At 53.2% G+C, this 70,080-nt stretch overlaps 3 protein-coding genes across 3 annotated transcripts in view; all 3 read right to left on the bottom strand.

The window, feature by feature from the left end:
- Positions 1-23,284: 23,284 nt before the first annotated feature.
- LOC308606710 (forkhead box protein J1-like) lies at positions 23,285-26,237 on the bottom strand (the record flags this gene model as incomplete). The annotated part of the gene is made up of 2 exons (XM_081217950.1): positions 23,285-24,052; positions 25,740-26,237. 2 exons carry the CDS (start codon positions 26,235-26,237, stop codon positions 23,285-23,287), a joined length of 1,266 nt encoding a protein of 421 aa, XP_081074076.1.
- An 18,125-nt stretch (positions 26,238-44,362) lies between these two features.
- On the bottom strand, positions 44,363-47,315 carry LOC308607323 (forkhead box protein J1-like; the record flags this gene model as incomplete). The annotated part of the gene is made up of 2 exons (XM_081219164.1): positions 44,363-45,130; positions 46,818-47,315. The coding sequence occupies 2 exons, from the start codon at positions 47,313-47,315 to the stop codon at positions 44,363-44,365; spliced, it is 1,266 nt and encodes a 421-aa protein (XP_081075290.1).
- Positions 47,316-67,747: 20,432 nt separating this feature from the next.
- The window catches only part of LOC308607363 (forkhead box protein J1-like), a gene marked incomplete at both ends in the record, with an annotated part of 2,953 nt that continues 620 nt past the window's right edge, over positions 67,748-70,080 (bottom strand). The window contains one exon of the mRNA XM_081219208.1: positions 67,748-68,515. Within this exon, the coding sequence (XP_081075334.1) occupies positions 67,748-68,515 (768 nt within the window). The remainder of the gene's footprint in view (positions 68,516-70,080) is intronic.

Consider the following 70,080-nt stretch of genomic DNA (forward strand, 5'->3'; position numbering starts at 1 on the left):
GGGTCGGTGTCCCCTGAAGGCAGGGCGGGGACCTTGGCGTTGAGAATGGAGAATTCCTGCAGCCACTGCAGGCTGGTCAGGCTGTCATTCAGGGCGTTGGACTCCTCCAGGCCGCCTTCCGGTCCGGCCTCCTCCGCTGCCCCTGCTCCCGAGACGCGTAGCCAGCTCTCCCCCATATCTGCGGGGTCTCTCCGAGGGGGCTGTCAACATCCACGAGCCGAGCCGAGGGTGGCCGCCGAGCTCTCCGGCCCGCTGACTCCCGCGGCCTCAGTTACGCAGCCTCCCGGAAGCGGGCTTCCATCCCGCGATCCGGGAGTAGCCTCCTCCAAAGGGAATGTGGTGCCTGCGGGAACCAGAGCGGGAACTGAGCCCTCTTTCCCCACCCCCGAGGGGAGAGTGTGGGCGAGGGGGGAGGCTCTTACTAAAATCCTTCCTGCAGCTGGGGAGGATCTTTTACTGCCGAGGTCTGGGAAACAGAAGGTGTGCCCGGGGGTCCGACCCACAGGGGGTTCGCCTCGCTCTTTTCCTCTTGGATCTCTTAGAGGAGACTTAATTAGCCAAACGAGGGAATAGTGTAGGGGCATGCGAGGCCACCCCTTTCTCCCTCAAAGCGGGGAATTAACCCCCCTCTCTCCGTCCACAACCAATGGAAATGGGGCGAGAGAGTCCAGGAGGGCAGTACGAGGGGTCGGGGGGCGGGGGAGGTCGTCTGATCTTTGAAAAGGGATATTAGGATGGGGATCAAGGGGAAGGAAGGAAAGAATACAGAGAGTTATAAGGGGGCGGGAAGTGAGTGTCCCCCAAACGCCTCTGATGTCAGTCCCCGGGCCCACCACTTCCGTCGGGGACGGATGGGAGAGCGGGCTGGTACTGACGCCCTCCCTTCCCACGGCCTGCAGCCCTCTCCTTCCCTTACCTGGCTCAGAGCGCAGCCCGGGCCAAAGGAAGGTTCTCAAAGAAATTCCTCCCACCGCCCACCCTCACCGCGGCTCTCTGCTCCCAGCTCGAGGGCCCAGCCAGCAATCCTCGTCGCCACTCACGCCCGCCGGCGCCTCTCTGAAAGCCAGCGGCCAGGGACCGGCACTCAGTAGCCGCTCACAAGGCGTCTCCTGCTGCCGTGGCGACGCCCCGCCCATATAAACAGCTTCCGCTTCTGCCATTGGCCAGGGCATCTCCAAAGAGACCGCGGGCTCTTAACCGCTCTCTCACGCGGTAACTCTCTTCCAGCTCCCTCCTGCCGCCCTCTCCCGCGCGCGACCCAGTCCCCTACCCGCCATCGCGTCCCGGCTCCGCGCATTCCCGCCCGAGGGCCCCGCGCCGGGCTCGGAGAGGCGCGCGGCTCGGCGCTCCCGCAGAGGCCCCGGGGCCCTCGGCGAGCAGTTCGCCGCGGGAACCGTACTCCGCCCCACCCCCTTCCCATCTGGGCTGCTCAGAGGTGGCGACGGCTCCTGGGACGCAGCCCGTGGCGCGGGGGCCAGGGCTGGGTGCATGCTTGGGGCTTTCCTTTCCTCTCCTCTGGGCTGCGAGTGGCACTTCCTCACGTTTCTGCGGCCTGTCCCTGTCTCCCGACCGAGTGTTGTCTTGGTGCCCGCAAGCAGGTCTGACTCTCCGATGCCACCTGCCGCTCAGGTCCGCAGAAACCGCAGCCCCGGTCGCAGACACCCCAAGGCGGCTAGGGTAATCCAATGTTGCCCGGTAAGCGCTCCCTCCCCGCCCCGTCCTCAGCAAGATTCCCAGAAGCTGACATTCCAGAGGCTTCTTCGCAAGTGCTCTCCCTCCTTTCCAGATAGCCAAGGAAACAGAGCCGGTGGGTGAAACCCAGGAAAGCCGTGGACTTGCCAAATTCTGTGACTGGGGTCATTTGCCCCATTAATTTCACCAGCCTTTAAGTGACGCACTAACGGTGGACTGTGGTCCTTCCTCCTCCCCTCCCCCAGCCTACCTCTAGTCACCAGCTTTTCTGCTCTTCAATTATTGAGGAGCAGCAGTTGGAAGTTCTCTGGTTGAAGGGGGTGGGTGGAGGTGAGGGCTCCTTATCAGGCCTCTGCGCAGGAGCTGTGCCCAGGGGATGGTACACCAGCTCCCACCCAGAAACATGTCTTTCCCTCTACCCCTTGCCCTCTCTCACTCCTCCATGTCCAGCTTGTCTGGAGTCAAAGTTTTTTTTTTTTTCTTCCCAAGTATTTATTGTTTTAATTTTTATTTTATTTTTATTTTTTTATTAGTTTCTGCTTTATAACAAAGTGAATCAGTCATACATATACATCTGTTCCCACATCCCTTCCCTCATGCATCTCCCTCCCTCCCACCCTCCCCATCCCACCCCTCCAGGCGGTCACAAAGCACCGAGCTGATCTCCCTGTGCTCTGCGGCTGCTTCCCACTATCTGTCTACCTTACGTTTGGTAGTGTATATATGTCCATGCCTCTCTTTCGCTTTGTCACAGCTTACCCTTCCCCCTCCCCATATCCTCAAGTCCATTCTCAAGTAGGTCTGTGACTTTATTCCTGTTTTACCCCTAGGTTCTTCATGACATTTTTTTTAAAATTCCATATATATGTGTTAGCATACGGTATTTGTCGTTCTCTTTCTGACTTACTTCACTCTGTATGACAGACTCTAGGTCTATCCACCTCATTACAAATAGCTCAGTTTCGTTTCTTTTTATGGCTGAGTAATATTCCATTGTATATATGTGCCACATCTTCTTTATCCATTCATCCGATGATGGACACTTAGGTTGTTTCCATCTCCGGGCTATTGTGAATAGAGCTGCAATGAACATTTTGGTACATGCCTCTTTTTGAAGTATGGTTTTCTCAGGGTATATGCCTAGTAGTGGGATTGCTGGGTCATATGGTAGTTCTATGTTTAGTCTTTTAAGGAACCTCCATACTGTTCTCCATAGTGGCTGTACCAATTCACATTCCCACCAGCAGTGCAAGAGTGTTCCCTTTTCTCCACACCCTCTCCAGCATTTATTGTTTCTAGATTTCTTGATGATGGCCATTCTGACTGGTGTGAGATGATATCTCATTGTAGTTTTGATTTGCATTTCTCTAATGATTAATGATGTTGAGCATTCTTTCATGTGTTTGTTGGCAGTCTGTATATCTTCTTTGGAGAAATGCCTATTTAAGTCTTCTGCCCATTTTTGGATTGGGTTGTTTGTTTTTTTGGCTATTGAGCTGCATGAGCTGTTTTTAAATTTTGGAGATTAATCCTTTGTCAGTTGCTTCATTTGCAAATATTTTCTCCCATTCTGAGGGTTGTCTTTTGGTCTTGTTTATGGTGTCCTTTGCTGTGCAACAGCTTTGAAGTTTCATTAGGTCCCATTTGTTTATCTTTGTTTTGATTTCCATTTCTCAGGAGGTGGGTCCAAAAGGATCTTGCTGGGATTTATGTCCTAGAGTGTTCTGCCTATGTTTTCCTCTAAAACTTTGATAGTTTCTGGCCTTACATTTAGGTCTTTAATCCATTTTGAGCTTATTTTTGTGTATGGTGTTAGGGAATGATCTAATCTCATACTTTTACATGTCCCTGTCCAGTTTTCCCAGCACCACTTATTGAAGAGGCTGTCCTTTCTCCACTGTACATTCCTGCCTCCTTGATCAAAGATAAGTTGACCATATGTGCATGGGTTTATCTCTGGGCTTTCTATCCTGTTCCATTGATCTATCTTTCTGTTTTTGTGCCCGTAAAACACTGTGTTGATTACTGTAGCTTTGTAGTGTAGTCTGAAGTCAGGGAGCCTGATTCCTCCAGCTCCGTTTTTCATTCTCAAGATTGCTTTGGCTATTCGGAGTCTTTTGTTTTTCCAAACAAAGTTTGAAATGTTTTGTTCCAGTTCTGTGAAAAATGCCAGTGGTAGTTTGATAGGGATTGCATTGAACCTGTAGATTGCTTTGGGTAGTAGAGTCATTTTCACAATATCGATTCTTCCAATCCAGGAGCATGGTATATCTCTCCATCTATTTGTATCATCTTTCATTTCTTTCATCAGTGTCTTATAATTTTCTGCATACAGGTCTTTTGTCTCCTTAGGTAGGTTTATTCCTAGGTATTTTATTCTTTTTGTTGCAATGGTAAATGGGAGTGTTTTCTTGATTTCACTTTCAGATTCTTCATCATTAGTGTACAGGAATGCCAGAGATTTCTGTGCATTAATTTTGTATCCTGCTACTTTACCAAATTCATTGATTAGCTCTAGTAGTTTTCTGGTAGCATCTTTAGGATTCTCTATGTATAGTATCATGTCATCTGCAAACAGTGACAGCTTTGCTTCTTCTTTTCCAATTTGGATTGCTTTTATTTCCTTTTCTTCTCTAATTGCTGTGGGTGGGTGGAGGTGAGGGCTCCATATCAAACCTCTGCGCAGGAGCTGTGCCCGGGGGATGGTACACCAGCTCCCACCCAGAAACATGTCTTTCCCTCTACCCATTGCCCTCCCTCACTCCTCCATGTCCCGCTTGTCTTGAGTCAAAGTTTTTTTTTCTTCCCAAGTATTTATTGTTTTTATTTTTATTTTTATTTTATTTTTATTTTTTTATTAGTTTCTGCTTTATAACCAAGTGCATCAGTCATACATATACATCTGTTCCCACATCCCTTCCCTCATGCATCTCCCTCCCTCCCACCCTCCCTATCTCACCCCTCCAGGCGGTCACAATGCACCGAGCTGATCTCCCTGTGCTCTGCGGCTGTTTCCCACTATCTATCTACCTTACGTTTGGTAGTGTATATATGTCCATGCCTCTCTTTCGCTTTGTCACAGCTTACCATTCCCCCTCCCCATATCCTCAAGTCCTTTCTCAAGTAGGTCTGTGACTTTATTCCTGTTTTACCCCTAGGTTCTTCATGGCATTTTTTTTAAATTCCATATATATATGTTAGCATACGGTATTTGTCGTTCTCTTTCTGACTTACTTCACTCTGTATGACAGACTCTATGTCTATCCACCTCATTACAAATAGCTCAGTTTCATTTCTTTTTATGGCTGAGTAATATTCCATTGTATATATGTGCCACATCTTCTTTATCCATTCATCCGATGATGGACACTTAGGTTGTTTCCATCTCCCGGCTATTGTGAATAGAGCTGCAATGAACATTTTGGTACATGCCTTTTTTGAAGTATGGTTTTCTCAGGGTATATGCCTAGTAGTGGGATTGCTGGGTCATATGGTAGTTCTATTTTTAGTCTTTTAAGGAACCTCCATACTGTACTCCATAGTGGCTGTACCAATTCACATTCCCACCAGCAGTGCAAGAGTGTTCCCTTTTCTCCACACCCTCTCCAGCATTTATTGTTTCTAGATTTCTTGATGATGGCCATTCTGACTGGTGTGAGATGATATCTCATTGTAGTTTTGATTTGCATTTCTCTAATGATTAATGATGTTGAGCATTCTTTCATGTGTTTGTTGGCAGTCTGTATATCTTCCTTGGAGAAATGCCTATTTAAGTCTTCTGCCCATTTTTGGATTGGGTTGTTTGTTTTTTTGGCTATTGAGCTGCAGGAGCTGTTTTTAAATTTTGGAGATTAATCCTTTGTCAGTTGCTTCATTTGCAAATATTTTCTCCCATTCTGAGGGTTGTCTTTTGGTCTTGTTTATGGTGTCCTTTGCTGTGCAACAGCTTTGAAGTTTCATTAGGTCCCATTTGTTTATCTTTGTTTTGATTTCCATTTCTCTAGGAGGTGGGTCCAAAAGGATCTTGCTGGGATTTATGTCCTAGAGTGTTCTGCCTATGTTTTCCTCTAAAACTTTGATAGTTTCTGGCCTTACATTTAGGTCTTTAATCCATTTTGAGCTTATTTTTGTGTATGGTGTTAGGGAATGATCTAATCTCATACTTTTACATGTCCCTGTCCAGTTTTCCCAGCACCACTTATTGAAGAGGCTGTCCTTTCTCCACTGTACATTCCTGCCTCCTTGATCAAAGATAAGTTGACCATATGTGCATGGGTTTATCTCTGGGCTTTCTATCCTGTTCCATTGATCTATCTTTCTGTTTTTGTGCCCGTAAAACACTGTGTTGATTACTGTAGCTTTGTAGTGTAGTCTGAAGTCAGGGAGCCTGATTCCTCCAGCTCCGTTTTTCATTCTCAAGATTGCTTTGGCTATTCGGAGTCTTTTGTTTTTCCAAACAAAGTTTGAAATGTTTTGTTCCAGTTCTGTGAAAAATGCCAGTGGTAGTTTGATAGGGATTGTATTGAACCTGTAGATTGTTTTGGGTAGTAGAGTCATTTTCACAATATCGATTCTTCCAATCCAGGAGCATGCTATATCTCTCCATCTATTTGTATCATCTTTCATTTCTTTCATCAGTGTCTTATAATTTTCTGCATACAGGTCTTTTGTCTCCTTAGGTAGGTTTATTCCTAGGTATTTTATTCTTTTTGTTGCAATGGTAAATGGGAGTGTTTTCTTGATTTCACTTTCAGATTCTTCATCATTAGTGTACAGGAATGCCAGAGATTTCTGTGCATTAATTTTGTATCCTGCTACTTTACCAAATTCATTGATTAGCTCTAGTAGTTTTCTGGTAGCATCTTTAGGATTCTCTATGTATAGTATCATGTCATCTGCAAACAGTGACAGCTTTATATCTTCTTTCCCAATTTGGATTCCTTTTATTTCCTTTTCTTCTCTGATTGCTGTTGGTAAAACTTCCAAAACTAAGTTGAATAAGTGTGGTGAGAGTGGGCCACCTTGTCTTGTGCCTGACCTTAGTGGAAATGGTCTCAGGTTTTCACCATTGAGGACAATGTTGCCTGTGGGTTTGTCATATATGGCCTTTATTATCTTGTGGAATGTTCCCTGTATGCCTACTTTCTGCAGGGTTTTTATCATAAATGGCTGTTGAATTTTGTTGGAAGCTTTCTCTGCATCTATTGAGATGATCATATGGTTTTTCTCCTTCAATTTGTTAATATGGTGTATCACATTGATTGATTTACGTATATTGAAGAATCCTTGCATTCCTGGAATAAACTCCACTTGATCATGGTGTTTGATCCTTTTAATGTGCTGTTGGATTCTGTTTGCTAGTATTTTGTTGAGGATTTTTGCATCTATGTTCATCAGTGACATTGGCCTGTAGTTTTCTTTCTTTGTGACATCCTTGCCTGGTTTTGGTATCAAGGTGATGGTGGCCTCGTAGAATGAGTTTGGGAGTGCTCCTCCCTCTGCTATATTTTGGAAGAGTTTGAGAAGGATAGGTGTTAGCTCTTCCCTAAATGTCTGATAGAATTCGCCTGTGAAGCCATCTGCTCCTGGGCTTCTGTTTGTTGGAAGATTTTTAATCACAGTTTGCATTTCAGTGCTTGTGATTGGTCTATTCATATTTTCTATTCCTTCCTGATTCAGTCTTGGCAGGTTGTGCATTTCTAAGAATTTGTCCATTTCTTCCAGGTTGTCCATTTTATTGGCATAGAGTTTCTTGTAGTAATCTCTCATGATCTTCTATATTTCTGTAGTGTGTGTTGGTATTGGGTCAAAGAATTAAAAGCGTGCTGGAGAATGTCGGACAGAAACTTTCACAAATAAGCCAACTGCGCAATTAATAGCTCTCCTTCCTTTTTGAACAGTTTTATTCAATTTAAGAATCATGCAGCAGTCCATAAATATTGCATCCTTGACGTCCCCACTGTCGTGTGCCCATGAGTGTACTCCAGGGAGTGAAGGGTACACAGCTGGCACAACAGTACACACATACTTACACACAGTACGTGTGCAGATCCTAAAGCAAAGTGAGCAAGCAGCATGCCAAGGTCAGGTGAACAGGACACAAACTCTCCCCAGGTGAGATGGCTTAACGTGTGTGGATCCGTGCCCAGGAGATGCCCCAGCGTGGGCATGACCTCTGGTGGGATGGGACTGGGGAGGAGAAGGAAAAAGGGCTCTGTGAGAAGGCTGGGATCACCACACCACCCGGAAGTGAGCTCATAGGTGAGGTCCGACATGAGTGTGGCAGGAAGGAGCCCCAGGCCTCTGGTTAGTCTGTGTCCTTGTGTGAGAAACCAGCCCCCGTCATATTCTCTGTGGGTCAACTGCTAACAACATGACCATCTCCAGATGATGACTGGGGCGGCTGTCCTGTTCCCCGACCAGGCTCTGTGCCCTGTTCCCTGATCCCAGCCCTTTTGGATGGGATATTTCTGCTCGCCAAAGAGCTAAATGAGGGCAAAGAGGTGAGGGGATGGGGGAGAGAGCAGGAACTGTCTGAGAAACAGGAGCGAAGGGCCACTTCTCACCCGGGTATGTCTTGGTTATGGAACCAAGGCCTTGAGGAATCTCTCTGAGCCTCTTCCTGGGAGAAGACAGACCCTCCAGAAAGGGTGAAGACAATGGCTTCCTCTTAGGGTTCCTGGCCACTGTGGCAACTGTTTACCTGCATCTCCTTCATCTCAGGTAACACCACACTCTGAATACTACCTGCCGGGAGAGGAGGTGGATCTGTATACCACCACCCCAGGCTAAGGGAGCGCCCCCTTCCCTAGTGCTTCTGGGACTCAGACTTCAAGGAGATCAGGAAGTGTGGTTATTGCTGGAATCATCAATATGAAAGGGGCTGTAAGAATGTTTCGGGGAAAGGAAGGACATTAAATGGGGCCTGAAACAGCAGAGCCCACTGCAGGATTTCAGAGCGGGTGGACACGGGAACTCAAGGCAGAAGCTGAGATTCAGGCTTGGCTCATGTAGTGTCTGTCAGGACCACAGGCCTCCCCCTGCCCACCCCCAGGGCAGGATGTGAACCACAACCACCAGGCAGTGAGGGTCACCACGCACCTGGTGGCGCAAAGCAGCCACACAGGAGGTGCAAAACATGCCCCGGCACTGGGCTCTCTTTGAGGCCTTGGGAAGGACCCTGAAAAGCTCTTCTAGGGCAACAATTCCAACTACTAATTCAGGCCATCATGGTGGGCATAGCCTAGGGCTCTGTCATATATCAGCCTCACAAAATGTTGGATCCCACTTTGCTTCTCAATCTCATGCTCCACTAAATAACCACCTCTTCCAAAAGCCAGCAGACAATGCATCTATCAGAGAGCTATGAGGAATCCATTGATAACACTAGTGTTGAGGGACGAAGAGCCAACAGCTTACGGTCTTGCTGTTTCAGGCTGTTATTTCTATGCCCTACACCAGAGTGAGGTGGGGTGCACATGTGATTTGAACAATATCTCTAAATCTCTGATGAGCCTATGGAAGGCAGTACCTCCGGCTCCCCCCATCAGGCTCAGCTGATCTGGAGGACAGGGGAGGAAAACCGGTGGGGTGGGGAGCCTCCCAGACCACCACTGACCCCAGCTCAGCCCTTCCCCCAACCTCCTTTGGGGTTCCTGGGCACCAAATGTGAACCACCGGTCCACCCCTCTCTCAGCTTCTTTCTTCAACTCTTTCAGAAAAGCAGGGTGGAGACGGGGGCAGCAGGGATAAGAATGCCACCTGACAGGGCGGTAGTGATGAAACGTGATAATATACGACAGTCCCTAACAAGTGCCTGGTACATAGAGGGGGTCAAAAATGCCTTTGCAGTGTCACCTTAGGATGGAGCCCCAGGCCTTCCTGAGTGCACCTGATCATAAAGAAGTCCCCGGTAGGTCATCATTTAACTGAGGGGTTCTCAGATTCAAGGCCTCCTTCCTAAGCAGACACACGAGGCATAGCCTCTGCTACCAGAAGCAAGAACTGTTTTCCCAACCAACCTTCTGGTGGTTGCCACTGCTTCTTGTCCTTGAGAGAGGAGCTCCTAATGCATTTTGAGGGAAACCCCACTTACAGTGCAATATGGCTTTCCCTTCTCACAGGAGTCATCCCCCAACGCCACCCCAAACTGCAGGTCTCAGATTGCTTATGATGTCCCAGAGACTAGAAAATGCCAGATGGGTGTTTGTAATGAAGTCACCCAAACTCTTGAGTCTTCTTGGTCTACCTCCCAAGGAGAAAAAAAAGAAAAGACGCACAAGCAATAACCAGTCTGTAGGCCACAGCTCCACCTGAAGATCAAGATACAGTGGAAACATTCCAGAGACTCTCTGCAAAGGGTCTCATGAGCTGCAGTTCGAGTGGCTTTAGCCCACAAGGAGAAAAGAGGTTTCCAGTCCCTTCTGAGAGGGGAAGGATCACGGTTGCGGAAGAAGATGAGTCTGGGAGAAGGGTCAGGTGCCCTCAGCATCCAGCTTTCACGTGGGTCTAAAAAGTCTCCGTGTGTCTTGCTGAGGATGCCCAGGAGGTCAGTGGTGCCATGAGGCCAGGATGGGATGTGAGAACGGGAGGAGAGCCCTGGTACAGGGGCTAAGGCTCTCAGATGGCCAAAGGATCCCACATGCAGAGCCTGTTCTCGGGGTCCTCCAGGCTGCCAGAAGATGAGCGTCTGCACTGCGTGTTCCGACGACTGGCCACGTTGTCGTCAGCCTGCCAGGCACCTGAGAAGAGGAAAGGAAGGTTACCCGACCTTTGGTTTGGTGTAGATGGTGTCTCTGGCAGGACAGTCCGGAGTTTGGCACAAAAACTGGCAAGATGCACATTACCTGGAACTCCCACAGGGTGCAAACAACGGCACGTGAAACTTGGGAGCAGTGGCGTCCACTGGGCTAGGGACAGTCATGGCCACTGTGGCCCTCTGATGGAGGGACATGCAGGATGGTCCTTGTTTTGTGAGCTTGCCGTAAGCTCCACCTTTGTATCTTTATTTGGTCTTGAAGTTTGCCTAAGTGTTACAGCGGACCAGGAAAGGAAACTGAGTCTGGCTGAGACTTTCACGAGAGCAGGAGGAGGTGAAAGGGAGGGAGAAGAGTGTGTTAATTTGGGCTCAGAGTTAGTGTTTGCTGTGGGGGCCAGGGTGGGGCGGGAAGGGACTGGCTGCCCAGCAGGGTGGCAGGGACCAAATGGCATGGCAGAGAACAGAGTGACAGCTGTTCCTCTCCTTCTGCACCTGAACAGCCCACCGAGAGTTGCTATCAGCTGGTGCCACCAACCCCAGGAGACATTAGCTCCAGAGCTTTGGGGTCCCCCGGGTACCATCCACGAAACTCATCATCTTTCCCCCTTGTACTGCAGTTCCTGCACGAGAAGCACCCGCTGCCCATGCTGGAAACCCACTCTTGGTGCTTCTCTCTCCTTCATGCTCTGTATCCAATCCACCATGACCTCCTGCTTGTTCAAGCTCTAGTAAGGTCTAAATCTGTAGTCAGAAAACCGGGATACAGCCCCAGCTTGTAACGTACTGACTGTGTGACCTTGGGCAGGTCACTGTACTTGGAGCCCAGGTTTTCCCATCCATCAGATGGGAGACAAGTACTTAATCCCCAGGGATGCTGTGAGACTAAGCGAGGTGACATGGAAGAGTGGTGAGCAGGGCGCCTGACTCACAGAATGTGCGCGAAAACCATCCGCCCCCCAGGCCTTGTTCAGGCTACACTCATCTCCCCCAAGTCGTCCTCCCATCCCACAGACTGACTCCATCTGTTTCAGTCCCCCCAGTGCAGCGAGATGCCCCTTCTGAAGGGAGAGGATGAAGCCCTAACCCCCTGAGTTTGGGGAAAGCCTTCCATTCTCTGGCCGAGGACTGCTGAGCTGCCTCTTCCAGCACCTGCCCCCAGAAGGCCCCCCCCTGAAGCCAGATGGGGTCCAGCGTGCTCCGAAGTGTTCCCCCACTGGCCCGTACGACCACCCAATTTCTCATGCTGTGTGGAAATTGCTGGATCCTCCAGCACACGGTGATCTCTTCCAGGGCAGAGCCGAGGGCCATGCCCTTCAGGGGCTCAGTTCGTCGACGGAGCCAGCTGACCCTGGAAGGTGGGCGTGAGGCTCACTGTGTCACATTTGAGGGAGGCCACTCACAAATGTCTGGGGTCAGCTTCAGGTTAGGCCTCCCAAGACACGAAACCCTTTAATGGCAGAAGCACTGGGATTCAGCGGGTATAAATTGTGTATACCCATAAAAGTCCTGGTGTGCTAATCCGCCCTAAGGCTCTAATAATAGTCTTGTGGAGGTGGACCCCAGGGGAAGGGGAGTGAGTGGGACAGGAAATGTTTAGGTATCTCTCACAGCCAGACGGAATGCGGGGATCTGTACATCCTGGGGGTACCGGAGTCCGGCACATGGGTCCACAGTGCTTTACCGCTCTAAGGGTGACAGGATGAAGAGCAGGCAAGATTGCCCTTTTAAGTTAGGAACCCCCAGATGAAATAAGTTGTTCCTTCATTTTATATAATTTGGTAGATCTCATACTTATTCCTCTGTGTTTAATGGGCAGGACTCCGGAACTGCGGCTGTTTGGTATGAAAGACCAAAAGCAAATGGTAAAAAGGAGAGAAGACACACACACACACACACACACACACACACACACACACCCATGCACACACACGCACAAAAAGTCAAATCAAAACACTGCCGCAGCCTCACCGCCAACACCACTGGCTGCCAGGCTGCCTGACTCAGAATTCTTGAGTCCTTACTATAAACACCACCGGTCCAGATTCTGAGCCAGGGCTGAAAACTGGCTCCTTCTGAAACAGCCTCAAGACTAGACCTGAAGTCTCTGATCTCCCCAGCTTCTTAGTACAGTTGGCAGTGCTCTTTCCTCTAAAAAGCCTTCTGCCAGACCCTCGGCGAAACCCTGCTGCTCCGTGCATCCTGGATGCAGAAGGTAAGCCTGGAAGGCGCAGGAGGACTTCCTGAGCGAGTGCTACCATTCTGTCCAGCCCTCAGCCAGAAAAGGGAGCCTGGAGATTGAAAATCCTTCATGGGAGGTAGAGAAAGGTGGTTCCCACTTAATTCCATCCTCAGGCTCAGAAACGGGGGAGTGAGGAGACCTCTAGAGACAGATTTGGGGAGCACATCTAGGGGGATTCCACACACCTGTTTCCTGCCTCTACCCAGCCACTAATTAAATTTAAGGTCTGTAACAGTTCCACCATCTTGTAGAGTTTCTCTCCAAGAAAAGAGAAAGTTAATTCCGATTTTTCCTTAGTATCTGCGAAGCTTAACACTTCCTAGTGGCGTCTTAGTCTTGGGTTATTTCAGGTCTCCATAAGTACTTTTCTTTGTTTTGTTTTTGGCTGTGCAGTGGCTTGGAGGATCTTAGTTCTCCGACCAGGGATTGAACCAGGCCACTGAAGTAAAAGTGCTGAGTCCTAAACTCTGGACGGCCAGGGAATTCCCTCCATAAGTACTTTTAGATTTCATCGGTATGCCCACTCCTGTCCAATGCCATCATTTAAAAACATCTGTATCGGGCTTCCCTGGTGGCGCAGTGGTTGAGAGTCTGACTGCCGATGCAGAGGACACGGGTTCATGCCCCGGTCCGGGAAAATCCCAGATGCCATGGAGCGTCTGGGCCCGTGAGCCATGGCCGCTGAGCCTGCGCGTCCGGAGCCTGTGCTCCGCAATGGGAGAGGCCACAACAGTGAGAGGCACGCGTACCACACAAAACAAAACAAAACAAAACAAAAACATTTGTATTTCCACTAATAAACTCAAATTATCTTTGCTTTTTCCCAGCACACTCCCCAGAGCCTTTTCACAGAATTGTCACTGGTCCCCTGGCCACTATCCTGACGCCTGTGTGATACTCCATCAGGTTCCTTGGGGCCCCGTCTACCTAGCATGGCCTCACGCTTCTAATCGGCTCACCACCTACAATGGTCAACTCAGATTTCCTCCCTTTGAGAACCTTGCAGAACAATCTCAGAACATACCATCGCCCCCCACCCACCTTGGTCTCAGGGCCAAAGAAGACCCAGAGGCTTCTTAGCGGAAGAGGTGCTGGAATGACACAGGTGCTTTCTCAACATCACTCCCACAAGGCTGATGAGAGCAGCGAGGATGGGGACCTGAACCATCCTTGCCGCGAGCTGGGGCTCCTGGCAGAGCACCTGTGTGCCTGGGGAGGGTGGACCATGGGATGCTCCCCGGGCTCCCTCCTTGTGGGCGCTCCGTGAGGGGAGTGGCATCCATGAGGGGAGGGAAACAGCGTGGAGAGGGAGACCAAGTGCCTGAGAAGCTGTCCTGACGGCCAAGCAAGCCTGAGGCACCTCAGTCATAGGATGGAACTTTGAACTTACAGCTGAGCGTGGTGAGGTCTGATGATTCCACGGGACCTACCACAGTGGATGCTCCTGTCATTAACCTGACATTAACCCGACAGATGCTTCCAGAGAGTCCCCCAGCTCTTTACTACCAGTGTGACGCTAACAGCAGAACCCGAGAAACATTTTACCAAGAGAGCAGATGCACTTTCCTTCTCCTGTAAGAGCCCTTGAGACCTCGGGGTGAGACTACGATGCGACCCTCAACTCCCTCTCCCGGCAGCCGCCACTGTCATTCGGTTTCATGTCTGGCCTGAACGGTGAAGCCAGTTTAATCTGAGAATGGCTGGCTCTCGAGATAAACATAAAGAAGCCCAGCATTGTTTTCCTTCCAGGTCTCGCTCCCCTGCCGCAATCCCAGAGTGGAATAAACATCCACCAGCAGGTTGGCCCGAAGGAGTTAGGGAGAGGAGGAAGCAAAAGGCCTGGGGTCAGTTTCCACCAGCTTGGGTGGCTGAAACAATTCCCAGGAGCTCTCTCTGCCAAACACGGGGGTTGGTGGGGAGCCACTGCGGGGAGGCAGGAGCCTAGATTCCTCTCTTGAAACCCAGTGAGCGGCTGGCCGGCACAGCTGCCACAGACTCAGGGCGGAGTGAGGGCAGAGATGGCATCTTCCCCAACTAGTGACCAAAACAAATCCTGCCTGTAACCTTTGCCACAGAAGCATCCCCGCTTTTGTGGAACAGGGATTAATCTAGTGTCACAAATATGTTTTTTCCTGGAAAATTTCAGCATATTAAATACAGGCTCTTGCCAGTTAGGAACGGAAGCCTCAGCGAGGGCCCCTCGGATGTGCGTGCGCCCAGCAAGCTTGGGGTTGGGTGTGGGTGAACATGAACTTTCACACGAAGTCTGGATAACCTAAATGAGTTTCAAAATAAACAAACTGGACAGACAGACGTACATTTGGCAAAAAGACATGAGAAACAAATGGACAGGCAGAAGCCAGGTAAAGAGTAGGAAGGCAGGAAGTGAAGTGTACCCTGGACCTCAGCCACTCTGGCCCAGGCCTGGCTGGGTCAACGCTAAGTGGGAAGGGACCGGAGAGCCCCTGGGAAGGCCGTGGGAGGTGTCTCTGGGGATTATGGCTTCCTCCACCACAAGCCTTCATGGGGCCAGAGGGGTGAGGACCTGGGTCTTTTGCAATCTGATGGAGAGTGGCAACCACAGGAGTTTGTGTCCCTCCAGCACCTGTAACCACGTCGCCAAGAGAGTAAAGCACTGGACCCATGACGGGACATGGCTGTCCTGAAGCTTAACTATGTCCAGGGCATGTTTAAGAGATTACAAACCACGCAACATGAAGGCAGTCTCTGCTGTGAACCCAGGAGGGGCAATTTCGACCTAGTCCACCGGGCAAGATGTGGCTTTAGAGCCATGGTTGGTGAAGCCCTTGGTGAGCACGGAGCAGAGAGACATCAGTGTGCAGAGTGTGACTGACAGGTGGGCTCCTCCTGAGAACTCATCCCGGATTCAGTTTAGTGTCATGAGAAGGAATAAGGGGCACGTTGATGGCCCTGATTGAATTTATAGAGTTAGGGCTCCAGGGAGAAGAGTCACCCTCGACCCCTGATCGTTCCTTTGGGATCCAAATCTAGGGAGCACAAGGCAACTGGTGGTCGCCCAGGGCTCACTGGGTCACAGAGCTAGTCTATAAAATGCAGGCTTTGAAATTCCTCTCTGATCCTAACTAACCACTCTCCTCTGAGGGGCTACAGGTTCCCTTTTCAAGGGCTCAGGCTCTCTTTCCAAGACCTTATCACAGAGGCCGTGTCTGCCTTAAACTGCCTGTTGATGGAAACAAGACCAGGCCCCCTGCCATGGGATCTGCAAGATCATGATGGAGGGGGCATGGTCAGGCCAAATCGGAAGGCTTTTAGGGTATTTTTGCGCCTTTCTCCATGCCCAAATAGATTCGATTAGAGCAGAGTCGCTCTTTGCCCAAGGACTCTCCTGAGGCCGCCTCACTTCCTTTCAGAAACTGGCTCCCAGCACCTTAGCAAAGCCCATGCCTTCTTGCAGGAACTGCAGGGCAGGAGATGGGTGTCCTAGGGTGAGAGCAGGGGTGCGAACAGGGGAGCATCTCCCACCAAGTTCATGTTCAGCAGACTGCCACTCACCGGGTAAGCAGACCGCAGAGCACAGCTTATTGTCCAGTGCTTTCATGCTGGCGATGTCAAAGTCATTGTTATTGTCACACACCATACCTAGAAATGCGAATGTCCTCTGGCCTGTAAAGGAGTTAAGGCAGTTAGAGAGGACCTGGCTGTGTTTTTCTTTGCTTTGCTGTCCTTAAAATAAAAATCTTAAGGATGGAGACAAAAAACATCAAATCATATGTTAAAAAAAAGACAATAATTAAGTGGGGAGAGTGGACAATAAAGGAAACTGTGTGGGTACGTTTGTGTTCTCACTCTGTTCTGCTCTGTTTCCTTAACTGGCCCCTTTCCAGCCTTTGTTCCTGGGAAATCAGGCGCTGGGGAGGTCTGTGGGATTCGGACACACAGACCAGGGACCACAGCAGAGCTAAGCCAGGCTGGAAGAGCTAGGAGAGCCACGGGGGAAGTGACCCCAGGCTCCGGCCTGTGTCTGTTGGTGCACGTGGGGTGTGTTTATGACCACAAGGCTCTGCGAAATGACTAATACATAAAATGGCAATTAAAGCTCTTTGGTCCCGTAATTTTGCACCTCAAATCAAAGAATCGCATCACTTGCAAAATTATGATTTATTTTCTTTGAGACTTAATTTGCTATTCTGAGGATGTTTTAAGGGGCTGACCAGAAACCTACAGTCGTGTAAGATGGGAAGGGGACAGTTTTAGGTGTTATTTTTTCAAGCCCCCAACCCGTTTTTTTTTTTTTTCCTTGATGAAAGGCAGAGGAAGAAACATACATCTTCTGTGTACAGCATGTCAGGTGGAAACCATATATGGAATGTCAGGCGGAAAGCACGTACTGCCCTGTGCATTTTAGAAGCAAATATTCTACTGGGGACGACAATCACAATGGAGAACTCGGAGCCTTGCGCCCTGAAGACATCAACCGAGGGGAGGTAGCGCCCAACGCCGGCTTGGTTGGCGTGCGCGGGCGACAGAGGCACAGCCTGGGCGACCAACCCTCCTCCAGCACTACTTGGCCAGGAGAGAGTGGTCATGTGCACATGTGCACCCCCTGCAAACCACACCAACCACCAAGCAACCGCCATGGCCAAAGCAGAAGCGACTAGCATGACATCTGCATCCAGGCTGGGATTCAGGTTTGCTCTAGAGGTTGCCCTTCTGTGGAGGCACCTCAGAGGAGCAGACGGAAGAGACACCGGTTCCTGGGACGCCTGGTCCTACAATCCCAGGTGGGATTCCCAGCTCCTCTACCCACCCCCCCCGCCACTTCCTTGCTCTATATGTAGGTGCTTCCTTCGCTTCTCGGCTTACTAGAAACAAACTTCTTCCGACTGAAGATATGATTGACCTTATTTACAGAACAGAAATAGAGTCACAGGTGTAGAAATCAAACTTATGGTTATGGCGTGGGGCAAGGGAGGGGAGGGATAAATTGGGAGATTGGGATTGACATATACACACTACTATATATAAAATAGATAACTAATAAGGACCTGCTGTAGAGCACAGGGGACACTACTCAGTACCCTGTAATGGCCTATATGGGAAAAGAATCTAAAAAAAAAGTGGACATATGTATATGTATAATTGATTCACGTTGCTGTACAGCAGAAACTAACACAACATTGTAAACCAACTCTGGCAATTAAAACAAATATCTACTTGAGACCTGAACGATGGTAAAGAGACTCGTTCCAATAGCCTACAAACACCAGTGCACGCTGAGCTGCTAACGTCTCTTCACCTCACCTTTGCTGTGCCGCCAGGGCTGTGATCCTTCTGCTACTGTAACACCAGCCGTTTTCTTCACTAAAGCAGGAAAACCTACTGCCTAACAGTCGGTTCCCCCAAGGGGAGGAAGCTGTTCTCCTGCTGCAGATGAACTTTGGGGCTGCTAGAGCAGTTCTGTGAGACTCAGCTGAGAAGCTGAAGCAGGAAGGAAGGTGATGGCAGTTGCCCAAGAAGCTTCAGGATCTACTCAACGTAGGTGGAGAACTCCATGTATCTACTGCAGCCTTGGCTCAGAGGCCCAGAAAGAGCCAGGAAGGCTGCTGAGGTCTTCAGATACCCTGCTTGCTTCGATATTCCATCAAGGAGACAACCTTTCCCCAAAGCCACACCCTTGAGCAGTGCCACCAAGTCACACCAGTGCCCCTTTCTCTACCCTTCAGAGAATACCCGGCAAAGAAATATAATAAAAGGGAGCAAAAGACCAGGTCTTTTACCATCTTCTTGTGTGGGTGATCCGTCCTCTTCTTCTAGAACATCATTTCCCTAGGACAGAAGGAAGGCACTGTGAGTCCATAAAGCAGTGAAATGAGTCTACTGATTGTCAGAAGACAGAACTAATCACCCTCATGGTATCCAGACATTTCTTGTCCGTGTGAGATGGCTGGGAGGCCCAGCAGAGTCAGATTTTGCTTGGCGAGGCAGGATCGGCCCGTAGGGACCAGGTCTGAGGCACGTTAGAGGGACCAGGTCTGAGGCACCTTACAGAGGGACCCTGGGACTGTCAGGAATAGCCTTGGTAATAGTTCAGCTCACACTGTTTCTCTCAGGTGGAAATAAAAGTTGTCAAATGAAAAAGCAAACCGTGAGATCATAAAACTTTCAGGAACCCTTTAGGATCCCCAGTCCCATCCAGATACTCCTTTGAGAACATCTGGCTCAAGAGAAAGTTGTAGAGTCCCCACTGGGAGCTGGGCATTCCATATACTTCAGGCACACCTCCGTCAGAGCACTTCTCACGCTGAGTTATAACTCTGATTCCTCCATCAGATGGAGCTGCGGAATGGGTGGGATGGGTGGATTGGGGGTGTGGGCAGGCAAAAGCCATGTCACTCGGTCTTTGTGTCCCCCAGTGCCAGGAAGATGTGAGATGCCTGTGCCAGGTAAATACTAAGTGAATTGGAGGACAAACACCTCTCAAGGGTCTCGCCTGGAAGACTTCCATCTGGAACTCACCCCACGCCTATTACGCTGAGACCAGCACCCTCTGCTAACCGGACAGTCCCTCTGCTCTGCACCCTGCCTCTAACAGATCCAAGAGCACCACCTTGGAAGGCTTCTTCCAGAACAGCCCCCATCCTATTTGCATCCTGTGCCAGCGCCGGCAGTCCCTCTGACTGTGGAGGGGCACCAGCGTCCACCTTGCTCTTACCTCTGCATCCTGCTCTTCAGCGGTGGCGACGAGGCCCGCAAAGTTGCAGTCTGGAGACGCCGCTGGCGTCACCTGCAAAGGAGCAACAAAAGTCAAGGTGCAGATGCCACCGGTTCTCCTACCCAGCTCGCCTGGCAGCAAACCCAAACCAAGTCCTCAGGACAGAAGTGGTGCCACATGGAAGATCACATCTGAGGGAGTCTTTGATTCAACAACCCGGTACCGTGTTTTCCAGGGCTCCCATCCCGAGCACTGGGGGGCTTTGCCGCTCTCCCTGGCAGGCCCTGGACTGAGCTCCTTGGGACTCGAGTACACAGCAGAGCAGAGCGGCGAGGGCGATCCCATGCTCCTCTCTTACGTCTCCTTCTTCAGAGTGGGTCCTGCTGGCGGCCCGGGGGCAGGGGACAGCCTCCCCGTCCTCTTCCATGCCAGGGGCGATGTAAGAGCCGGACATGGAGGAGACGGTGTCGGTGCTGATCTGGGAGGACACCATGGACATGACCTTCCTTCTTCAAGTCTGGGTCCCCAGTATGTTGAGGGGGGCAGAGGCGGGGAGAAGACTGTTTCCTGGCCTCAGCTCAGCTCTTCAGGAGGCCTGGCGCATTTGCTTCAGGCCAGCATGGAATCCCATCCCGGGGGCCTTCCCGTCACTGGAGCTGGGGGGTGGCCTGTCCCGTGGGCAGACGGCGAGGGTCCCCAAAGACTGAGTTCCTGAACATTGCCCCTCATCCCTTTCCTGGCTGGCGATACATGGGGGAGGGAGGATAGGGAAGAGGTGGAAAGGGAGGAGACAGAAAGCTGGCTTCTTGCTTTGGGAAGGGACTGTACCACACCTGAGGGTGAAGTGGCTGAAGGGCTTCTCACCTCAAAAGTGGAGATCAAAGGAAATGCGAAACCTGCCCAGAGAGCTTGAGTCATGGGCTCAAAGCCACACAGGGCAAAAGAGAAAGGACAGCTCAGTGCAACATGGGGTCCTGGATTGGGAGGCTGGAATGGAGAGGAGCATTACTGGGGTGATCTGCAAGACGTGAAGGGGGTCTGCGGTTACATGGGATTACCAGGTCAGTGTTCATTTCCTGATTGTGATGGTGGTACTGGGATTATGGAGGCGTGTCCTTGTTCTAAGGAAACACACACTAAAGTATCTAGTGCTAATGGGCAGCCTGTCTGCAACTTACTGTTAAGGGCGCAAACTATATATTGACTGGGATTACATTGAATCTCTAAATAAATACGGAGTCACTGAACGTTTTTTGAAAAAGCCACCCAGCCAAGGTCCAGCGCAGGGATGAATAGGAGGGACAGGATCCACTCACGCTTCCCGCCCCCTCCACCGCCAACCCCCAAACGCTGCCTGCTGAAAGGTGTGTGAAGCCCTGTGTTCTGGCTGCTTCAGAGCCCCCTATTAGCTTTGGCTGCTCGTTGGCAGCATCCATGGACCCTTAAAAGTGCCAGTGTTTGGGTCCCAGCCCCAGAGACGCTAGTCCCAAGCATAGGGATTTTCAGGAGCTCCTGGGGATTCTTCCTGGCAGCCAGAAGCTTCTTCAGCCTCTCCTTACCTGGCAGGCAGTTCTGCCAGCCCCTAACCTTGCCCCTCTTCCCCCAGCATGGGCCCAGGCAACAGGTGAGGAGGGGGGACAGTGACCGGCCCCACCTGTCAATCCAGGGTGTACCCCTTTTGGCGGGGGCTGGAGGCTGAGCCTGGGGACCAGTGGAGAGGCTGGAGCCCCCATGTTCCCCCAGTGCTGGGGACCGTGGGCAGGAAGGCCGGAGGGTGGTGGGGAGAGGGAGGGAGTCGTTGCTTAGGGGGTGAAGGGAGTCTCAGAGGGAGGCTGGGGCAGCCTCCTCAGCAAGCGGTGGGAAGGGGATGGGCTGCCTCCTGAGCTCTGTAAGGCCCCAACCCGGCTGGCCCTGCAGTGTGTGCACCCTTCTGAAATAGTTGGAATAATTAGCAAGGGAAAGCAGCAAGTTGGCGGGGGAATGCCAGGTTGTCCTGGAGCCAGCCTCGTATGCAAGGAAAGAAAGGGGCTTCAGGAGAAAGGGGCCCGTGGAGGCTGGGCAGGATTGTGTAGGACAGTGCCCATTTGTGTGTGTGTGTGTGTGTGTGTGTGTGTGTGTGTCTGTGCGCACGTGCACGTGAGTGCTGGGGGAAGGGGCTGTGCACCACAAGGGTGTGCTGGCGGGGCCAGGTGCGGGCTCGGGGGAGAGATGGGTTCCAGGCAAACCTGGGGTGAGGGGGTTGAAAGGTGCCTGCTGAGTGTCACATATTTGCTGTGCCTCAGTTTCCCCATCAGAACTCTAGTACGTTGATTTCTCCAGGCTGGAGCTGTAGGGCCTAGGCACTCCGTCTTCCGTCTGCCCTGATGGCCTCCCTCAGCCCCAACCTGCATTGGAGGGAAGGCCCTTGGTGGGGTGAATGAACCCCAGGGTGGCAAGTGGGGCCCCAGGGGCTGGGGCCCTCTGACGTCACACCCTGTCCCTTCAGGAAGGGACCAAGGGAGGGAGGAGCTGGAGACAGGCCCAGGCGAGGACCACAGGTGAGTCTGGGCAGGCCCTCAACTTGGGCGAGGTGGGGAACGTGAGCCGAGCCCTGGGCAAGAACGGCCTTTGTGAGTGAGTCCCCAGGGCCAGGGAGGGGGCTGTGCCTCCTTTGCCGCCTGCTCCTCGGGGCTGTGGGTACAGTCTGCCCATTGCACATATAGAGGTGCCGAGGCCCTGGCTGCAGGGGACCCCCGAGGGCCGCCTCTCAGCCCCTTTCTCTCTGGGCACCCAGAGATCATGAGGAGTGCATCAGGGGACACTCTGCAGGCCTTTGGTGCCCGCCATCTTGCTCCCAGCCATTCCCCCTTGGGCCGTGGCCTCCCCAAAACTGGCCCATGCTTTTCCCCAGAGAAAGTTGCAAGCAGGTCCATTTTGAGACTTTTTAAAACTTTATCTTTAAAAATGTTTTTATTGTAAATAACTTTCTATGAAAAAGGTTAAAATGCCCGATGGGTTAGGAGAGTGGATGTGGGATGCAGCCCAGGGCGTTTATGGTGGAGCAAGACACTCCCCTGCAGGAGTGCAAGCAAGGGCACGGGGCCATCCCCCCATTCCTGATCCCAGTAGTTCTAGCAAGCACTGCGTCCCTCCCAGTTAAGCCTCAGCTATAGCTACACTCACTACATTAGTCTGTCTGTCCCCTTTCCCTCTGCAGCTTGGCTGCCCCAGCCCCTAACACCCAGATCCCCATCTCCCCGCTGCTCTCAGCCTCAATTTGGGCTCAAAGATTAGGGACACATGCCCTCTGCCCCACCTCTAGGGATGAAGCCAGAAGATCCCAGAGGCCTTAGAAAATCTCCTGGCTCCACCCAGCACCCCGGCCTCCTTTCTGTCTCCTCTCTCTTCCCCCCTCCGCCTTGCTCCTCCTCACAGACTGCCGGGAGAGGCCTCTTGGGTGTTAATTTGCAGTCACCTAATCAGCATTTGTTGTACCTGGGAACTTGCTCTGGATAGAGACCTGGGGAGGAGAGCAGGAGAGAGAGAAGCTTTGAAGCTAAGGTGTTCTGGGGCGGGCCCTGTACTGATGTTTCCAGCTTGGCCAGGGCCCCTCCAAGCCGCAGCTCTCATAGTGCAGGGCCCTTAGCGTGTCTCTGGGGCAGGGAAGAAGTGGATCAATGAAACACTGTGTGTATGGGGGGCTGGGGAGCGGAGGCAGCAATTTTGGTCCTGGGCCCCAATTCTCAGCCTGCTGGACTAGAATCTGAGGATGGCCTGGGCTGGGGGCCGTGTGGCCTGGTGGGTTGACCGGGCCCAGCCCCTGCCTGGGTGGTAGGGTGTCCATGGGCCTGCACTGGCGGGGAGGGGGGCAGTCTGGGCCCAGACTTCGGTGCTGTCTGGAGGTGGGGCAGGGCCTGGCTTCTTACAAGAAGGCGGCCAGGCTGGCCCAGTCATGCAGGTCAGAGGCCAGTGTGGCATACCCGGCCTCAAAGAGGGGCTCGGGGGGCAGGGAGCTACGGGTGCTCTCGTCCCAGGGGTGCTCCAGGAAGGATGGGGCCAGGAAGGTCTCATCAAAGTCCAGGCTTTCGGTAGCCTGCTCCACTGGAGGCCCCAAGGTAACAGGGCAGTCGATGTGGTGGCCATGGATGGTGAGGTCCACGTCCCCGTGTGAGGCAGGGCTCAGCGGCAGGATCAGCTCCGAGGTCTCCAGCGTGCCCAGCTCCCCGTCCAGCGTGCCAGCGTCCAAGATGGCCTCCCAGTCAAAGTTGCCCTTGAGGGGTTCCAGCTCAGCCTGCTCCTCCTGGGTCAGCAGCAGGGGGCTGGAGGGCCGCGGGACCTTGGCCTCCTGCTTGGGCAGCGGCTGTTGACGCTTACGCCCCAGCCTGCCCTCGCCTGCACCCCAGCCCGCCTCCCCAGTGGCCTCCTCGAACTCCCGCAGCAGCTGCTGGGCCTCGGCGCTCACGGTCAGTGGCCCGGCCCATGGGGCGGCGCTGGGCTCTGGCGCAGCCTGGCGGGCAAAGGCCGGGTGGATGTGGACTGGGGGCAGCCGCCGCTTCTTCAAGGCCCCACTCAGCAGCCGCTCGGCGTACTGGGGGTCGATGCGCCAGAAGCCCCCCTTGCCTGGCTCGTCCTTCTCCCGAGGCACCTTGATGAAGCCCTTCTTCAGGGACAGGTTGTGGCGGATGGAGTTCTGGACACAGGGAGATAGGAGAGAAGGAAGACAGCTGGGAGAGTGGGTGGGGTCAGTGATGGGGGGCTCCTAGCGCCACTGCCAGTCCCACCACCACCTTCTCTCCGATGGGGGCAGGGGAGACAGAAGCGCTGCTCCGAGCGGGAGGCTCTGGGACACCCGCCACGGGGCACCAGGAGCTGGGAGTGCTGTCGGGGGCTTTTGTTCCCATTTGCCAGGACATCTGCCTGCTCAGTCATCCGAGCCCTGAGCCGCAGGGTGGTTCTCAGTGCCGGCCTGTCCTGCCCTCCCTCCCTTACCCCGCTGCTTGCGGCCTCTGGTCAAAGGCCTTGGCTCCCCCAGGTCCTGGACGGCCATCTCCCTCTGCCTGGGCCTGGCTGGCCTTCTCTGTTTGTGAAATGAGTGAGTGGCTGTGAGGGTGTGTGTGTGTGGTGGGGGATGAAGTGTGGGAGGATCTGATGACTTTCCTTGTTTGTAGAGCCGGCTGCTGGCCTGGGCCCTCACCCACCTTGTCCCCCTCCTCCCACCCCAGGCTCTGAGGCCTCAGTTGATTATTACCCAGCCAAGAGCATAGCGCTCATTCCTGGGGGCTCTCAGGCTTGGGGTAGGGTGGGGGGTGGTGGAGGGTCTCTGCTTTCTCACCAAGGTTACAAATGGTACCTGCCCCAGGGTCAGGGCCCACGCAAACGTGGAATAGCTGTGATCACAGGAACTCTGATCCTGTGACCTGTGCCACAGGGAAGGATCTGTGCATCCTCAGGGTCTCTGTCCCCAAGGAGCCCCTGATCCTGATGGTCGAAGAGGCTGAGGGCAGTGTGTGCCCAGCCTGAATCACCATCCTGCCTTGTTCACGCCTGGGTGCACAGTCCAAACCACGCTGGGGCACAGGGGTCTGGGGCCTGGTGGGTGGGGCCGGCATGTGAGTAGTGCGCCCTGGCAAGACTGGGAGGTTTACATGGTGGTCTGGGCCCCTTGGCTGCTCTGTGCCAGGTTCCGGAGACTTGGAACATGAAGCCAGTGTGGGAGGAAAGAGCCCCTGTGGAAAGCACGTGGCTGAGATAATTGTCCCCGCAGGGAGGTTGATGAGAAGAGGGGGAGGAGTGTAGGCAGGAAACTAGGGAGGGCTTGGGGTGGGGGCTGGCACAGCAGCTTTCGGAAGGCCCCGTAGCCCTTCCACTGGGACACAGATGGCCACCACACCCTGCAGCACACCCCTCTCCCCTCCCAGAGCCCCTCCAGCCAACTGAAAGCAGGCGGGATGCAGAGCCGGGCAGCAACCATGCTCTGCCTCCAGTCAGGCCCTGACAAACTGACCTTGAGGAGGGTAGTGTGTAGGAATTCCAGGACTTGGGACACAAATGTGTCCCTCAGTCCATCAACCTACCCTGGGGGGCTGTGTCCACGCATAGTTCAGCCCTGGTCTTTGGGCTGAGCCTGCCGGATGAGGGACAAGTTCTTTCCACTTGAACCTCTATGTCGGCACCCCTGCAGCCCTCTGAACATCCTCCCTCCTCCGTCTCTGAAGTCAAAGGGGCAGCAGTCCAAGCACTGGGCTCCCTTGAGGTCCTTCCTGGACGGCCTTCCTCTCTCGGGGCCCTGGCCGTACCGCGCCTACTTGGCCTGCGGATCTGGGATGTGAGTCCAGTCTGCGCGGGCATGGGCAGGGAGGGAGGGAGTGCCTCCCTACCTGCCAGGTGGGATCAGCGTGGCGGAAGTAACAGAAGTTGTCCGTGATCCACTTGTAGATGGCCGACAGGGTGATCTTGGTGGCCTTGCTGGCCTGCATGGCCATGCAGATGAGCGTGGCATATGAGTAGGGCGGCTTCACGTGCGGGTTGGTGGCGTAGTCCACGTCGTCGGGAGGCGAGGCCTGCAGCCCCGAGGGGGCTCTCCGCGGCGTGCACAAGGACGTGGGCTTGCCGGGTGTGTGCGGCTGCCCCAGGCAGGCGGGGTCCGCCGCCAGGGGAGACCCCGGCTCGGCCGAGCCTGACAGCTCGTGGTAGCCGTGAGGGTCGGTGTCCCCTGAAGGCAGGGCGGGGACCTTGGCTTTGAGAATGGAGAATTCCTGCAGCCACTGCAGGCTGGTCAGGCTGTCATTCAGGGCGTTGGACTCCTCCAGGCCGCCTTCCGGTCCGGCCTCCTCCGCTGCCCCTTCTCCCGAGACGCGTAGCCAGCTCTCCGCCATATCTGCGGGCACTCTCCGAGGGGGCTGTCAACATCCACGAGCCGAGCCGAGGGTGGCCGCCGAGCTCTCCGGCCCGCTGACTCCCGCGGCTTCAGTTACGCAGCCTCCCGGAAGCGGGCTTCCATCCCGCGATCCGGGGGTAGCCTCCTCCAAAGAGAATGTGGTGCCTGCGGGGACCAGAGCGGGAACTGAGCCCTCTTTCCCCACCCCCGAGGGGAGAGTGTGGGCGAGGGGGGAGGCTCTTACTAAAATCCTTCCTGCAGCTGGGGAGGATCTTTTACTGCCGAGGTCTGGGAAACAGAAGGTGTGCCCGGGGGTCCGACCCACAGGGAGTTCGCCTCGCTCTTTTCCTCTTGGATCTTTTAGAGGAGACTTAATTAGCCAAACGAGGGAATAGTGTAGGGGCATGCGAGGCCACCCCTTTCTCCCTCAAAGCGGGGAATTAACCCCCCTCTCTCCGTCCACAACCAATGGAAATGGGGCGAGAGAGTCCAGGAGGGCAGTACGACGGGTCGGGGGGAGGGGGAGGTCGTCTGATCTTTGAAAAGGGATATTAGGATGGGGATCAAGGGGAAGGAAGGAAACAATACAGAGAGTTATAAGGGGGCGGGAAGTGAGTGTCCCCCAGACGCCTCTGATGTCAGTCCCCGGGCCCACCACTTCCGTCGGGGACGGATGGGAGAGCGGGCTGGTACTAACGCCCTCCCTTCCCACGGCCTGCAGCCCTCCCCGTCCCTTTCCTGGCTCAGAGCGCAGCCCGGGCCAAAGGAAGGTTCTCAAAGAAATTCCTCCCACCGCCCACCCTCACCGCGGCTCTCTGCTCCCAGCTCGAGGGCCCAGCCAGCAATCCTCGTCACCACTCACGCCCGCCGGCGCCTCTCTGAAAGCCAGCGGCCAGGGACCGGCACTCAGTAGCCGCTCACAAGGCGTCTCCTGCTGCCGTGGCGACGCCCCGCCCATATAAACAGCTTCCGCTTCTGCCATTGGCCAGGGCATCTCCAAAGAGACCGCGGGCTCTTAACCGCTCTCTCACGCGGTAACTCTCTTCCAGCTCCCTCCTGCCGCCCTCTCCCGCGCGCGACCCAGTCCCCTACCCGCCATCGCGTCCCGGCTCCGCGCATTCCCGCCCGAGGGCCCCGCGCCGGGCTCGGAGAGGCGCGCGGCTCGGCGCTCCCGCAGAGGCCCCGGGGCCCTCGGCGAGCAGTTCGCCGCGGGAACCGTACTCCGCCCCACCCCCTTCCCATCTGGGCTGCTCAGAGGTGGCGACGGCTCCTGGGACGCAGCCCGTGGCGGGGGGGCCAGGGCTGGGTGCATGCTTGGGGCTTTCCTTTCCTCTCCTCTGGGCTGCGAGTGGCACTTCCTCACGTTTCTGCGGCCTGTCCCTGTCTCCCGACCGAGTGTCGTCTTGGTGCCCGCAAGCAGGTCTGACTCTCCGATGCCACCTGCCGCTCAGGTCCGCAGAAACCGCAGCCCCGGTCGCAGACACCCCAAGGCGGCTAGGGTAATCCAGTGTTTCCCGGTAAGCGCTCCCTCCCCGCCCCGTCCTCAGCAAGATTCCCAGAAGCTGACATTCCAGAGGCTTCTTCGCAAGTGCTCTCCCTCCTTTCCAGATAGCCGAGGAAACAGAGCCGGTGGGTGAAACCCAGGAAAGCCGTGGACTTGCCAAATTCTGTGACTGGGGTCATTTGCCCCATTAATTTCACCAGCCTTTAAGTGCCAGACTAACGGTGGACTGTGGTCCTTCCTCCTCCCCTCCCCCAGCCTCCCTCTAGTCACCAGCTTTCCTGCTCTTCAATTATTGAGGAGCAGCAGTTGGAAGTTCTCTGGTTGAAGGGGGTTGGGTGGAGGTGAGGGCTCCTTATCAGGCCTCTGCGCAGAAGCTGTGCCCAGGGGATGGTACACCAGCTCCCACCCAGAAACATGTCTTTCCCTCTACGCCTTGCCCTCTCTCACTCCACCATGTCCAGCTTGTCTTGAGTCAAAGTTTTTTTTTCTTCCCAAGTGTTTATTGTTTTAATTTTTATTTTATTTTTATTTTTTTATTAGTTTCTGCTTTATAACAAAGTGAATCAGTCATACATATACATCTGTTCCCACATCCCTTCCCTCATGCATCTCCCTCCCTCCCACCCTCCCCATCCCACCCCTCCAGGCGGTCACAAAGCACCGAGCTGATCTCCCTGTGCTCTGCGGCTGCTTCCCACTATCTATCTACCTTACGTTCCGTAGTGTATATATGTCCATGCCTCTCTTTCGCTTTGTCACAGCTTACCATTCCCCCTCCCCATATCCTCAAGTCCATTCTCAAGTAGGTCTGTGACGTTATTCCTGTTTTACCCCTAGGTTCTTCATGACATTTTTTTTTAATTCCATATATATGTGTTAGCATATGGTATTTGTCGTTCTCTTTCTGACTTACTTCACTCTGTATGACAGACTCTAGGTCTATCCACCTCATTACAAATAGCTCAGTTTCGTTTCTTTTTATGGCTGAGTACTATTCCATTGTATATATGTGCCACATCTTCTTTATCCATTCATCCGATGATGGACACTTAGGTTGTTTCCATCTCCGGGCTATTGTGAATAGAGCTGCAATGAACATTTTGGTACATGCCTCTTTTTGAAGTATGGTTTTCTCAGGGTATATGCCTAGTAGTGGGATTGCTGGGTCATATGGTAGTTCTATGTTTAGTCTTTTAAGGTACCTCCATACTGTTCTCCATAGTGGCTGTACCAATTCACATTCCCACCAGCAGTGCAAGAGTGTTCCCTTTTCTCCACACCCTCTCCAGCATTTATTGTTTCTAGATTTCTTGATGATGGCCATTCTGACTGGTGTGAGATGATATCTCATTGTAGTTTTGATTTGCATTTCTCTAATGATTAATGATGTTGAGCATTGTTTCATGTGTTTGTTGGCAGTCTGTATATCTTCTTTGGAGAAAGGCCTATTTAAGTCTTCTGCCCATTTTTGGATTGGGTTGTTTGTTTTTTGGCTATTGAGCTGCATGAGCTGTTTTTAAATTTTGGAGATTAATCCTTTGTCAGTTGCTTCATTTGCAAATATTTTCTCCCATTCTGAGGGTTGTCTTTTGGTCTTGTTTATGGTGTCCTTTGCTGTGCAAAAGCTTTGAAGTTTCATTAGGTCCCATTTGTTTATCTTTGTTTTTATTTCCATTTCTCTAGGAGGTGGGTCCAAAAGGATCTTGCTGGGATTTATGTCCTAGAGTGTTCTGCCTATGTTTTCCTCTAAGACTTTGATAGTTTCTGGCCTTACATTTAGGTCTTTAATCCATTTTGAGCTTATTTTTGTGTATGGTGTTAGGGAATGATCTAATCTCATACTTTTACATGTCCCTGTCCAGTTTTCCCAGCATCACTTATTGAAGAGGCTGTCCTTTCTCCACGGTACATTCCTGCCTCCTTGATCAAAGATAAGTTGACCATATGTGCATAGGTTTATCTCTGGGCTTTCTATCCTGTTCCATTGATCTATCTTTCTGTTTTTGTGCCCGTAAAACACTGTCTTGATTACTTTAGCTTTGTAGTGTAGTCTGAAGACAGGGAGCCTGATTCCTCCAGCTCCGTTTTTCATTCTCAAGATTGCTTTGGCTATTCGGAGTCTTTTGTTTTTCCAAACAAAGTTTGAAATGTTTTGTTCCAGTTCTGTGAAAAATGCCAGTGGTAGTTTGATAGGGATTGCATTGAACCTGTAGATTGCTTTGGGTAGTAGAGTCATTTTCACAATATCGATTCTTCCAATCCAGGAGCATGCTATGTCTCTCCATCTATTTGTATCATCTTTCATTTCTTTCATCAGTGTCTTATAATTTTCTGCATACAGGTCTTTTGTCTCCTTAGGTAGGTTTATTCGTAGGTATTTTATTCTTTTTGGTGCAGTGGTAAATGGGAGTGTTTTCTTGATTTCACTTTCAGATTCTTCATCATTAGTGTACAGGAATGCCAGAGATTTCTGTGCATTAATTTTGTATCCTGCTACTTTACCAAATTCAATGATTAGCTCTAGTAGTTTTCTGGTAGCATCTTTAGGATTCTCTATGTATAGTATCATGTCATCTGCAAACAGTGACAGCTTTACTTCTTCTTTCCCAATTTGGATTCCTTTTATTTCCTTTTCTTCTCTGATTGCTGTTGGTAAAACTTCCAAAACTAAGTTGAATCAGTGTGGTGAGAGTGGGCCACCTTGTCTTGTGCCTGACCTTAGTGGAAATGGTCTCAGCTTTTCACCATTGAGGACAATGTTGCCTGTGGGTTTGTCATATATGTCCTTTATTATCTTGCGGAAAGTTCCCTGTATGCCTACTTTCCGCAGGGTTTTTATCATAAATGTGTGTTGAATTTTGTCAGAAGCTTTCTCTGCATCTGTTGAGATGATCATATGGTTTTTCTCCTTCAATTTGTTAATATGGTGTATCACATTGATTGATTTGCGTATATTGAAGAATCCTTGCATTCCTGGAATAAACCCCACTTGATCATGGTGTTTGATCCTTTTAATGTGCTGTTGGATTCTGTTTGCTAGTATTTTGTTGAGGATTTTTGCATCTATGTTCATCAGTGACATTGGCCTGTAGTTTTCTTTCTTTGTGACATCCTTGCCTGGTTTTGGTATCAAGGTGATGGTGGCCTCGTAGAATGAGTTTGGGAGTGCTCCTCCCTCTGCTATATTTTGGAAGAGTTTGAGAAGGATAGGTGTTAGCTCTTCTCTAAATGTCTGATAGAATTCGCCTGTGAAGCCATCTGGTCCTGGGCTTCTTCTGTTTGTTGGAAGATTTTTAATCACAGTTTCCATTTCAGTGCTTGTGATTGGTCTATTCATATTTTCTATTCCTTCCTGATTCAGTCTTGGCAGGTTGTGCATTTATAAGAATTTGTCCATTTCTTCCAGGTTGTCCATTTTATTGGCATAGAGTTTCTTGTAGTAATCTCTCCTGATCTTCTATATTTCTGCAGTGTGAGTTGTTATTGAGTCAAAGTATTAAAAGCGTGCTGGAGAAAGTCGGACAGAAACTTTCACAAATAAGCCAACTGCGCAATTAATAGCTCTCCTTCCCTTGTGAACAGTTTTATTCATTTTTAAGAATCATGCAGCAGTCCATAAATATTGCATCCTTGACGTCCCCACTGTCGTGTGCCCATGAGTGTACTCCAGGGAGTGAGGGGTACACAGCTGGCACAACAGTACACACATACTTACACACACTAGGTGTGCAGATCCTAAAGCAAAGTGAGCAAGCAGCATGCCAAGGTCAGGTGAACAGGACACAAACTCTCCCCAGGTGAGATGGCTTAACGTGTGTGGATCCGTGCCCAGGAGATGCCCCAGCGTGGGCATGACCTCTGGTGGGATGGGACTGGGGAGGAGAAGGAAAAAGGGCTCTGTGAGAAGGCTGGGATCACCACACCACCCGGAAGTGAGCTCATAGGTGAGCTCCGACCTGAGTGTGGCAGGAAGGAGCCCCAGGCCTCTGGTTAGTCTGTGTCCTTGTGTGAGAAACCAGGCCCCGTCATATTCTCTGTGGGTCAACTGCTAACAACATGACCATCCCCAGATGATGACTCGGGCGGCTGTCCGGTTCCCCGACCAGGCTCTGTGCCCTGTTCCCTGATCCCAGCCCTTTTGGATGGGATATTTCTGCTCGCCAAAGAGCTAAATGAGGGCAAAGAGGTGAGGGGATGGGGGAGAGAGCAGGAACTGTCTGAGAAACAGGAGTGAAGGGCCACTTCTCACCCGGGTATGTCTTGGTTATGGAACCAAGGCCTTGAGGAATCCCTCTGAGCCTCTTCCTGGGAGAAGACAGACCCTCCAGAAAGGGTGAAGACAATGGCTTCCTCTTAGGGTTCCTGGCCACTGTGGCAACGGTTTACCTGCATCTCCTTCATCTCAGGTAACACCACACTCTGAATACTACCTGCCGGGAGAGGAGGTGGATCTGTATAGCACCACCCCAGGCTAAGGGAGCGCCCCCTTCCCTAGTGCTTCTGGGACTCAGACTTCAAGGAGATCAGGAAGTGTGGTTATTGCTGGAATCATCAATATGAAAGGGGCTGTAAGAATGTTTCGGGGAAAGGAAGGACATTAAATGGGGCCTGAAACAGCAGAGCCCACTGCAGGATTTCAGAGCGGGTGGACACGGGAACTCAAGGCAGAAGCTGAGATTCAGGCTTGGCTCATGTAGTGTCTGTCAAGACCACAGGCCTCCCCCTGCCCACCCCCAGGGCAGGATGTGAACCACAACCACCAGGCAGTGAGGGTCACCACGCACCTGGTGGCGCAAAGCAGCCACACAGGAGGTGCAAAACATGCCCCGGCACTGGGCTCTCTTTGAGGCCTTGGGAAGGACCCTGAAAAGCTCTTCTAGGGCAACAATTCCAACTACTAATTCAGGCCATCATGGTGGGCATAGCCTAGGGCTCTGTCATATCTCAGCCTCACAAAATGTTGGATCCCACTTTGCTTCTCAATCTCATGCTCCACTAAATAACCACCTCTTCCAAAAGCCAGCAGACAATGCATCTATCAGAGAGCTATGAGGAATCCATTGATAACACTAGTGTTGAGGGACGAAGAGCCAACAGCTTACAGTCTTGCTGTTTCAGGCTGTTATTTCTATGCCCTACACCAGAGTGAGGTGGGGTGCACATGTGATTTGAACAATATCTCTAAATCTCTGATGAGCCTATGGAAGGCAGTACCTCCGGCTCCCCCCATCAGGCTCAGCTGATCTGGAGGACAGGGGAGGAAAACCGGTGGGGTGGGGAGCCTCCCAGACCACCACTGACCCCAGCTCAGCCCTTCCCCCAACCTCCTTTGGGGTTCCTGGGCACCAAATGAGAACCACCGGTCCACCCCTCTCTCAGCTTCTTTCTTCAACTCTTTCAGAAAAGCGGGGTGGAGACGGGGGCAGCAGGGATAAGAATGCCACCTGACAGGGCGGTAGTGATGAAACGTGATAATATACGACAGTCCCTAGCAAGTGCCTGGTACATAGAGGGGGTCAAAAATGCCTTTGCAGTGTCACCTTAGGATGGAGCCCCAGGCCTTCCTGAGTGCACCTGATCATAAAGAAGTCCCTGGTAGGTCATCATTTAACTGAGGGGTTCTCAGATTCAAGGCCTCCTTCCTAAGCAGACACACGAGGCATAGCCTCTGCTACCAGAAGCAAGAACTGTTTTCCCAACCAACCTTCTGGTGGTTGCCACTGCTTCTTGTCCTTGAGAGAGGAGCTCCTAATGCATTTTGAGGGAAACCCCACTTACAGTGCAATATGGCTTTCCCTTCTCACAGGAGTCATCCCCCAACGCCACCCCAAACTGCAGGTCTCAGATTGGTTATGATGTCCCAGAGACTAGAAAATGCCAGATGGGTGTTTGTAATGAAGTCACCCAAACTCTTGAGTCTTCTTGGTCTACCTCCTAAGGAGAAAAAAAAAAAAGATGCACAAGAAATAACCAGTCTGTAGACCACAGCTCCACCTGAAGATCAAGATACAGTGGAAACATTCCAGAGAGTCTCTGCAAAGGGTCTCATGAGCTGCAGTTCGAGTGGCTTTAGCCCACAAGGAGAAAAGAGGTTTCCAGTCCCTTCTGAGAGGGGAAGGATCACGGTTGCAGAAGAAGATGAGTCTGGGAGAAGGGTCAGGTGCCCTCAGCATCCAGCTTTCACGTGGGTCTAAAAAGTCTCCGTGTGTCTTGCTGAGGATGCCCAGGAGGTCAGTGGTGCCATGAGGCCAGGATGGGATGTGAGAACGGGAGAAGAGCCCTGGTGCAGGGGCTAAGGCTCTCAGATGGCCAAAGGATCCCACACGCAGAGCCTGTTCTCGGGGTCCTCCAGGCTGCCAGAAGATGAGCGTCTGCACTGCGTGTTCCGACGACTGACCACGTTGTCATCAGCCTGCCAGGCACCTGAGAAGAGGAAAGGAAGGTTACCGGACCTTTGGTTTGGTGCAGATGGTGTCTCTGGCAGGACAGTCCGGGAGTTTGGCACGAAAACTGGCAAGATGCGCATTACCTGGAACTCCCACAGGGTGCAAACCACAGCACGTGAAACTTGGGAGCAGTGGCGTCCAGTGGGCGAGGGACAGTCATGGCCACTGTGGCCCTCTGATGGAGGGACATGCAGGATGGTCCTTGTTTTGTGAGCTTGCCGTAGGCTCCACCTTTGTATCTTTATTTGGTCTTGAAGTTTGCCTAAGTGTTACAGCGGACCAGGAAAAGAAACTGAGTCTGGCTGAGACTTTCACGAGAGCAGGAGGAGGTGAAGGGGAGGGAGAAGAGTGTGTTAATTTGGGCTCAGAGTTAGTGTTTGCTGTGGGGGCCAGGGTGGGGCAGGAAGGGACTGGCTGCCCAGCAGGGTGGCAGGGACCAAATGGCATGGCAGAGAACAGAGTGACAGCTGTTCCTCTCCTTCTGCACCTGAACAGCCCACCGAGAGTTGCTATCAGCTGGTGCCACCAACCCCAGGAGACATTAGCTCCAGAGCTTTGGGGTCCCCCGGGTACCATCCACGAAACTCATCATCTTCCCCCCTTGTACTGCAGTTCCTGCACGAGAAGCATCCGCTGCCAATGCTGGAAACCCACTCTTGGTGCTTCTCTCTCCTTCATGCTCTGTATCCAATCCACCATGACCTCCTGCTTGTTCAAGCTCTAGTAAGGTCTAAATCTGTAGTCAGAAAACCGGGATACAGCCCCAGCTTGTAACGTACTGACTGTGTGACCTTGGGCAGGTCACTGTACTTGGAGCCCAGGTTTTCCCATCCATCAGATGGGAGACAAGTACTTACTCCCCAGGGATGCTGTGAGACTAAGCGAGGTGACATGGAAGAGTGGTGAGCAGGGCGCCTGACTCACAGAATGTGCGCGAAAACCATCCGCCCCCCAGGCCTTGTTCAGGCTACACTCATCTCCCTCAAGTCGTCCTCCCATCCCACAGACTGACTCCATCTGATTCAGTCCCCCCAGTGCAGCGAGATGCCCCTTCTGAAGGGAGAGGATGAAGCCCTAACCCCCTGAGTTTGGGGAAAGCCTTCCGTTCTCTGGCCGAGGACTGCTGAGCTGCCTCTTCCAGCACCTGCCCCCAGAAGGCCCCCCCTGAAGCCAGATGGGGTCCAGCGTGCTCCGAAGTGTTCCCCCACTGGCCCGTACGACCACCCAATTTCTCATGCTGTGTGGAAATTGCTGGATCCTCCAGCACACGGTGATCTCCTCCAGGGCAGAGCGGAGAGCCATGCCCTTCAGAGGGCTCAGGTCGTGGACGGAGCCGGCTGACCCTGGAGGGTGGGCGTGAGGCTCACTGTGTCACATTTGAGGGAGTCCACTCACAAATGTCTGGGGTCAGCTTCAGGTTAGGCCAGCCCAAGACACGAAACCCTTTAATGGCAGAAGCACTAGGATTCAGCGGGTATAAATTGTGTATACCATAAATATCCTGGTGTTCTAATCCGCCCTAAGGCTCTAATAATAGTCTTGTGGAGGTGGACCCCAGGGGAAGGGGAGTGAGTGGGACAGGAAATGTTTAGGTATCTCTCACAACCAGACGGAATGCGGGGATCTGTACTCCCTGGGGGTACCGGAGTCCGGCACATGGGTCCACAGTGCTTTACCGCTCTAAGGGTGACAGGATGAAGAGCAGGCAAGATTGCCCTTTTAAGTTAGGAACCCCCAGATGAAATAAGTTGTTCTTTCATTTTATATAATTTGGTAGATCTCATACTTATTCCTCTGTGTTTAATGGGCAGGACTCCGGAACTGCGGCTGTTTGGTACGAAAGACCAAAAGCAAATGGTAAAAAGGAGAGAAGAGACACACACACACACACACACGCACACGCACGCACACACACACACACACACAAAGTCAAATCAAAACACTGCTGCAGCCTCGCCGCCACCACCACTGGCTGCCAGGCTGCCTGGATCTGAAGTCTTGAGTCCTTGCTACAAACACCACGGGTCCAGATTCTGAGCCAGGGCTGAAAACTGGCTCCTTCTGAAACAGCCTCAAGACTCAGACCTGAAGTCTCTGATCTCCCCAGCTTCTTGGTACAGTCGGTGGTGCTCTTTCCTCTAAAAAGGCTTCTGCCAGACCCTCGGCGAAACCCTGCTGCTACGTGCATCCTGGATGCAGAAGGTAAGCCTGGAAGGCGCAGGAGGACTTCCTGAGCGAGTGCTACCATTCTGTCCAGCCCTCAGCCAGAAAAGGGAGCCTGGAGATTGAAAATCCTTCACGGGAGGTAGAGAAAGTTGGTTCCCACTTAATTCCATCCTCAGGCTCAGAAACGGGGGAGTGAGGAGACCTCTAGAGGCAGATTTGGGGAGCACATCTAGGGGGATTCCACACACCACTTTCCTGCCTCTACCCTGCCACTAATTAAATTTAAGATTTGTAACAGTTCCACCATCTTGTAGAGTTTCTCTCCAGGAAAAGAGAAAGTTAATTCCGATTTTTCCTTAGTATCTGCGAAGCATAACCCTTCCTAGTGGCGTCTTAGTCTTAGATTATTTCATGTCTCCATAAGTACTTTTCTTTGTTTTGTTTTTGGCTGTGCAGTGGCTTGGAGGATCTTAGTTCTCCGACCAGGGATTGAACCAGGCCACTGCAGTGAAAGTGCTGAGTCCTAACCACTGGACGGCCAGGGAATTCCCTCCATAAGTACTTTTAGATTTCATCGGTATGCCCACTCCTGTCCAATGCCATCATTTAAAAACATGTGTATCGGGCATCGCTGGTGGCGCAGTGGTTGAGAGTCTGCCTGCCGATGCAGGGGACACGGGTTTGTGCCCCGGTCCGGGAAAATACCAGATGCCACGGAGTGGCTGGGCCCGTGAGGCATGGCCACTCAGCCTGCGCGTCCGGAGCCTGTGCTCCGCAATGGGAGAGGCCACAACAGTGAGAGGCACGCGTACCACAAAAAACAAAACAAAACAAAACAAAAACATTTGTATTTCCACTAATAAACTCAAATTATCTTTGCTTTGTCCCATCACACTCCCCAGAGGCTTTTCACAGAATTGTCACTGGTCCCCTGGCCACTATCCTGACGCCTGTGTGATACTCCATCAGGTTCCTTGGGGCCCCGTCTACCTAGCATGGCCTCGCGCTTCTAATCGGCTCACCACCTACAATGGTCAACTCAGATTTCCTCCCTTTGAGAACCTTGCAGAACAATCTCAGAACATACCATCGCCCCCCCCCACCTTGGTCTCAGGGCCAAAGAAGACCCAGAGGCTTCTTAGCGGAAGGGGTGCTGGAATGACACAGGTGCTTTCTCAACATCACTCCCACAAGGCTGATGAGAGCAGCGAGGATGGGGACCTGAGCCATCCTTGCCGCGAGCTGGGGCTCCTGGCAGAGCACCTGTGGGCCTGGGGAGGGTGGACCACGGGATGCTCCCCGGGCTCCCTCCTTGTGGGCGCACCGTGAGGGGAGTGGCATCCATGTGGGGAGGGAAACAGCGTGGAGAGGGAGACCAAGTGCCTGAGAAGCTGTCCTGACGGCCAAGCCAGCCTGAGGCACCTCAGTCATAGGATGGAACTTTGAACTTACAGCTGAGCGTGGTGAGGTCTGATGATTCCACGGGAACTACCACAGTGGATGCTCCTGTCATTAACCTGACATTAACCCGACAGATGCTTCCAGAGAGTTCCCCAGCTCTTTACTACCAGTGTGACGCTAACAGCAGAACCCGAGAAACATTTTACCAAGAGAGCAGATGCACTTTCCTTCTTCCGTAAGAGCCCTTGAGACCTCGGGGTGAGGCTACGATGCGACCCTCAACTCCCTCTCCCGGGAGCTGCCACTGTCATTCGGTTTCATGTCTGGCCTGAACGGTGAAGCCAGTGTAATCTGAGAATGGCTGGCTCTCGAGATCACCATAAAGAAGCCCAGGCATGGTTTTCCTTCCAGGTCTCCCTCCCCTGCCGCAATCCCAGAGTGGAATAAACATCCACCAGCAGGTTGGCCCGAAGGAGTGAGGGAGAGGAGGAAGCACAAGGCCTGGGGTTAGTTTCCACCAGCATGCGTGGCTGAAACAATAACCAGGAGAGAGTGGTCATGTGCACATGCGCACACCCTGCACACCACAGCACCCCCCAAGCAACTGCCATGGCCAAAGCAGAAGCGACTAGCATGACATCTGCATCCAGGCTGGGATCCACGTTTGCTCTAGAGGTTGCCCTTCTGTGGAGGCACCTCAGAGGAGCAGACGGAAGAGACACCGGTTCCTGGGACGCCTGGTCCTACAATCCCAGGTGGGATTCCCAGCTCGCCTAACCCCCCGCCACCCCCGCCATTTCCTTACTCTATATGTAGGTCGTTCCTTCGCTTCTCGGCTTACTAGAAACAAAATTCTTCCGACTGAAGATATGATTGACCTTATTTACAAAACAGAAATAGAGTCACAGGTGTAGAAAACAAACTTATGGTTATGGCGTGGGGCAAGGGAGGGGAGGGATAAATTGGGAGATTGGGATTGACATATACACACTACTATATCTAAAATAGATAACTAATAAGGACCTGCTGTAGAGCACAGGGGACTCTACTCAGTACCCTGTAATGGCCTATATGGGAAAAGAATCTAAAAAAAGAGTGGATATATGTATATGTATAATTGATTCACGTGGCTGTACAGCAGAAACTAACACAACATTGTAAACCAACTCTTGCAATTAAAAAAAAATATCTACTTGAGGCCTGAACGATGGTAAAGAGGCTCGTTCCAATAGCCTACAAACACTAGTGCACGCTGAGCTGCTAACGTCTCTTCACCTCACCTTTGCTGTGCCGCCAGGGCTGTGATCCTTCTGCTACTGTAACATCAGCCGTTTTCTTCACTAAAGCAGGAAAACCTACTGCCTAACAGTCGGTTCCCCCAAGGGGAGGAAGCTGTTCTGCTGCAGATGAACTTTGGGGCTGCTAGAGCAGTTCTGTGAGACTCAGCTGAGAAGCTGAAGCAGGAAGGAAGGTGATGGCAGTTGCCCAAGAAGCTTCAGGATCTACTCAACGTAGATGGAGATCTCCATGTATCTTCTGCAGCCTTGGCTCAGAGGCCCAGAACGAGCCAGGAAGGCTGCTGAGGTCCTCAGATACCCTGCTTGCTTTGATATTCCATCAAGGAGACAACCTTTCCCCAAAGCCACACCCTTGAGCAGTGCCACCAAGTCACACCAGTGCCCCTTTCTCCACCCTTTAGAGAATACCCGGGAAAGAAATATAATAAAAGGGAGCAAAAGACCAGGTCTTTTTCCATCTTCTTGTGTGGGTGATCCGTCCTCTTCTTCTAGAACATCATTTCCCTAGGACAGAAGGAAGGCACTGTGAGTCCATAAAGCAGTGAAATGAGTCTACTGATTGTCAGAAGACAGAACTAATCACCCTCATGGTATCCAGACATTTCCTGTCCGTGTGAGATGGCTGGGAGGCCCAGCAGAGGCAGATTTTGCTTGGCGAGGCAGGATCGGCCCATAGGGACCAGGTCTGAGGCACGTTCCAGAGGGACCAGGTCTGAGGCGCCTTACAGAGGGACCCTGGGACTGTCAGGAATAGCCTTGGTAATAGTTTAGCTCACACTGTTTCTCTCAGGTGGAAATAAAAGTTGTCAAATGAAAAAGCAAACTGTGAGATCATAAAACTTTCAGGAACCCTTTAGGATCCCCAGTCCCATCCAGATACTCCTTTGAGAACATCTGGCTCAAGAGAAAGTTGTAGAGTCCCCACTGGGAGCTGGGCATTCCATATACTTCAGGCACACCTCCGTCAGAGCACTTCTCACGCTGAGTTATAACTCTGATTCCTCCATCAGATGGAGCTCCGGGATGGGTGGGATGGGTGGATTGGGGGCGTGGGCAGGCAAAAGCCATGTCACTCGGTCTTTGTGTCCCCCAGTGCCAGGAAGATGTGAGATGCCTGTGCCAGGTAAATACTAAGTGAATTGGAGGACAAACACCCTCTCAAGGGTCTGGCCTTGAAGACTTCCCTCTGGAACTCACCCCACGCCTATTACGCTGAGACCAGCACCCTCTGCTAACCGGACAGTCCCTCTGCTCTGCACCCTGCCTCTAACAGATCCAAGCGCACCACCTTGGAAGGCTTCTTCCAGAACAGCCCCCATCCTATTTGCATCCTCTGCCAGCACCGGCAGTCCCTCTGACCAGGGAGGGGCACCAGCATCCACCTTGCTCTTACCTCTGCATCCTGCTCTTCAGCGGTGGCGACGAGGCCCGCAAAGTTGCAATCTGGAGACGCCGCTGGCGTCACCTGCAAAGGAGCAACAAAAGTCAAGGTGCAGATGCCACCGGTTCTCCTACCCAGCTCGCCTGGCAGCAAACCCAAACCAAGTCCTCAGGACAGAAGTGGTGCCACATGGAAGATCACATCTGAGGGAGTCTTTGATTCAACAACCCGGTACCGTGATTTCCAGGGCTCCCCTCGGGAGCACTGGGGGGCTTTGCCGATCTCCCTGGCAGGCCCTGGACTGAGCTCCTTGGGACTCGAGTACACAGCAGAGCAGAGCGGCGAGGGCGATCCCATGCTCCTCTCTTACGTCTCCTTCTTCTGAGGGGGTCCTGCTGGCGGCCCGGGGGCAGGGGACAGCCTCCCCGTCCTCTTCCATGCCAGGGGCGATGTAGGAGCCGGACATGGAGGAGACGGTGTCGGTGCTGATCTGGGAGGACACCATGGACATGACCTTCCTTCTTCAAGTCTGGGTCCCCAGTATGTTGAGGGGGGCAGAGGCGGGGAGAAGACTGTTTCCTGCCCTCAGCTCAGCTCTTCAGGAGGCCTGGCGCATTTGCTTCAGGCCAGCATGGAATCCCATCCCGGGGGCCTTCCCGTCACTGGAGCTGGGGGTGGCCTGTCCCGTGGGCAGACGGCGAGGGTCCCCAAAGACTGAGTTCCTGAACATTGCCCCTCATCCCTTTCCTGGCTGACGATACATGGGGGAGGGAGGATAGGGAAGAGGTGGAAAGGGAGGAGACAGAAAGCTGGCTTCTTGCTTTGGGAAGGGACTGTACCACACCTGAGGGTGAAGTGGCTGAAGGGCTTCTCACCTCAAAAGTGGAGATCAAAGGAAATGCGAAACCTGCCCAGAGAGCTTGAGTCATGGGCTCAAAGCCACACAGGGCAAAAGAGAAAGGACAGCTCAGTGCAACATGGGGTCCTGGATTGGGAGGCTGGAATGGAGAGGAGCATTACTGGGGTGATCTGCAAGACGTGAAGGGGGTCTGCGGTTACATGGGATTACCAGGTCAGTGTTCATTTCCTGATTGTGATGGTGGTACTGGGATTATGGAGGCGTGTCCTTGTTCTAAGGAAACACACACTAAAGTATCTAGTGCTAATGGGGCAGCCTGTCTGCAACTTACTGTTAAGGGCGCAAACTATATATTGACTGGGATTACATTGAATCTCTAAATAAATACGGAGTCACTGAACGTTTTTTGAAAAAGCCACCCAGCCAAGGTCCAGCGCAGGGATGAATAGGAGGGACAGGATCCACTCACGCTTCCCGCCCCCTCCACCGCCAACCCCCAAACGCTGCCTGCTGAAAGGGTGTGTGAAGCCCTGTGTTCTGGCCGCTTCGGAGCCCCCTCTTAGTTTTGGCTGCTCGTTGGCAGCATCCATGGACCCTTAAAAGTGCCAGTGTTTGGGTCCCAGCCCCAGAGACGCTAGTCCCAAGCATAGGGATTTTCAGGAGCTCCTGGGGATTCTTCCTGGCAGCCAGAAGCTTCTTCAGCCTTTCCTTACCTGGCAGGCAGTTCTGCCAGCCCCTGACCTTGCCCCTCTTCCCCCAGCATGGGCCCAGGCAGAGGGTGAGGAGGGGGGACAGTGACCGGCCCCACCTGTCAATCCAGGGTGTACCCCTTTTGGCGGGGGCTGGAGGCTGAGCCTGGGGACCAGTGGAGAGGCTGGAGCCCCCATGTTCCCCCAGAGCTGAGGAGCGTGGGCAGGAAGGCCGGAGGGTGGTGGGGAGAGGGAGGGAGTCGTTGCTTAGGGGGTGAAGGGAGTCTCAGAGGGAGGTTGGGGCAGCCTCCTCAGCAAGCGGTGGGAAGGGGATGGGCTGCCTCCTGAGCTCTGTAAGGCCCCAACCCGGCTGGCCCTGCAGTGTGTGCACCCTTCTGAAATATTTGGAATAATTAGCAAGGGAAAGCAGCAAGTTGGTGGGGGAATGCCAGGTTGTCCTGGAGCCAGCCTCGAGTGCAAGGAAAGAAAGGGGCTTCAGGAGAAAGGGGCCCGTGGAGGCTGGGCAGGATTGTGTAGGACAGTGCCCATGTGTGTGTGTGTGTGTGTGTGTGTGTGTGTGTGTGTGTGTGTCTGTGTCCGTGCGCACGTGCACGTGAGTGCTGGGGGAAGGGGCTGTGCACCACAAGGGTGTGCTGGCGGGGCCAGGTGCGGGCTCGGGGGAGAGATGGGTTCCAGGCAAAGCTGGGGTGAGGGGGTTGAAAGGTGCCTGCTGAGTGTCACATATTTGCTGTGCCTCAGTTTCCCCATCAGAACTCTAGTACGTTGATTCCTCACAGGCTGGAGCTGTAGGGTCTAGGCACCCCATCTTCCGTCTGCCCTGATGGCCTCCCTCAGCCCCAACCTGCATTGGAGGGAAGGCCCTGGGCGGGGTGAATGAACCCCAGGGTGGCAAGTGGGGCCCCAGGGGCTGGGGCCCTCTGACGTCACACCCTGTCCCTTCAGGAAGGGACCAAGGGAGGGAGGAGCTGGAGACAGGCCCAGGCGAGGACCGCAGGTGAGTCTGGGCAGGCCCTCAACTTGGGCGAGGTGGGGAACGTGAGCCGAGCCCTGGGCCAGAACGGCCTTTGTGAGTGAGTCCCCAGGGCTAGGGAGGGGGCTGTGCCTCCTTTGCCGCCTGCTCCTCGGGGCTGTGGGTACAGTCTGCCCATTGCACATATAGAGGTGCCGAGGCCCTGGCTGCAGGGGACCCCCGAGGGCCGCCTCTCAGCCCCTTTCTCTCTGGGCACCCAGAGATCATGAGGAGTGCATCAGGGGACACTCTGCAGGCCTTTGGTGCCCGCCATCTTGCTCCCAGCCATTCCCCCTTGGGCCGTGGCCTCCCCAAAACTGGCCCATGCTTTTCCCCAGAGAAAGTTGCAAGCAGGTCCATTTTGAGACTTTTTAAAACTTTATTTTTAAAAATGTTTTTATTGTAAATGACTTTCTATGAAAAAGGTTAAAATGCCCGATGGGTTAGGAGAGTGGATGTGGGATGCAGCCCAGGGCATTTATGGTGGAGCAAGACACTCCCCTGCAGGAGTGCAAGCAAGGGCACGGGGCCATCCCCCCATTCCTGGTCCCAGTGGTTCTAGCAAGCACTGTGTCCCTCCCCGTTAAGCCTCAGCTATAGCTACACTCACTACATTAGTCTGTCTGTCCCCTTTCCCTCTGCAGCTTGGCTGTCCCAGCCCCTAACCCCCAGATCCCCATCTCCCCGCTGCTCTCAGCCTCAAGTTGGGCTCAATGATTAGGGACACATACCCTCTGCCCCACCTCTAGGGATGAAGCCAGAAGATCCCAGAGGCCTTAGAAAATCTCCTGGCTCCACCCAGCACCCCGGCCTCCTTTCTGTCTCCTCTCTCTTCCCCCCTCCGCCTTGCTCCTCCTCACAGACTGCCGGGAGAGGCCTCTTGGGTGTTAATTTGCAGTCACCTAATCAGCATTTGTTGTACCTGGGAACTTGCTCTGGATAGAGACCTGGGGAGGAGAGCAGGAGAGAGAGAAGCTTCGAAGCTAAGGTGTTCTGGGGCGGGCCCTGTACTGATGTTTCCAGCTTGGCCAGGGCCCCTCCAAGCTGCAGCTCTCATAGTGCAGGGCCCTTAGCGTGTCTCTGGGGCAGGGAAGAAGTGGATCAATGAAACACTGTGTGTATGGGGGGCTGGGGAGCGGAGGCAGCAATTTTGGTCCTGGGCCCCAATTCTCAGCCTGCTGGACTAGAATCTGAGGATGGCCTGGGCTGGGGGCCGTGTGGCCTGGTGGGTTGACCGGGCCCAGCCCCTGCCTGGGTGGTAGGGTGTCCATGAGCCTGCACTGGCAGGGAGGGGGGCAGTCTGGGCCCAGACTTCGGTGCTGTCTGGAGGTGGGGCAGGGCCTGGCTTCTTACAAGAAGGCGGCCAGGCTGGCCCAGTCATGCAGGTCAGAGGCCAGTGTGGCATCCCCGGCCTCAAAGAGGGGCTCGGGGGGCAGGGAGCTACGGGTGCTCTCGTCCCAGGGGTGCTCCAGGAAGGATGGGGCCAGGAAGGTCTCATCAAAGTCCAGGCTTTCGGTAGCCTGCTCCACTGGAGGCCCCAAGGTAACAGGGCAGTCGATGTGGTGGCCATGGATGGTGAGGTCCACGTCCCCGTGTGAGGCAGGGCTCAGCAGCGGAATCAGCTCCGAGGTCTCCAGCGTGCCCAGCTCCCCGTCCAGCGTGCCAGCGTCCAAGATGGCCTCCCAGTCAAAGTTGCCCTTGAGGGGTTCCAGCTCAGCCTGCTCCTCCTGGGTCAGCAGCAGGGGGCTGGAGGGCCGCGGGACCTTGGCCTCCTGCTTGGGCAGCGGCTGTTGACGCTTACGCCCCAGCCTGCCCTCGCCTGCACCCCAGCCCGCCTCCCCAGTGGCCTCCTCGAACTCCCGCAGCAGCTGCTGGGCCTCGGCGCTCACGGTCAGTGGCCCGGCCCATGGGGCGGCGCTGGGCTCTGGCGCGGCCTGGCGGGCAAAGGCCGGGTGGATGTGGACTGGGGGCATCCGCCGCTTCTTCAAGGCCCCACTCAGCAGCCGCTCGGCGTACTGGGGGTCGATGCGCCAGAAGCCCCCCTTGCCTGGCTCGTCCTTCTCCCGAGGCACCTTGATGAAGCCCTTCTTCAGGGACAGGTTGTGGCGGATGGAGTTCTGGACACAGGGAGATAGGAGAGAAGGAAGACAGCTGGGAGAGTGGGTGGGGTCAGTGATGGGGGGCTCCTAGCGCCACTGCCAGTCCCACCACCACCTTCTCTCCGATGGGGGCAGGGGAGACAGAAGCGCTGCTCCGAGCGGGAGGCTCTGGGACACTCGCCACGGGGCACCAGGAGCTGGGAGTGCTGTCAGGGGCTTTTGTTCCCATTTGCCAGGACATCTGCCTGCTCAGTCATCCGAGCCCTGAGCCGCAGGGTGGTTCTCAGTGCCGGCCTGTCCTGCCCTCCCTCCCTTACCCCGCTGCTTGCGGCCTCTGGTCAAAGGCCTTGGCTCCCCCAGGTCCTGGACGGCCATCTCCGTCTGCCTGGGCCTGGCTGGCCTTCTCTGTTTGTGAAATGAGTGAGTGGGTGTGAGGGTGTGTGTGTGTGGTGGGGGATGAAGTGTGGGAGGATCTGATGACTTTCCTTGTTTGTAGAGCCGGCTGCTGGCCTGGGCCCTCACCCACCTTGTCCCCCTCCTCCCACCCCAGGCTCTGAGGCCTCAGTTGATTATTACCCAGCCAAGAGCATAGCGCTCATTCCTGGGGGCTCTCAGGCTTGGGGTAGGGTGGGGGGTGGTGGAGGGTCTCTGCTTTCTCACCAAGGTTACAAATGGTACCTGCCCCAGGGTCAGGGCCCACGCAAACGTGGAATAGCTGTGATCACAGGAACTCTGATCCTGTGACCTGTGCCACAGGGAAGGATCTGTGCATCCTCAGGGTCTCTGTCCCCAAGGAGCCCCTGATCCTGATGGTCGAAGAGGCTGAGGGCAGTGTGTGCCCAGCCTGAATCACCATCCTGCCTTGTTCACGCCTGGGTGCACAGTCCAAACCACGCTGGGGCACAGGGGTCTGGGGCCTGGTGGGTGGGGCCGGCAGGTGAGTAGTGCGCCCTGGCAAGACTGGGAGGTTTACATGGTGGTCTGGGCCCCTTGGCTGCTCTGTGCCAGGTTCCGGAGACTTGGAACATGAAGCCAGTGTGGGAGGAAAGAGCCCCTGTGGAAAGCACGTGGCTGAGATAATTGTCCCCGCAGGGAGGTTGATGAGAAGAGGGGGAGGAGTGTAGGCAGGAAACTAGGGAGGCCTTGGGGTGGGGGCTGGCACAGCAGCTTTCGGAAGGCCCCGTAGCCCTTCCACTGGGACACAGATGGCCTTCACACCCTGCAGCACACCCCTCTCCCCTCCCAGAGCCCCTCCAGCCAACTGAAAGCAGGCGGGATGCAGAGCCGGGCAGCAACCATGCTCTGCCTCCAGTCAGGCCCTGACAAACTGACCTTGAGGAGGGTAGTGTGTAGGAATTCCAGGACTTGGGACACAAATGTGTCCCTCAGTCCATCAACCTACCCTGGGGGGCTGTGTCCACGCATAGTTCAGCCCTGGTCTTTGGGCTGAGCCTGCCGGATGAGGGACAAGTTCTTTCCACTTGAACCTCTATGTCGGCACCCCTGCAGCCCTCTGAACATCCTCCCTCCTCCGTCTCTGAAGTCAAAGGGGCAGCAGTCCAAGCACTGGGCTCCCTTGAGGTCCTTCCTGGACGGCCTTCCTCTCTCGGGGCCCTGGCCGTACCGCGCCTACTTGGCCTGCGGATCTGGGATGTGAGTCCAGTCCGCGCGGGCATGGGCAGGGAGGGAGGGAGTGCCTCCCTACCTGCCAGGTGGGATCAGCGTGGCGGAAGTAAGAGAAGTTGTCCGTGATCCACTTGTAGATGGCCGACAGGGTGATCTTGGTGGCCTTGCTGGCCTGCATGGCCATGCAGATGAGCGTGGCATACGAGTAGGGCGGCTTCACGTGCGGGTTGGTGGCGTAGTCCACGTCGTCGGGAGGCGAGGCCTGCAGCCCCGAGGGGGCGCTCCGCGGCGTGCACAAGGACGTGGGCTTGCCGGGTGTGTGCGGCTGCCCCAGGCAGGCGGGGTCCGCCGCCAGGGGAGACCCCGGCTCGGCCGAGCCTGACAGCTCGTGGTAGCCGTGAGGGTCGGTGTCCCCTGAAGGCAGGGCGGGGACCTTGGCGTTGAGAATGGAGAATTCCTGCAGCCACTGCAGGCTGGTCAGGCTGTCATTCAGGGCGTTGGACTCCTCCAGGCCGCCTTCCGGTCCGGCCTCCTCCGCTGCCCCTGCTCCCGAGACGCGTAGCCAGCTCTCCGCCATATCTGCGGGCACTCTCCGAGGGGGCTGTCAACATCCACGAGCCGAGCCGAGGGTGGCCGCCGAGCTCTCCGGCCCGCTGACTCCCGCGGCTTCAGTTACGCAGCCTCCCGGAAGCGGGCTTCCATCCCGCGATCCGGGGGTAGCCTCCTCCAAAGGGAATGTGGTGCCTGCGGGAACCAGAGCGGGAACTGAGCCCACTTTCCCCACCCCCGAGGGGAGAGTGTGGGCGAGGGGGGAGGCTCTTACTAAAATCCTTCCTGCAGCTGGGGAGGATCTTTTACTGCCGAGGTCTGGGAAACAGAAGGTGTGCCCGGGGGTCCGACCCACAGGGGGTTCGCCTCGCTCTTTTCCTCTTGGATCTTTTAGAGGAGACTTAATTAGCCAAACGAGGGAATAGTGTAGGGGCATGCGAGGCCACCCCTTTCTCCCTCAAAGCGGGGAATTAACCCCCCTCTCTCCGTCCACAACCAATGGAAATGGGGCGAGAGAGTCCAGGAGGGCAGTACGACGGGTCGGGGGGCGGCGGAGGTCGTCTGATCTTTGAAAAGGGATATTAGGATGGGGATCAAGGGGAAGGAAGGAAACAATACAGAGAGTTATAAGGGGGCGGGAAGTGAGTGTCCCCCAGACGCCTCTGATGTCAGTCCCCGGGCCCACCACTTCCGTCGGGGACGGATGGGAGAGCGGGCTGGTACTGACGCCCTCCCTTCCCACGGCCTGCAGCCCTCCCCGTCCCTTTCCTGGCTCAGAGCGCAGCCCGGGCCAAAGGAAGGTTCTCAAAGAAATTCCTCCCACCGCCCACCCTCACCGCGGCTCTCTGCTCCCAGCTCGAGGGCCCAGCCAGCAATCCTCGTCGCCACTCACGCCCGCCGGCGCCTCTCTGAAAGCCAGCGGCCAGGGACCGGCACTCAGTAGCCGCTCACAAGGCGTCTCCTGCTGCCGTGGCGACGCCCCGCCCATATAAACAGCTTCCGCTTCTGCCATTGGCCAGGGCATCTCCAAAGAGACCGCGGGCTCTTAACCGCTCTCTCACGCGGTAACTCTCTTCCAGCTCCCTCCTGCCGCCCTCTCCCGCGCGCGACCCAGTCCCCTACCCGCCATCGCGTCCCGGCTCCGCGCATTCCCGCCCGAGGGCCCCGCGCCGGGCTCGGAGAGGCGCGCGGCTCGGCGCTCCCGCAGAGGCCCCGGGGCCCTCGGCGAGCAGTTCGCCGCGGGAACCGTACTCCGCCCCACCCCCTTCCCATCTGGGCTGCTCAGAGGTGGCGACGGCTCCTGGGACGCAGCCCGTGGCGCGGGGGCCAGGGCTGGGTGCATGCTTGGGGCTTTCCTTTCCTCTCCTCTGGGCTGCGAGTGGCACTTCCTCACGTTTCTGCGGCCTGTCCCTGTCTCCCGACCGAGTGTCGTCTTGGTGCCCGCAAGCAGGTCTGACTCTCCGATGCCACCTGCCGCTCAGGTCCGCAGAAACCGCAGCCCCGGTCGCAGACACCCCAAGGCGGCTAGGGTAATCCAGTGTTTCCCGGTAAGCGCTCCCTCCCCGCCCCGTCCTCAGCAAGATTCCCAGAAGCTGACATTCCAGAGGCTTCTTCGCAAGTGCTCTCCCTCCTTTCCAGATAGCCGAGGAAACAGAGCCGGTGGGTGAAACCCAGGAAAGCCGTGGACTTGCCAAATTCTGTGACTGGGGTCATTTGCCCCATTAATTTCACCAGCCTTTAAGTGACGCACTAACGGTGGACTGTGGTCCTTCCTCCTCCCCTCCCCCAGCCTCCCTCTAGTCACCAGCTTTCCTGCTCTTCAATTATTGAGGAGCAGCAGTTGGAAGTTCTCTGGTTGAAGGGGGTTGGGTGGAGGTGAGGGCTCCTTATCAGGCCTCTGCGCAGAAGCTGTGCCCAGGGGATGGTACACCAGCTCCCACCCAGAAACATGTCTTTCCCTCTACGCCTTGCCCTCTCTCACTCCTCCATGTCCAGCTTGTCTTGAATCAAAGATTTTTTTTCTTCCCAAGTGTTTATTGTTTTAATTTTTATTTTATTTTTATTTTTTTATTAGTTTCTGCTTTATAACAAAGTGAATCAGTCATACATATACATCTGTTCCCACATCCCTTCCCTCATGCATCTCCCTCCCTCCCACCCTCCCCATCCCACCCCTCCAGGCGGTCACAAAGCACCGAGCTGATCTCCCTGTGCTCTGCGGCTGCTTCCCACTATCTATCTACCTTACGTTCGGTACTGTATATATGTCCATGCCTCTCTTTCGCTTTGTCACAGCTTACCCTTCCCCCTCCCCATATCCTCAAGTCCATTCTCAAGTAGGTCTGTGACTTTATTCCTGTTTTACCCCTAGGTTCTTCATGACATTTTTTTTTAATTCCATATATATGTGTTAGCATACGGTATTTGTCGTTCTCTTTCTGACTTACTTCACTCTGTATGACAGACTCTAGGTCTATCCACCTCATTACAAATAGCTCAGTTTCGTTTCTTTTTATGGCTGAGTACTATTCCATTGTATATATGTGCCACATCTTCTTTATCCATTCATCCGATGATGGACACTTAGGTTGTTTCCATCTCCGGGCTATTGTGAATAGAGCTGCAATGAACATTTTGGTACATGCCTCTTTTTGAAGTATGGTTTTCTCAGGGTATATGCCTAGTAGTGGGATTGCTGGGTCATATGGTAGTTCTATGTTTAGTCTTTTAAGGAACCTCCATACTGTTCTCCATAGTGGCTGTACCAATTCACATTCCCACCAGCAGTGCAAGAGTGTTCCCTTTTCTCCACACCCTCTCCAGCATTTATTGTTTCTAGATTTCTTGATGATGGCCATTCTGACTGGTGTGAGATGATATCTCATTGTAGTTTTGATTTGCATTTCTCTAATGATTAATGATGTTGAGCATTCTTTCATGTGTTTGTTGGCAGTCTGTATATCTTCTTTGGAGAAATGCCTATTTAAGTCTTCTGCCCATTTTTGGATTGGGTTGTTTGTTTTTTGGCTATTGAGCTGCATGAGCTGTTTTTAAATTTTGGAGATTAATCCTTTGTCAGTTGCTTCATTTGCAAATATTTTCTCCCATTCTGAGGGTTGTCTTTTGGTCTTGTTTATGGTGTCCTTTGCTGTGCAAAAGCTTTGAAGTTTCATTAGGTCCCATTTGTTTATCTTTGTTTTTATTTCCATTTCTCTAGGAGGTGGGTCCAAAAGGATCTTGCTGGGATTTATGTCCTAGAGTGTTCTGCCTATGTTTTCCTCTAAGACTTTGATAGTTTCTGGCCTTACATTTAGGTCTTTAATCCATTTTGAGCTTATTTTTGTGTATGGTGTTAGGGAATGATCTAATCTCATACTTTTACATGTCCCTGTCCAGTTTTCCCAGCACCACTTATTGAAGAGGCTGTCCTTTCTCCACGGTACATTCCTGCCTCCTTGATCAAAGATAAGTTGACCATATGTGCGTGGGTTTATCTCTGGGCTTTCTATCCTGTTCCATTGATCTATCTTTCTGTTTTTGTGCCCATAAAACACTGTCTTGATTACTGTAGCTTTGTAGTGTAGTCTGAAGTCAGGGAGCCTGATTCCTCCAGCTCCGTTTTTCATTCTCAAGATTGCTTTGGCTATTCGGAGTCTTTTGTTTTTCCAAACAAAGTTTGAAATGTTTTCTTCCAGTTCTGTGAAAAATGCCAGTGGTAGTTTGATAGGGATTGCATTGAACCTGTAGATTGCTTTGGGTAGTAGAGTCATTTTCACAATATCGATTCTTCCAATCCAGGAGCATGCTATATCTCTCCATCTATTTGTATCATCTTTCATTTCTTTCATCAGTGTCTTATAATTTTCTGCATACAGGTCTTTTGTCTCCTTAGGTAGGTTTATTCCTAGGTATTTTATTCTTTTTGTTGCAATGGTAAATGGGAGTGTTTTCTTGATTTCACTTTCAGATTCTTCATCATTAGTGTACAGGAATGCCAGAGATTTCTGTGCATTAATTTTGTATCCTGCTACTTTACCAAATTCATTGATTAGCTCTAGTAGTTTTCTGGTAGCATCTTTAGGATTCTCTATGTATAGTATCATGTCATCTGCAAACAGTGAGAGCTTTACATCTTCTTTCCCAATTTGGATTCCTTTTATTTCCTTTTCTTCTCTGATTGCTGTGGGTGGGTGGAGGTGAGGGCTCCATATCAAGCCTCTGCGCAGGAGCTGTGCCCGTGGGATGGTACACCAGCTCCCACCCAGAAACATGTCTTTCCCTCTACCCCTTGCCTTCTTTCACTCCTCCATGTCCAGCTTGTCTTGAGTCAAAGTTTTTTTTTCTTCCCAAGTATTTATTGTTTTTATTTTTATTTTTATTTTATTTTTATTTTTTTAATTAGTTTCTGCTTTATAACAAAGTGCATCAGTCATACATATACATTTGTTCCCACATCCCTTCCCTCATGCATCTCCCTCCCTCCCACCCTCCCCATCCCACCCCTCCAGGCGGTCACAAAGCACCGAGCTGATCTCCCTGTGCTCTGCGGCTGCTTCCCACTATCTATCTACCTTACGTTCCGTAGTGTATATATGTCCATGCCTCTCTTTCGCTTTGTCACAGCTTACCCTTCCCCCTCCCCATATCCTCAAGTCCATTCTCAAGTAGGTCTGTGACTTTATTCCTGTTTTACCCCTAGGTTCTTCATGACATTTTTTTTAAATTCCATATATATGTGTTAGCATACGGTATTTGTCGTTCTCTTTCTGACTTACTTCACTCTGTATGACAGACTCTAGGTCTATCCACCTCATTACAAATAGCTCAGTTTCGTTTCTTTTTATGGCTGAGTACTATTCCATTGTATATATGTGCCACATCTTCTTTATCCATTCATCCGATGATGGACACTTAGGTTGTTTCCATCTCCGGGCTATTGTGAATAGAGCTGCAATGACCATTTTGGTACATGCCTCTTTTTGAAGTATGGTTTTCTCAGGGTATATGGCTAGTAGTGGGATTGCTGGGTCATATGGTAGTTCTATGTTTAGTCTTTTAAGGAACCTCCATACTGTTCTCCATAGTGGCTGTACCAATTCACATTCCCACCAGCAGTGCAAGAGTGTTCCCTTTTCTCCACACCCTCTCCAGCATTTATTGTTTCTAGATTTCTTGATGATGGCCATTCTGACTGGTGTGAGATGATATCTCATTGTAGTTTTGATTTGCATTTCTCTAATGATTAATGATGTTGAGCATTCTTTCATGTGTTTGTTGGCAGTCTGTATATCTTCTTTGGAGAAATGCCTATTTAAGTCTTCTGCCCATTTTTGGATTGGGTTGTTTGTTTTTTGGCTATTGAGCTGCATGAGCTGTTTTTAAATTTTGGAGATTAATCCTTTGTCAGTTGCTTCATTTGCAAATATTTTCTCCCATTCTGAGGGTTGTCTTTTGGTCTTGTTTATGGTGTCCTTTGCTGTGCAAAAGCTTTGAAGTTTCATTAGGTCCCATTTGTTTATCTTTGTTTTTATTTCCATTTCTCTAGGAGGTGGGTCCAAAAGGATCTTGCTGGGATTTATATCCTAGAGTGTTCTGCCTATGTTTTCCTCTAAGACTTTGATAGTTTCTGGCCTTACATTTAGGTCTTTAATCCATTTTGAGCTTATTTTTGTGTATGGTGTTAGGGAATGATCTAATCTCATACTTTTACAGGTCCCTGTCCAGTTTTCCTAGCACCACTTATTGTAGAGGCTGTCCTTTCTCCACTGTACATTCCTGCCTCCTTGATCAAAGATAAGTTGACCATATGTGCGTGGGTTTATCTCTGGGCTTTCTATCCTGTTCCATTGATCTATCTTTCTGTTTTTGTGCCCGTAAAACACTGTCTTGATTACTGTAGCTTTCTAGTGTAGTCTGAAGTCAGGGAGCCTGATTCCTCCAGCTCCGTTTTTCATTCTCAAGATTGCTTTGGCTATTCGGAGTCTTTTGTTTTTCCAAACAAAGTTGGAAATGTTTTCTTCCAGTTCTGTGAAAAATGCCAGTGGTAGTTTGATAGGGATTGCATTGAACCTGTAGATTGCTTTGGGTAGTAGAGTCATTTTCACAATATCGATTCTTCCAATCCAGGAGCATGGTATATCTCTCCATCTATTTGTATCATCTTTCATTTCTTTCATCAGTGTCTTATAATTTTCTGCATACAGGTCTTTTGTCTCCTTAGGTAGGTTTATTCCTAGGTATTTTATTCTTTTTGTTGCAATGGTAAATGGGAGTGTTTTCTTGATTTCACTTTCAGATTCTTCATCATTAGTGTACAGGAATGCCAGAGATTTCTGTGCATTAATTTTGTATCCTTCTACTTTACCAAATTCATTGATAAGCTCTAGTAGTTTTCTGGTAGCATCTTTAGGATTCTCTATGTATAGTATCATGTCATCTTCAAACAGTGACAGCTTTACTTCTTCTTTTCCAGTTTGGATTCCTTTTATTTCCTTTTCTTCTCTGATTGCTGTTGCTAAAACTTCCAAAACTAAGTTGAATAAGTGTGGTGAGTGTGGGCCACCTTGTCTTATTCCTGATCTTAGTGGAAATGGTCTCAGCTTTTCACCATTGAGGACAATGTTGGCTGTGGGTTTTTTATATATGGCCTTTATTATCTTGTGGAAAGTTCCCTGTATGCCTACTTTCTGCAGGGTTTTTATCATAAATGGCTGTTGAATTTTGTCGAAAGCTTTCTCTTCATCTATTGAGATGATCATATGGTTTTTCTCCTTCAATTTGTTAATATGGTGTATCACATTGATTGATTTGAGTATATTGAAGAATCCTTGCATTCCTGGAATAAACCCCACTTGATCATGGTGTTTGATCCTTTTAATGTGCTGTTGGATTCTGTTTGCTAGTATTTTGTTGAGGATTTTTACATCTATGTTCATCAGTGACATTGGCCTGTAGTTTTCTTTCTTTGTGACATCCTTGCCTGGTTTTGGTATCAAGGTGATGGTGGCCTCGTAGAATGAGTTTGGGAGTGCTCCTCCCTCTGCTATATTTTGGAAGAGTTTGAGAAGGATAGGTGTTAGCTCTTCTCTAAATGTCTGATAGAATTCGCCTGTGAAGCCATCTGGTCCTGGGCTTCTTCTGTTTGTTGGAAGATTTTTAATCACAGTTTCCATTTCAGTGCTTGTGATTGGTCTATTCATATTTTCTATTCCTTCCTGATTCAGTCTTGGCAGGTTGTGCATTTCTAAGAATTTGTCCATTTCTTCCAGGTTGTCCATTTTATTGGCATAGAGTTTCTTGTAGTAATCTCTCATGATCTTCTATATTTCTGCAGTGTGAGTTGTTATTGAGTCAAAGTATTAAAAGCGTGCTGGAGAAAGTCGGACAGAAACTTTCACAAATAAGCCAACTGCGCAATTAATAGCTCTCCTTCCCTTGTGAACAGTTTTATTCATTTTTAAGAATCATGCAGCAGTCCATAAATATTGCATCCTTGACGTCCCCACTGTCATGTGCCCATGAGTGTACTCCAGGGAGTGAGGGGTACACAGCTGGCACAACAGTACACACATACTTACACACACTAGGTGTGCAGATCCTAAAGCAAAGTGAGCAAGCAGCTTGCCAAGGTCAGGTGAACAGGACACAAACTCTCCCCAGGTGAGATGGCTTAACGTGTGTGGATCCGTGCCCAGGAGATGCCCCAGCGTGGGCATGACCTCTGGTGGGATGGGACTGGGGAGGAGAAGGAAAAAGGTCTCTGTGAGAAGGCTGGGATCACCACACCACCCGGAAGTGAGCTCATAGGTGAGCTCCGACCTGAGTGTGGCAGGAAGGAGCCCCAGGCCTCTGGTTAGTCTGTGTCCTTGTGTGAGAAACCAGGCCCCGTCATATTCTCTGTGGGTCAACTGCTAACAACATGACCATCTCCAGATGATGACTGGGGCGGCTGTCCTGTTCCCCGACCAGGCTCTGTGCCCTGTTCCCTGATCCCAGCCCTTTTGGATGGGATATTTCTGCTCGCCAAAGAGCTAAATGAGGGCAAAGAGGTGAGGGGATGGGGGAGAGAGCAGGAACTGTCTGAGAAACAGGAGTGAAGGGCCACTTCTCACCCGGGTATGTCTTGGTTATGGAACCAAGGCCTTGAGGAATCTTTCTGAGCCTCTTCCTGGGAGAAGACAGACCCTCCAGAAAGGGTGAAGACAATTGCTTCCTCTTAGGGTTCCTGGCCACTGTGGCAACTGTTTACCTGCATCTCCTTCATCTCAGGTAACACCACACTCTGAATACTACCTGCCGGGAGAGGAGGTGGATCTGTATACCACCACCCCAGGCTAAGGGAGCGCCCCCTTCCCTAGTGCTTCTGGGACTCAGACTTCAAGGAGATCAGGAAGTGTGGTTATTGCTGGAATCATCAATATGAAAGGGGCTGTAAGAATGTTTCGGGGAAAGGAAGGACATTAAATGGGGCCTGAAACAGCAGAGCCCACTGCAGGATTTCAGAGCGGGTGGACACGGGAACTCAAGGCAGAAGCTGAGATTCAGGCTTGGCTCATGTAGTGTCTGTCAGGACCACAGGCCTCCCCCTGCCCACCCCCAGGGTAGGATGTGAACCGCAACCACCAGGCAGTGAGGGTCACCACGCACCTGGTGGCGCAAAGCAGCCACACAGGAGGTGCAAAACATGCCCCGGCACTGGGCTCTCTTTGAGGCCTTGGGAAGGACCCTGAAAAGCTCTTCTAGGGCAACAATTCCAACTACTAATTCAGGCCATCATGGTGGGCATAGCCTAGGGCTCTGTCATATCTCAGCCTCACAAAATGTTGGATCCCACTTTGCTTCTCAATCTCATGCTCCACTAAATAACCACCTCTTCCAAAAGCCAGCAGACAATGCATCTATCAGAGAGCTATGAGGAATCCATTGATAACACTAGTGTTGAGGGACGAAGAGCCAACAGCTTACGGTCTTGCTGTTTCAGGCTGTTATTTCTATGCCCTACACCAGAGTGAGGTGGGGTGCACATGTGATTTGAACAATATCTCTAAATCTCTGATGAGCCTATGGAAGGCAGTACCTCCGGCTCCCCCCATCAGGCTCAGCTGATCTGGAGGACAGGGGAGGAAAACCGGTGGGGTGGGGAGCCTCCCAGACCACCACTGACCCCAGCTCAGCCCTTCCCCCAACCTCCTTTGGGGTTCCTGGGCACCAAATGAGAACCACCGGTCCACCCCTCTCTCAGCTTCTTTCTTCAACTCTTTCAGAAAAGCGGGGTGGAGACGGGGGCAGCAGGGATAAGAATGCCACCTGACAGGGCGGTAGTGATGAAACGTGATAATATACGACAGTCCCTAACAAGTGCCTGGTACATAGAGGGGGTCAAAAATGCCTTTGCAGTGTCGCCTTAGGATGGAGCCCCAGGCCTTCCTGAGTGCACCTGATCATAAAGAAGTCCCCGGTAGGTCATCATTTAACTGAGGGGTTCTCAGATTCAAGGCCTCCTTCCTAAGCAGACACACGAGGCATAGCCTCTGCTACCAGAAGCAAGAACTGTTTTCCCAACCAACCTTCTGGTGGTTGCCACTGCTTCTTGTCCTTGAGAGAGGAGCTCCTAATGCATTTTGAGGGAAACCCCACTTACAGTGCAATATGGCTTTCCCTTCTCACAGGAGTCATCCCCCAACGCCACGCCAAACTGCAGGTCTCAGATTGGTCATGATGTCCCAGAGACTAGAAAATGCCAGATGGGTGTTTGTAATGAAGTCACCCAAACTCTTGAGTCTTCTTGGTCTACCTCCTAAGGAGAAAAAAAAGAAAAGATGCACAAGAAATAACCAGTCTGTAGGCCACAGCTCCACCTGAAGATCAAGATACAGTGGAAACATTCCAGAGACTCTCTGCAAAGGGTCTCATGAGCTGCAGTTCGAGTGGCTTTAGCCCACAAGGAGAAAAGAGGTTTCCAGTCCCTTCTGAGAGGGGAAGGATCACGGTTGCGGAAGAAGATGAGTCTGGGAGAAGGGTCAGGTGCCCTCAGCATCCAGCTTTCACGTGGGTCTAAAACGTCTCCGTGTGTCTTGCTGAGGATGCCCAGGAGGTCAGTGGTGCCATGAGGCCAGGATGGGATGTGAGAACGGGAGGAGAGCCCTGGTACAGGGGCTAAGGCTCTCAGATGGCCAAAGGATCCCACACGCAGAGCCTGTTCTCGGGGTCCTCCAGGCTGCCAGAAGATGAGCGTCTGCACTGCGTGTTCCGACGACTGACCACGTTGTCGTCAGCCTGCCAGGCACCTGAGAAGAGGAAAGGAAGGTTACCGGACCTTTGGTTTGGTGCAGATGGTGTCTCTGGCAGGACAGTCCGGGAGTTTGGCACGAAAACTGGCAAGATGCGCATTACCTGGAACTCCCACAGGGTGCAAACCACAGCACGTGAAACATGGGAGCAGTGGCGTCCAGTGGGCGAGGGACAGTCATGGCCACTGTGGCCCTCTGATGGAGGGACATGCAGGATGGTCCTTGTTTTGTGAGCTTGCCGTAGGCTCCACCTTTGTATCTTTATTTGGTCTTGAAGTTTGCCTAAGTGTTACAGCGGACCAGGAAAAGAAACTGAGTCTGGCTGAGACTTTCACGAGAGCAGGAGGAGGTGAAGGGGAGGGAGAAGAGTGTGTTAATTTGGGCTCAGAGTTAGTGTTTGCTGTGGGGGCCAGGGTGGGGCAGGAAGGGACTGGCTGCCCAGCAGGGTGGCAGGGACCAAATGGCATGGCAGAGAACAGAGTGACAGCTGTTCCTCTCCTTCTGCACCTGAACAGCCCACCGAGAGTTGCTATCAGCTGGTGCCATCAACCCCAGGAGACATTAGCTCCAGAGCTTTGGGGTCCCCCGGGTACCATCCACGAAACTCATCATCTTCCCCCCTTGTACTGCAGTTCCTGCACGAGAAGCACCCGCTGCCAATGCTGGAAACCCACTCTTGGTGCTTCTCTCTCCTTCATGCTCTGTATCCAATCACCATGACCTCCTGCTTGTTCAAGCTCTAGTAAGGTCTAAATCTGTAGTCAGAAAACCGGGATACAGCCCCAGCTTGTAACGTACTGACTGTGTGACCTTGGGCAGGTCACTGTACTTGGAGCCCAGGTTTTCCCATCCATCAGATGGGAGACAAGTACTTACTCCCCAGGGATGCTGTGAGACTAAGCGAGGTGACATGAAAGAGTGGTGAGCAGGGCGCCTGACTCACAGAATGTGCGCGAAAACCATACGCCCCCCCAGGCCTTGTTCAGGCTACACTCATCTCCCTCAAGTCGTCCTCCCATCCCACAGACTGACTCCATCTGATTCAGTCCCCCCAGTGCAGCGAGATGCCCCTTCTGAAGGGAGAGGATGAAGCCCTAACCCCCTGAGTTTGGGGAAAGCCTTCCGTTCTCTGGCCGAGGACTGCTGAGCTGCCTCTTCCAGCACCTGCCCCCAGAAGGCCCCCCCTGAAGCCAGATGGGGTCCAGCGTGCTCCGAAGTGTTCCCCCACTGGCCCGTACGACCACCCAATTTCTCATGCTGTGTGGAAATTGCTGGATCCTCCAGCACACGGTGATCTCCTCCAGGGCAGAGCCGAGAGCCATGCCCTTCAGAGGGCTCAGTTCGTGGACGGAGCCGGCTGACCCTGGAGGGTGGGCGTGAGGCTCACTGTGTCACATTTGAGGGAGTCCACTCACCAATGTCTGGGGTCAGCTTCAGGTTAGGCCAGCCCAAGACACGAAACCCTTTAATGGCAGAAGCACTAGGATTCAGCGGGTATAAATTGTGTATACCCATAAATGTCCTGGTGTGCTAATCCGCCCTAAGGCTCTAATAATAGTCTTGTGGAGGTGGACCCCAGGGGAAGGGGAGTGAGTGGGACAGGAAATGTTTAGGTATCTCTCACAGCCAGACGGAATGCGGGGATCTGTACTCCCTGGGGGTTCCGGAGTCCGGCACATGGGTCCACAGTGCTTTACCGCTCTAAGGGTGACAGGATGAAGAGCAGGCAAGATTGCCCTTTTAAGTTAGGAACCCCCAGATGAAATAAGTTGTTCTTTCATTTTATATAATTTGGTAGATCTCATACTTATTCCTCTGTGTTTAATGGGCAGGACTCCGGAACTGCGGCTGTTTGGTACGAAAGACCAAAAGCAAATGGTAAAAAGGAGAGAAGAGACACACACACACACACACACACACGCACACGCACGCACACACACACACACACACAAAGTCAAATCAAAACACTGCCGCAGCCTCGCCGCCACCACCACTGGCTGCCAGGCTGCCTGGCTCTGAATTCTTGAGTCCTTGCTACAAACACCACTGGTCCAGATTCTGAGCCAGGGCTGAAAACTGGCTCCTTCTGAAACAGCCTCAAGACTCAGACCTGAAGTCTCTGATCTCCCCAGCTTCTTGGTACAGTCGGTGGTGCTCTTTCCTCTAAAAAGGCTTCTGACAGACCCTTGGCGAAACCCTGCTGCTCCGTGCATCCTGGATGCAGAAGGTAAGCCTGGAAGGCGCAGGAGGACTTCCTGAGCGAGTGCTACCATTCTGTCCAGCCCTCAGCCAGAAAAGGGAGCCTGGAGATTGAAAATCCTTCACGGGAGGTAGAGAAAGGTGGTTCCCACTTAATTCCATCCTCAGGCTCAGAAACGGGGTAGTGAGGAGACCTCTAGAGGCAGATTTGGGGAGCACATCTAGGGGGATTCCACACACCTCTTTCCTGCCTCTACCCAGCCACTAATTAAATTTAAGATTTCTAACAGTTCCACCATCTTGTAGAGTTTCTCTCCAGGAAAAGAGAAAGTTAATTCCGATTTTTCCTTAGTATCTGCGAAGCATAACCCTTCCTAGTGGCGTCTTAGTCTTGGGTTATTTCAGGTCTCCATAAGTACTTTTCTTTGTTTTGTTTTTGGCTGTGCAGTGGCTTGGAGGATCTTAGGTCTCCGACCAGGGATTGAACCAGGCCACTGCAGAGAAAGTGCTGAGTCCTAACCACTGGACGGCCAGGGAATTCCCTCCATAAGTACTTTTAGATTTCATCGGTATGCCCACTCCTGTCCAATGCCATCATTTAAAAACATCTGTATCGGTCATCGCTGGTGGCGCAGTGGTTGAGAGTCTGCCTGCCGATGCAGGGGACACGGGTTTGTGCCCCGGTCCGGGAAAATACCAGATGCCACGGAGTGGCTGGGCCCGTGAGGCATGGCCACTCAGCCTGCGCGTCCGGAGCCTGTGCTCCGCAATGGGAGAGGCCACAACAGTGAGAGGCACACGTACCACAAAAAACAAAACAAAACAAAACAAAAACATTTGTATTTCCACTAATAAACTCAAATTATCTTTGCTTTGTCCCATCACACTCCCCAGAGGCTTTTCACAGAATTGTCACTGGTCCCCTGGCCACTATCCTGACGCCTGTGTGATACTCCATCAGGTTCCTTGGGGCCCCGTCTACCTAGCATGGCCTCGCGCTTCTAATCGGCTCACCACCTACAATGGTCAACTCAGATTTCCTCCCTTTGAGAACCTTGCAGAACAATCTCAGAACATACCATCGCCCCCCACCCACCTTGGTCTCAGGGCCAAAGAAGACCCAGAGGCTTCTTAGCGGAAGAGGTGCTGGAATGACACAGGTGCTTTCTCAACATCACTCCCACAAGGCTGATGAGAGCAGCGAGGATGGGGACCTGAGCCATCCTTGCCGCGAGCTGGGGCTCCTGGCAGAGCACCTGTGGGCCTGGGGAGGGTGGACCACGGGATGCTCCCCGGGCTCCCTCCTTGTGGGCGCACCGTGAGGGGAGTGGCATCCATGTGGGGAGGGAAACAGCGTGGAGAGGGAGACCAAGTGCCTGAGAAGCTGTCCTGACGGCCAAGCCAGCCTGAGGCACCTCAGTCATAGGATGGAACTTTGAACTTACAGCTGAGCGTGGTGAGGTCTGATGATTCCACGGGAACTACCACAGTGGATGCTCCTGTCATTAACCTGACATTAACCCGACAGATGCTTCCAGAGAGTTCCCCAGCTCTTTACTACCAGTGTGACGCTAACAGCAGAACCCGAGAAACATTTTACCAAGAGAGCAGATGCACTTTCCTTCTTCCGTAAGAGCCCTTGAGACCTCGGGGTGAGGCTACGATGCGACCCTCAACTCCCTCTCCCGGGAGCTGCCACTGTCATTCGGTTTCATGTCTGGCCTGAACGGTGAAGCCAGTGTAATCTGAGAATGGCTGGCTCTCGAGATCACCATAAAGAAGCCCAGGCATGGTTTTCCTTCCAGGTCTCCCTCCCCTGCCGCAATCCCAGAGTGGAATAAACATCCACCAGCAGGTTGGCCCGAAGGAGTGAGGGAGAGGAGGAAGCACAAGGCCTGGGGTTAGTTTCCACCAGCATGCGTGGCTGAAACAATAACCAGGAGAGAGTGGTCATGTGCACATGCGCACACCCTGCACACCACAGCACCCCCCAAGCAACTGCCATGGCCAAAGCAGAAGCGACTAGCATGACATCTGCATCCAGGCTGGGATCCACGTTTGCTCTAGAGGTTGCCCTTCTGTGGAGGCACCTCAGAGGAGCAGACGGAAGAGACACCGGTTCCTGGGACGCCTGGTCCTACAATCCCAGGTGGGATTCCCAGCTCGCCTAACCCCCCGCCACCCCCGCCATTTCCTTACTCTATATGTAGGTCGTTCCTTCGCTTCTCGGCTTACTAGAAACAAAATTCTTCCGACTGAAGATATGATTGACCTTATTTACAAAACAGAAATAGAGTCACAGGTGTAGAAAACAAACTTATGGTTATGGCGTGGGGCAAGGGAGGGGAGGGATAAATTGGGAGATTGGGATTGACATATACACACTACTATATCTAAAATAGATAACTAATAAGGACCTGCTGTAGAGCACAGGGGACTCTACTCAGTACCCTGTAATGGCCTATATGGGAAAAGAATCTAAAAAAAGAGTGGATATATGTATATGTATAATTGATTCACGTGGCTGTACAGCAGAAACTAACACAACATTGTAAACCAACTCTTGCAATTAAAAAAAAATATCTACTTGAGGCCTGAACGATGGTAAAGAGGCTCGTTCCAATAGCCTACAAACACTAGTGCACGCTGAGCTGCTAACGTCTCTTCACCTCACCTTTGCTGTGCCGCCAGGGCTGTGATCCTTCTGCTACTGTAACATCAGCCGTTTTCTTCACTAAAGCAGGAAAACCTACTGCCTAACAGTCGGTTCCCCCAAGGGGAGGAAGCTGTTCTGCTGCAGATGAACTTTGGGGCTGCTAGAGCAGTTCTGTGAGACTCAGCTGAGAAGCTGAAGCAGGAAGGAAGGTGATGGCAGTTGCCCAAGAAGCTTCAGGATCTACTCAACGTAGATGGAGATCTCCATGTATCTTCTGCAGCCTTGGCTCAGAGGCCCAGAACGAGCCAGGAAGGCTGCTGAGGTCCTCAGATACCCTGCTTGCTTTGATATTCCATCAAGGAGACAACCTTTCCCCAAAGCCACACCCTTGAGCAGTGCCACCAAGTCACACCAGTGCCCCTTTCTCCACCCTTTAGAGAATACCCGGGAAAGAAATATAATAAAAGGGAGCAAAAGACCAGGTCTTTTTCCATCTTCTTGTGTGGGTGATCCGTCCTCTTCTTCTAGAACATCATTTCCCTAGGACAGAAGGAAGGCACTGTGAGTCCATAAAGCAGTGAAATGAGTCTACTGATTGTCAGAAGACAGAACTAATCACCCTCATGGTATCCAGACATTTCCTGTCCGTGTGAGATGGCTGGGAGGCCCAGCAGAGGCAGATTTTGCTTGGCGAGGCAGGATCGGCCCGTAGGGACCAGGTCTGAGGCACGTTCCAGAGGGACCAGGTCTGAGGCGCCTTACAGAGGGACCCTGGGACTGTCAGGAATAGCCTTGGTAATAGTTTAGCTCACACTGTTTCTCTCAGGTGGAAATAAAAGTTGTCAAATGAAAAAGCAAACTGTGAGATCATAAAACTTTCAGGAACCCTTTAGGATCCCCAGTCCCATCCAGATACTCCTTTGAGAACATCTGGCTCAAGAGAAAGTTGTAGAGTCCCCACTGGGAGCTGGGCATTCCATATACTTCAGGCACACCTCCGTCAGAGCACTTCTCACGCTGAGTTATAACTCTGATTCCTCCATCAGATGGAGCTCCGGGATGGGTGGGATGGGTGGATTGGGGGCGTGGGCAGGCAAAAGCCATGTCACTCGGTCTTTGTGTCCCCCAGTGCCAGGAAGATGTGAGATGCCTGTGCCAGGTAAATACTAAGTGAATTGGAGGACAAACACCCTCTCAAGGGTCTGGCCTTGAAGACTTCCCTCTGGAACTCACCCCACGCCTATTACGCTGAGACCAGCACCCTCTGCTAACCGGACAGTCCCTCTGCTCTGCACCCTGCCTCTAACAGATCCAAGCGCACCACCTTGGAAGGCTTCTTCCAGAACAGCCCCCATCCTATTTGCATCCTCTGCCAGCACCGGCAGTCCCTCTGACCAGGGAGGGGCACCAGCATCCACCTTGCTCTTACCTCTGCATCCTGCTCTTCAGCGGTGGCGACGAGGCCCGCAAAGTTGCAGTCTGGAGACGCCGCTGGCGTCACCTGCAAAGGAGCAACAAAAGTCAAGGTGCAGATGCCACCGGTTCTCCTACCCAGCTCGCCTGGCAGCAAACCCAAACCAAGTCCTCAGGACAGAAGTGGTGCCACATGGAAGATCACATCTGAGGGAGTCTTTGATTCAACAACCCGGTACCGTGATTTCCAGGGCTCCCCTCGGGAGCACTGGGGGGCTTTGCCGATCTCCCTGGCAGGCCCTGGACTGAGCTCCTTGGGACTCGAGTACACAGCAGAGCAGAGCGGCGAGGGCGATCCCATGCTCCTCTCTTACGTCTCCTTCTTCTGAGGGGGTCCTGCTGGCGGCCCGGGGGCAGGGGACAGCCTCCCCGTCCTCTTCCATGCCAGGGGCGATGTAGGAGCCGGACATGGAGGAGACGGTGTCGGTGCTGATCTGGGAGGACACCATGGACATGACCTTCCTTCTTCAAGTCTGGGTCCCCAGTATGTTGAGGGGGGCAGAGGCGGGGAGAAGACTGTTTCCTGCCCTCAGCTCAGCTCTTCAGGAGGCCTGGCGCATTTGCTTCAGGCCAGCATGGAATCCCATCCCGGGGGCCTTCCCGTCACTGGAGCTGGGGGTGGCCTGTCCCGTGGGCAGACGGCGAGGGTCCCCAAAGACTGAGTTCCTGAACATTGCCCCTCATCCCTTTCCTGGCTGACGATACATGGGGGAGGGAGGATAGGGAAGAGGTGGAAAGGGAGGAGACAGAAAGCTGGCTTCTTGCTTTGGGAAGGGACTGTACCACACCTGAGGGTGAAGTGGCTGAAGGGCTTCTCACCTCAAAAGTGGAGATCAAAGGAAATGCGAAACCTGCCCAGAGAGCTTGAGTCATGGGCTCAAAGCCACACAGGGCAAAAGAGAAAGGACAGCTCAGTGCAACATGGGGTCCTGGATTGGGAGGCTGGAATGGAGAGGAGCATTACTGGGGTGATCTGCAAGACGTGAAGGGGGTCTGCGGTTACATGGGATTACCAGGTCAGTGTTCATTTCCTGATTGTGATGGTGGTACTGGGATTATGGAGGCGTGTCCTTGTTCTAAGGAAACACACACTAAAGTATCTAGTGCTAATGGGGCAGCCTGTCTGCAACTTACTGTTAAGGGCGCAAACTATATATTGACTGGGATTACATTGAATCTCTAAATAAATACGGAGTCACTGAACGTTTTTTGAAAAAGCCACCCAGCCAAGGTCCAGCGCAGGGATGAATAGGAGGGACAGGATCCACTCACGCTTCCCGCCCCCTCCACCGCCAACCCCCAAACGCTGCCTGCTGAAAGGGTGTGTGAAGCCCTGTGTTCTGGCCGCTTCGGAGCCCCCTCTTAGTTTTGGCTGCTCGTTGGCAGCATCCATGGACCCTTAAAAGTGCCAGTGTTTGGGTCCCAGCCCCAGAGACGCTAGTCCCAAGCATAGGGATTTTCAGGAGCTCCTGGGGATTCTTCCTGGCAGCCAGAAGCTTCTTCAGCCTTTCCTTACCTGGCAGGCAGTTCTGCCAGCCCCTGACCTTGCCCCTCTTCCCCCAGCATGGGCCCAGGCAGAGGGTGAGGAGGGGGGACAGTGACCGGCCCCACCTGTCAATCCAGGGTGTACCCCTTTTGGCGGGGGCTGGAGGCTGAGCCTGGGGACCAGTGGAGAGGCTGGAGCCCCCATGTTCCCCCAGAGCTGAGGAGCGTGGGCAGGAAGGCCGGAGGGTGGTGGGGAGAGGGAGGGAGTCGTTGCTTAGGGGGTGAAGGGAGTCTCAGAGGGAGGTTGGGGCAGCCTCCTCAGCAAGCGGTGGGAAGGGGATGGGCTGCCTCCTGAGCTCTGTAAGGCCCCAACCCGGCTGGCCCTGCAGTGTGCGCACCCTTCTGAAATATTTGGAATAATTAGCAAGGGAAAGCAGCAAGTTGGTGGGGGAATGCCAGGTTGTCCTGGAGCCAGCATCGAGTGCAAGGAAAGAAAGGGGCTTCAGGAGAAAGGGGCCCGTGGAGGCTGGGCAGGATTGTGTAGGACAGTGCCCATGTGTGTGTGTGTGTGTGTGTCTGTGCGCACGTGCACGTGAGTGCTGGGGGAAGGGGCTGTGCACCACAAGGGTGTGCTGGCGGGGCCAGGTGCGGGCTCGGGGGAGAGATGGGTTCCAGGCAAAGCTGGGGTGAGGGGGTTGAAAGGTGCCTGCTGAGTGTCACATATTTGCTGTGCCTCAGTTTCCCCATCAGAACTCTAGTACGTTGATTCCTCACAGGCTGGAGCTGTAGGGTCTAGGCACCCCATCTTCCGTCTGCCCTGATGGCCTCCCTCAGCCCCAACCTGCATTGGAGGGAAGGCCCTGGGCGGGGTGAATGAACCCCAGGGTGGCAAGTGGGGCCCCAGGGGCTGGGGCCCTCTGACGTCACACCCTGTCCCTTCAGGAAGGGACCAAGGGAGGGAGGAGCTGGAGACAGGCCCAGGCGAGGACCGCAGGTGAGTCTGGGCAGGCCCTCAACTTGGGCGAGGTGGGGAACGTGAGCCGAGCCCTGGGCCAGAACGGCCTTTGTGAGTGAGTCCCCAGGGCCAGGGAGGGGGCTGTGCCTCCTTTGCCGCCTGCTCCTCGGGGCTGTGGGTACAGTCTCCCCATTGCACATATAGAGGTGCCGAGGCCCTGGCTGCAGGGGACCCCCGAGGGCCGCCTCTCAGCCCCTTTCTCTCTGGGCACCCAGAGATCATGAGGAGTGCATCAGGGGACACTCTGCAGGCCTTTGGTGCCCGCCATCTTGCTCCCAGCCATTCCCCCTTGGGCCGTGGCCTCCCCAAAACTGGCCCATGCTTTTCCCCAGAGAAAGTTGCAAGCAGGTCCATTTTGAGACTTTTTAAAACTTTATTTTTAAAAATGTTTTTATTGTAAATGACTTTCTATGAAAAAGGTTAAAATGCCCGATGGGTTAGGAGAGTGGATGTGGGATGCAGCCCAGGGCATTTATGGTGGAGCAAGACACTCCCCTGCAGGAGTGCAAGCAAGGGCACGGGGCCATCCCCCCATTCCTGGTCCCAGTGGTTCTAGCAAGCACTGTGTCCCTCCCCGTTAAGCCTCAGCTATAGCTACACTCACTACATTAGTCTGTCTGTCCCCTTTCCCTCTGCAGCTTGGCTGTCCCAGCCCCTAACCCCCAGATCCCCATCTCCCCGCTGCTCTCAGCCTCAAGTTGGGCTCAATGATTAGGGACACATACCCTCTGCCCCACCTCTAGGGATGAAGCCAGAAGATCCCAGAGGCCTTAGAAAATCTCCTGGCTCCACCCAGCACCCCGGCCTCCTTTCTGTCTCCTCTCTCTTCCCCCCTCCGCCTTGCTCCTCCTCACAGACTGCCGGGAGAGGCCTCTTGGGTGTTAATTTGCAGTCACCTAATCAGCATTTGTTGTACCTGGGAACTTGCTCTGGATAGAGACCTGGGGAGGAGAGCAGGAGAGAGAGAAGCTTCGAAGCTAAGGTGTTCTGGGGCGGGCCCTGTACTGATGTTTCCAGCTTGGCCAGGGCCCCTCCAAGCTGCAGCTCTCATAGTGCAGGGCCCTTAGCGTGTCTCTGGGGCAGGGAAGAAGTGGATCAATGAAACACTGTGTGTATGGGGGGCTGGGGAGAGGAGGCAGCAATTTTGGTCCTGGGCCCCAATTCTCAGCCTGCTGGACTAGAATCTGAGGATGGCCTGGGCTGGGGGCCGTGTGGCCTGGTGGGTTGACCGGGCCCAGCCCCTGCCTGGGTGGTAGGGTGTCCATGAGCCTGCACTGGCAGGGAGGGGGGCAGTCTGGGCCCAGACTTCGGTGCTGTCTGGAGGTGGGGCAGGGCCTGGCTTCTTACAAGAAGGCGGCCAGGCTGGCCCAGTCATGCAGGTCAGAGGCCAGTGTGGCATCCCCGGCCTCAAAGAGGGGCTCGGGGGGCAGGGAGCTACGGGTGCTCTCGTCCCAGGGGTGCTCCAGGAAGGATGGGGCCAGGAAGGTCTCATCAAAGTCCAGGCTTTCGGTAGCCTGCTCCACTGGAGGCCCCAAGGTAACAGGGCAGTCGATGTGGTGGCCATGGATGGTGAGGTCCACGTCCCCGTGTGAGGCAGGGCTCAGCAGCGGAATCAGCTCCGAGGTCTCCAGCGTGCCCAGCTCCCCGTCCAGCGTGCCAGCGTCCAAGATGGCCTCCCAGTCAAAGTTGCCCTTGAGGGGTTCCAGCTCAGCCTGCTCCTCCTGGGTCAGCAGCAGGGGGCTGGAGGGCCGCGGGACCTTGGCCTCCTGCTTGGGCAGCGGCTGTTGACGCTTACGCCCCAGCCTGCCCTCGCCTGCACCCCAGCCCGCCTCCCCAGTGGCCTCCTCGAACTCCCGCAGCAGCTGCTGGGCCTCGGCGCTCACGGTCAGTGGCCCGGCCCATGGGGCGGCGCTGGGCTCTGGCGCGGCCTGGCGGGCAAAGGCCGGGTGGATGTGGACTGGGGGCAGCCGCCGCTTCTTCAAGGCCCCACTCAGCAGCCGCTCGGCGTACTGGGGGTCGATGCGCCAGAAGCCCCCCTTGCCTGGCTCGTCCTTCTCCCGAGGCACCTTGATGAAGCCCTTCTTCAGGGACAGGTTGTGGCGGATGGAGTTCTGGACACAGGGAGATAGGAGAGAAGGAAGACAGCTGGGAGAGTGGGTGGGGTCAGTGATGGGGGGCTCCTAGCGCCACTGCCAGTCCCACCACCACCTTCTCTCCGATGGGGGCAGGGGAGACAGAAGCGCTACTCCGAGCGGGAGGCTCTGGGACACTCGCCACGGGGCACCAGGAGCTGGGAGTGCTGTCAGGGGCTTTTGTTCCCATTTGCCAGGACATCTGCCTGCTCAGTCATCCGAGCCCTGAGCCGCAGGGTGGTTCTCAGTGCCGGCCTGTCCTGCCCTCCCTCCCTTACCCCGCTGCTTGCGGCCTCTGGTCAAAGGCCTTGGCTCCCCCAGGTCCTGGACGGCCATCTCCGTCTGCCTGGGCCTGGCTGGCCTTCTCTGTTTGTGAAATGAGTGAGTGGGTGTGAGGGTGTGTGTGTGTGGTGGGGGATGAAGTGTGGGAGGATCTGATGACTTTCCTTGTTTGTAGAGCCGGCTGCTGGCCTGGGCCCTCACCCACCTTGTCCCCCTCCTCCCACCCCAGGCTCTGAGGCCTCAGTTGATTATTACCCAGCCAAGAGCATAGCGCTCATTCCTGGGGGCTCTCAGGCTTGGGGTAGGGTGGGGGGTGGTGGAGGGTCTCTGCTTTCTCACCAAGGTTACAAATGGTACCTGCCCCAGGGTCAGGGCCCACGCAAACGTGGAATAGCTGTGATCACAGGAACTCTGATCCTGTGACCTGTGCCACAGGGAAGGATCTGTGCATCCTCAGGGTCTCTGTCCCCAAGGAGCCCCTGATCCTGATGGTCGAAGAGGCTGAGGGCAGTGTGTGCCCAGCCTGAATCACCATCCTGCCTTGTTCACGCCTGGGTGCACAGTCCAAACCACGCTGGGGCACAGGGGTCTGGGGCCTGGTGGGTGGGGCCGGCAGGTGAGTAGTGCGCCCTGGCAAGACTGGGAGGTTTACATGGTGGTCTGGGCCCCTTGGCTGCTCTGTGCCAGGTTCCGGAGACTTGGAACATGAAGCCAGTGTGGGAGGAAAGAGCCCCTGTGGAAAGCACGTGGCTGAGATAATTGTCCCCGCAGGGAGGTTGATGAGAAGAGGGGGAGGAGTGTAGGCAGGAAACTAGGGAGGCCTTGGGGTGGGGGCTGGCACAGCAGCTTTCGGAAGGCCCCGTAGCCCTTCCACTGGGACACAGATGGCCTTCACACCCTGCAGCACACCCCTCTCCCCTCCCAGAGCCCCTCCAGCCAACTGAAAGCAGGCGGGATGCAGAGCCGGGCAGCAACCATGCTCTGCCTCCAGTCAGGCCCTGACAAACTGACCTTGAGGAGGGTAGTGTGTAGGAATTCCAGGACTTGGGACACAAATGTGTCCCTCAGTCCATCAACCTACCCTGGGGGGCTGTGTCCACGCATAGTTCAGCCCTGGTCTTTGGGCTGAGCCTGCCGGATGAGGGACAAGTTCTTTCCACTTGAACCTCTATGTCGGCACCCCTGCAGCCCTCTGAACATCCTCCCTCCTCCGTCTCTGAAGTCAAAGGGGCAGCAGTCCAAGCACTGGGCTCCCTTGAGGT

This window comes from Mesoplodon bidens, assembly GCF_964165515.1.
Source record: "Mesoplodon bidens genome assembly, chromosome: 19".
Lineage (NCBI taxonomy): Eukaryota > Metazoa > Chordata > Mammalia > Artiodactyla > Ziphiidae > Mesoplodon > Mesoplodon bidens.